The sequence below is a fragment of the Podarcis vaucheri genome (assembly GCF_965113315.1).
Source record: "Podarcis vaucheri genome assembly, chromosome: 14".
In the NCBI taxonomy this organism is placed as follows: Eukaryota; Metazoa; Chordata; class Lepidosauria; order Squamata; family Lacertidae; genus Podarcis; species Podarcis vaucheri.
This window is the reverse complement of record NC_138752.1, coordinates 53837365-53907459: the sequence shown is the minus strand read 5'-3', so window position 1 is coordinate 53907459 and position 70095 is coordinate 53837365. Positions and strand designations below refer to the sequence as shown.

General features: G+C 47.4%; 1 protein-coding gene across 2 annotated transcripts; it reads right to left on the bottom strand.

The window, feature by feature from the left end:
- Nucleotides 1–40804: 40804 nt before the first annotated feature.
- WIPI2 (WD repeat domain, phosphoinositide interacting 2) lies at nt 40805–68006 on the bottom strand. Of its 2 annotated transcripts, none has more exons than XM_082199817.1 (12): nt 67685–68006; nt 57816–57898; nt 53746–53915; nt 52293–52389; nt 51729–51826; nt 51526–51618; nt 49760–49830; nt 49321–49428; nt 47564–47728; nt 46312–46419; nt 44643–44740; nt 40805–43110 (listed from the first exon to the last, which is right to left on the bottom strand). In XM_082199817.1, the coding sequence occupies exons 1-12, from the start codon at nt 67756–67758 to the stop codon at nt 42998–43000; spliced, it is 1278 nt and encodes a 425-aa protein (XP_082055943.1). In that variant the 5' UTR covers nt 67759–68006; the 3' UTR covers nt 40805–42997. The 2 variants fall into 2 exon arrangements, with proteins under 2 accessions (XP_082055943.1, XP_082055942.1); XM_082199816.1 differs by having other exon boundaries at nt 44610–44740; nt 67685–68005.
- Nucleotides 68007–70095: the final 2089 nt, after the last annotated feature.

The window sequence follows — 70095 nt, the reverse complement described above, 5'->3', positions numbered from 1 at the left end:
TATTTCCTTGACATCTGACAAGAGGGCGTTCCACAGGGCGGGCGCCACCACCGAGAAGGCCCTCTGCCTAGTTCCCTGTAACTTGGCTTCTCGCAGGGAGGGGACCGCCAGAAGGCCCTCAGTATCCGGGCAGAATGATGGGGGTTGAGATGCTCCCTCAGGGAGCCTTATCTGAGGACCCACTTGGCTGATGACCCACCTAGCTTTTGTCAAATCTTGTCCAAACCCACCCACTACCTTTGTTTGTAGCCACATAGAAGTAAAAAGAGGGGTCATAATCTGGGGCAGAAGACAGGCAGCTCCTTCCATTTGACATCCACCTTTCCATTGTTGTTGTTTCGTCATTTAGTCATGTCCGACTCTTCGTGACCCCCTGGACCAGAGCACGCCAGGCACTCCTGTCTTCCACTGCCTCCCGCAGTTTGGTCAAACTCATGCTGGTAGCTTCGAGAACACTGTCCCACCATCTCGTCCTCTGTCGTCCCCTTCTCCTTGTGCCCTCCATCTTTCCCAACATCAGTGTCTTTTCTAGGGAGTCTTCTCTTCTCATGAGGTGGCCAAATTTCCATTAGAAATGTCCAAATGAGTGTACCAGGAAAGCACAATCCCACCTAACTCTAATAATAATCCTCAAGCATCTTTAAGATGCTTATCTTCATCACTTGAAAAATGGACTTGGTCCATCTCCAGGAAGGCTCTATCACAGACAAGGCCCCACCCTAAACTCCTCTAGATTTTACCTCCTGATTTCAAGCGCCTGGAGCAAAGCTTACAGAAGTGGAGAGAAAAGGCGTCCCTATGTGTATTGAGGTCAAACCCAAGAGATCTCCCCACAGTATAGAGAGAGAGAACTGAGAAGTTGCCCTTCTCGGAGAGCCCTTGCCGGCCTCAGGCGGCATCACAGCTGCACCTGTATTTAGGAGGCGAAGCTGGTCTTATGGAGAAAATGGTTGCCTTTGGTGGGGATGGGGTGAGGAGGGGGACCCGAGGCGAAAGCAGAAGAGCAATGGGGGTGAACGACGCAAAGAGCAGCCTCCCCCCTTGCTTCGTTCTTGCAAGTGCTGGCTGCAAACATGAGGGGCTGGTTTATGAATTGCAATCTTCTGGCAGTCAATAAATGCCGCCCTCCATCTATCAGCTTGCTGGTCCTGTGGGGGCGCAGTATTGGCTTTGATGCCAAAAGAAATTAGGGAAAGAGAGTACCTGCTTTTCCCTTTTGCAGAGAAACCTGGGCAGCAAGCTAGGCCGCTTTATATGTCCAAGGAGCACCTTTGTTTATTTATTTGGGGGAGCGGGGAGGGGGGGAGAGAATGTGCAACGGGCCGCAATTTCATTGCATTAACGATAATCTTTGTTGGACCCTAAATGGAAGCAAGCAAGGCTCCGTATAGTACAAAACAGACTCAGAGCAGAGCTTTTCTGTCTGCAAATGTAACACTATGTTTGCTTCCTTCTTCTCTAACCAGGGTAGCCAGGGAACCTACCAGCACATTGCAGGGGACAGTCCTCTTTTGATGTCTGGTCTGGATCTGGTCTAAAGCACTGCGCCTCTTGAGCTTGCTGATCGGAAGGTCGGCGGTTCAAATCCCCGCGACAGGGTGAGCTCCCGTTTCTCTGTCCCAGCTCCTGCCAACCTATAATAATAATAATAAAAATTATTTATACCCCGCCCTCCCCAGCCAAGACCAGGCTCAGGGTGGCTAACACCAGGTATAAAAACAACTGATTAAAATACAACTTAAAAACAAGATTAAATACAACATTAAAATGCAGCCTCATTTCAGTAGAAACTCAAATAAAAAACGTTTTGGGGATGAAAACGTCAAATCTTCACCAAGGCTAACTATCCATTCTGGTCCTATGTGGGCCAGAAAAAAAGCCATGCAAGTCCCGAAATAGGAGTTCCATCACAGAAGGAGAAAGGAAAAAGGAAAGAGGGGAAGGGAATCAAGTTGATTCCAAGCCAAAGGGCCAGGCAGAACAACTCTGTCTTACAGGCCCTGCGGAAAGAAATCAGATCCTGCAGGGCCCTGGTCTCATGAGACAGAGCGTTCCACCAGGCCGGGGCCAGTGTTGAAAAGGCCCTGGCTCTGGTTGAGGCTAATCTGACTTCCTTAGGGCCCGGGACCTCTAGGGTGTTGCTATTTATGGACCTTAAGGTCCTCCGTGGGGCAGACGGGGAGAGACAGTCCCGTAGCAGTTCAAAAGCAGTGCCAGTGCAAGTAGATACATAGGTACTGCTGTGGTGAGAAGGTAAATGGCGTTTCCGTGCGCTCTGGCTATTGTCACTGTCCTCCGTGTGCCAGTTGTGGTTTAGTCCTGTGGGCCACATGACCCGGAAAGCTGTAGGTGGACAATTCCGGCTCCCTTGGAATGAAAGCGAGATGAGCGCCCCAACCCCATAGTCGCCTTTGACTGGATTTAATCTTCCAGGGGTCCTTTACTTTTACCTTTTACCTAAGCTGAAGAATCCTATAAGGGAGAAGGAGCAGGGCAGTCTTGAAATTGCCCTTGAAGTGCAGCTGCCTCCTTGGACCTGGAAGGCCTTCTTAATTTTAGCCTGGCTGCAATTAAGGAGAGAGGGTTCAAAACCAGAATCAGTGTAAATGGCTGAACAGACACAAATTCAGCCCAACATCTCAACTAAATGCAGCTTGAAATAAATAGGTTTTGAAATCAGTGCTGAGCAGGTCAAAGGAATATCTTTCAGGAAGGAATTCCACAAATATGGGGTCACCACCGAGAAGGCTCTGCTTGCCACCAGCACTTGCCAACCTCACACAGCTGCTGCTGGTGGTTATTCAAATAACCTGAGCCCAAACCTTTTCAGGGCCTTAAAATTGTAAACACCAGCAGTGCCCACTCTACTTGGCTGTGGACTCCCCCCCCCCCCCCGGATCCTGGAGCCATGCTGATTCCAGTTTGGGGGCCCATCGTAATGTCCCCTATATCTAGAGGAATAGAGTTGGCCAAGGATGCTGTATTTGCCCAGAATACATGATCTCTATTCTACCGACCGGTGACCATGACGTCAATACCAGGAAAAGTCCTAAAACAGATACTGGTAATTGAATGGTCTGTCTGAAAGCACTTAGGAAAGGGTGCTCTGATAACTCAGACCTAGCAAGGGTTTCTGAAAAACAAGTCTCATTTCTTCTTTGGATGGAATGACAAGCTTGGTGGATCAGGGGAATGCTGCGGACGTAGTGTATCTTGATTTGAGGAAGGCTTTGACCAAGTCCCCCATGAAATCTTTGCAGAGAAGCTGGAAAAATGTGATCTGGATGAGGAAACAGGTGGATTTGTAGCTGGTTGGCTGACCGAATCCCTTGGGGTCCCTTCCAACTACCAGTCTATGATTCCATGATTTCTGGTTGGGAAGAACAGAGAGACCTAAAGCCAGAGCAGAGGCTGCTGGAAGATTGCCCTCTCCTAAGCGACGGCCCCAGCGGGGTTCAGACGCAGATCTCTCTCCTTCCCATTAACCGCACACCCACTCACATCCAAGAAAGAGAGGCGGAGAGAATGCTGCCTGCCAGGATAAAAAATTAAGCCAATTAGGGACTAGCCGACTGCACAGGCCAGCCAGCAGTTGCCCGGCTTGTGAGCGAGAGCGCCAGCCATTTATCCTGCTCCTGGCTCTGCTGGCATTTCCCCTGCCCCTGTGGCACGGGGCCAGTTGGGCAACAGGCACAGCTGTGGTGTAACAAACAGAAGCTGTTGAGGCTGCAAAATAGCAGGCCGGGAAATTAATTATGGAACTGATCCGCGCAGCTGCCTTCCTGTGCCAGCGAGGGTGACACAAGGTACTGCCATTTAGGGGGCAGGCAGGGGGTAGCCGGCTTTTTCAATGCTATTATTATTTTCTCACATTTCTGTCTCACCTTTCTCTCAAGGAGCTCTTCCCCTTCCCACCCTATCCTCATGTTTAGGGAAGCTTCTGATGAATTGCTGTGTTTTAATATTCTGCTGGAAGCCGCCCAGAGTGGCTGGAGAAGCCCAGCCAGATGGGCGGGGTATGTATGTATGAACCGTATTTTTCGCCCCATAGGATGCACCGGCCCATAGGACGCACCTAGTTTTTTGGGAGGGAAATAAAGGGGAAAAAAAATATTTTCCCCCCAGGTGTGGGGCTGGGGCGGGGGAAGCCCCCAGAACAGACTTCGCGCAGCTCTCCCACGGCTAGCAGAGAGCTGCGCGAAGCCCAAAGCCTGGGGTGTGCTGAGCTTAGCGCGCCCTAGGCTTCGGGGTGCAGGCAGCTCTCCGCAAGCCGCGCAGCTCTCCCATGGCATGCGGATAGCTTCCTGAAGCCTGGAGAGCGAGAGGGGTCGGTGCGCACCGACCCCCCTCACTCTCCAGGCTTCAGCAAAAGCCTGCATTCGCCCCATAAGACGCAGGCACATTTCCCCTTCATTTTTGGAGGGGAAAAAGTGTGTCTTATGGGGCGAAAAATACGGTATGTATGTATGTATGTATAGATAGATAGATGATAGATAGATATAGATGATTGATAGATAGATAGATAGATAGATAGATAGATAGATAGATAGATAGATGGATAAATAATTATATCAGCCCTGTGAGGTAGGTTAGCCTAAGAGGCAGCGAATGGCCCCCAAGGTCATGGCTGAGAGGCGATTCAAACCCTGGTTCCCCACAGTTGTAGTGCAATATCCTGTCTGTTAAATCACACTGAGGCCCCGTCCACACTATCCGTCCACACTATACAGTGGTACCTCAGGTTACAGATGCTTCAGGTTACAGACTCTGCTAACCCAGAAATAGTGCTTCAAGTTAAGAACTTTGCTTCAGGATGAGAACAGAAATCGTGCTCCGGCGGCACGGCAGCAGCAGGAGGCCCCATTAGCTAAAGTGGTGCTTCAGGTTAAGAACAGTTTCAGGTTAAGAACGGCCCTCCGGAACGAATTAAGTACTTAACCCGAGGTACCACTGTACATTTAAAACAGCATCATGTCACTTTAAACAGCCATGGAGGAGCGTCTCCACCTCCATTGTTCTGCCCTGGACACTGAGGTCCAGCGCCGAGGGCCTTCTGGCGGTTCCCTCATTGCAAGAAGCAAAGCTACAGGGAACCAGGCAGAGGGCCTTCTCGGTAGTGGCGCCTTCCCTGTGGAACACCCTCCCACCAGATGTCAAAGCGATAAACAACTACCTGACATTCAGAAGACATCTTAAGGCAGCCCTGTTCAGGGAAGTTTTTAATATGTAACGCTGTACTGTACTGTACTCTGGAAATTGTAGCTCTGTGAGGGGAACAGGGGTCTCCTCACACCTCTCAGCACGGGTTGCAAATGGAGCAACGTGGCCTCCCCAAAACGTTTGCGGGTACAAACAGCGTTGAAAGCAGTGGCCGCCCCGCCACCATCATGAGCACAAACAGCCAGGAATGTGCCGTGAAAAGGATGTTTGCAGGGCCCACGCTGGTTCGTTTTCAACCAGGGCACCCCCCATAACTCCCTGCTGAAATCCCTGTAACTAAATCCACCGTCAAGAATATGTTGCCAAATATCCTGCAATGAAACTCTGGGTGCTGACTCTGTTGCGACTGCGGAACTCCCCGCCTCATGAGATTCACTGAGTGCCTCACAAGTTGTTCTCACCAACTGTAGGCTATCATTTAAGTAAAAGACAAGGTTTCACTGCGGGCTTCTATTGCTTAGAGTGGTGTGTCCCGTCCCCCCTGCCATATTTTAGCTAATTGCTTGGAAAGTGATTGCATTTTCTATCTGGGCTGCCCTCCTTCCATGCTTCCAAGCAAGCAAGCAAACAAATAGCGTGCCATGAGTGTCTGCGCTGCATCTTTCAGGCCAAGCCAGAAGCGGTTGCATCCTGAACCGCAGTACACAACCTCAGGTTTCTTCTTCAAATGCAAATGACGGGAGATGGTACAAAACATTCATTTCGCTCCCTGGAGGATGGCACACTGTACTTTGCGAATTCCCTTGTAAATAAGTCATGCCCGGCTCTGACGGACTGCGCAGCCTCCCACCCCAGCGCCACTGTGCCATCTGGGTTGCTGTGCGGCGATAAAACCTGATTTATCCCTACGCTTATTAAGTTAAGATCTATTAGCCTCGTTTACATCGGCCTCTGCCCAGGACAAAGACCATGAAAAAGCAGAGAGGAGATGGTTCGGAGGGGCAAGATGCAGTTGCCATGGTGATGCCTTCGCCACCATCCTGGCACATGTCTCCGTCAGGGACATGTGAGGAGGGCCTGGTTGCATAACCCAGATGCTTCCTGCCTTGGCGATGGCACTTCTCCCGCGCAAGGTCACAGGGACGGCAGAGACACAGATGACGCTGCCAGGTCCGAGGCGGCGAGGAGGCCCAGGCCGTTGCTAGGGGGAGCGGTTGCTAGGGGAGACCTAGGCCATCAGTGACAGAGGGGGGTCTTTATGTGCTCCCCTCCGGTGCACTGAGGGTCTGCACTCGTGCGCTTGGTGTTCAGCAAAAATTTACACAGACAAAAGTACTTAGCCTGACACCGAGTGCTAGCTTGGTGTAAGGCTCTCAGATTTTCTTTCTTTCTTTCTTCCTTCTTCTTCTTCTTCTTCTTCTTCTTCTTCTTCTTCTTCTTCTTCTTCTTCTTCTTCCTCTTTACTTTTGGAACAATTATATTAAGAACAGGAGAGTCAACACAACTATACAAACGAGAGAAGTTACAAGAAAAAATAACACTCATTGCCGCATTTAGTCCAAACTGAAACAGAGGCAGAATTCCCATAGCCTTCAAGTATAGTGGTACCTCGGGTTAAGAACTTAATTCATTCTGGAGGTCCATCCTTAACCTGAAACTGTTCTTAACCTGAAGCAGCACTTTAGCTAATGGGGCCTCCTGCTGCCGCCGCACGACTTCTGTTCTCATCCTGAAGCAAAGTTCTTAACCCAAGGTACTATTTCTGAGTTAGCAGAGTCTGTAACCTGAAGCATCTGTAACCTGAGGTACCACTGTTCTTTTTTTACCAATGTGAGCAAGAAAGCAGCCAGGCACAAAAAATCACAGAATTGTGGAATTGTAGAGTTGGAAAGCCTTGCCATAGATCCGGAATTTCCCAGACGTATCCAGAATACTGCAGTCAGAAGCAGTGTCCGGGCAGAAATGTGGATGTGTCGGCAGTGTCATTTTTTGCGATTTCCCTTAAATATAGCTCAGAAGCATTAATATTTTTTTTGCTCTGGATTTTCACTTTTAGAAATATGGCAACCCTAGAGTTGGAAGGGAACCCCAAGGGCCATCTAGTCCAACCCCCTGCAATGCAGGAATCTAAAGTAAAGCAGGTGGCCACCCAGCCTTTAAAACCTCGAGGGAAGGAGAGGGCGCCACCTTTCAAAGCCATCTGTTCCACTGTTGAACAGCCCTTACTGCTGGAAAGTTCTTCCTGATGCTTAGTCGCAATCTCCTTTCTCGTAACCTGAAGCCATGGGTTCGAGTTCTACACTCCAGAGGAGCAGAGAACAAGCTTGCTCCCTCTTCCATGTGACAGCCCTTGAGATATTTGAAGATGGCTCTCATATCTCCTCTCAGTCTCCTCTTATCAAGGCTAAACATCCAGGCTACTCCTTCAACCATTCCTCATCAGGCTTGGTTTCCAGACCCTGGATCATCTTGATATTTGAAGATGACTCTCATATCTCCTCTCAGTCTCCTCTTATCAAGGCTAAACATCCAGACTACTCCTTCAACCATTCCTCATCAGGCTTGGTTTCCAGACCCTGGATCATCTTGATTGCCCTCTTCTGCACACCTTCCAGCTTCTCAACACCCTCCTGAAATTGTGGTGCCCAGAAGTGGACACAGTATCCCAGGTGTGGTTTGACCAGGGCAGATTAGAGTGGTGCTCTGACTTCCCTTGATCAGGACACTAGACTTTGGTCAATGTCTAGTGTGGGCTCATGCGCCCCCTAAGCCTGGAGGAAAAGAAATCCTGACCTCCACTCCATCACACTTCACAGGACAGAAACCGAGTCCTTATCAGTCTTTTTCCATTTTCCCCTCTGCCTTTTTTTTTTTTTAAGTTGGCAGCATCCTCCTTTTTGCTTTTAAATAAATTGGTCTGGCTGAAGGCACATTCCATTAACAGCCCAGCCAAGGCTGTCATTTCTAGAGCCTTGTAAATATTGATGGGGTCAACCGGGGCAAGCGCTTCAGTGTTGGCAGCGCCGGGCTCATCGCTGGGCGGGTTATTCTGCAAAGGCAAGGCCTACAGGGTTAGGCGAGAGCTCTGTTTCGTGATGGCCGGCAGCCAGGCCAGAGGCCAGGAGGCTCTGTGCAAATGTCTGAGGGTGCCATCGTTGCAGGGACCCTGACGGTGCTGTGGTGGGTTTTGCCTCCCACAAATGAATGTTCATCATTCTCTGTCCCAGCCTACCTCTGCATGGCAAAGTTACCCAGCTGCAGTCCAGCAACCCCTGGAGCCCCACAACTTAGCCACCTGCAGCTGCAGAGACCGATAATCTGAGTCAGCCTCTGGCTAATAATAATAATAATAATTTATTATTTATACCCCGCCCATCTGGCTGGGTTTTCCCAGTCACTCTGGGCGGCTTCCAACAAAATATTCAAATACAATAGTCCTTCAGATATTAAAAGCTTCCCTAAACAGGGCTGCCTTCAGATGTCTTCTAAAAGTCTGGTAGTTGTTTATTTCCTTGACATCTGACAAGAGGGCGTTCCACAGAGCGGGTGCCACCACTGAGAAGGCCCTCTGCCTGGTTCCCTGTAACTTTGCTTCTCACAGTGAGGGAACTGCCAGAAGGCCCTCAGTGCTGGACCTCAGTGTCTGGGCTGAATGGTGGAGACTGTTAGGATCGTCCTACTCTCATGTAGGACCCTAGTAGAGACACATGCCTGACCGGCATGTTCTCTCCCTGCTGGTCAGTCATTTGGGAGCTTCAAAAGCTTTCCTCAGCCTGATACCAAAAGGCATCAGCACACTTACGATTCTGCAGAGTATTTGCAGTTTGCGTAACAGAACTCAGTAGCTCAGCATTTTGGCTAATCGACTTTATTTACATATAATACACTCAGGCATTTGAGTGGCCACTGGGATAACAGGATACTGAACTTGCTGGGCCATTGGCCTGGCCCAGCAGCCTCTTCTCACATTCTTATGTTAAGACAGGGGTGTCAAACTCAAATTCATCAGGGGCCGCATCAGCAGTTTGGTCACCCTCAAAGGGCCAGTTGTATCTGTAGGACTATGTGTCCACTCTTTATTATAATAAATTATTGTCACTGCATTCAATTATTACTGTACACTACTGGATAACCCTGGGGATCCCTCTATGATTCTATTAGGATCCCTTTTATAAAAGAGAGAACTTTAATGGCACGGCCATTATTTATTTCGGCTTCTCCCAAGAGGGCCACGAAGGATCAGAAAAGCTGAAGAAGAGACCCTTCCTCAGGGGAGGCGGGAGACTACCGGACCCGCCGAGGAAGGGAATCCGACCGCCTTTCCCTCCAGAGGCTCCGCTTCGCCTTTTGCCCCGGCCAAGTTGCGCCGAGGGCGCCTTGAGGGCTCTGCGTGGTTCCAGGTAGAGCCCCAGGAGCAGCTTCCCAACCTGAAGGGCAGGCTGCGCGTGGGACCCCGGCACTCTCGGGGCGCGATCCAGACCCGGCTGCCTTCCGCGGCCAGCAGAGGTAGGCCGCCGGCTTCTAACCCAGCGGAACTCGGGCGTCCCGGGCGCCACGCCGCGCTTCCCACTCCTTCCGCCCCGCCCCGGGCGAGGCTGTCCGGCCAAGCTCCCCGCCCCCTTCTCCCGGGCACCCCCTCCCTCCTTTGTTCTCCGGGGCCCCGCCTCCCCCTCTCCCCCAGCTCGCCTATTGGCTCGCGCAGCCGCCACTCAGGTGGGGTCCCGCTTTGGCCCCACTCCCCGGCCGCCGAGAGAGAGCGGGAGCGCGCGGGGCTGGGCTGGGCGGCCGGGCATCTCCTTCCCTGCGCTGCTTCGGTCGCGTCTGCAGCCGCCGCAGGACCAGGCGGGAGGCCAGTCCTGCCCAGACGCTGCCAGTCGCTCGGAAGGAGCCGTCGCTCCGCCGGGCAGCGCCTGCCCGCGCGCCCCTCGCTCCCTGCGCCGAGGATGGCGGGGGCGCCGGGTGCAAGGCGGTGCTGAGGCTGCTGGGCAAGCGGCAGATGCTGATGCACTTTGGGGAATTCCTGTCACAGGGAGCAAGGCAGGAGCGGAGGGTGATGGGGCACGTTCCCCGGGGGAGCGGGGCCGCGGCTGCCTGGCCAGTTTCGTCCCACGATCCTGGAAAGGCTACACGGGCCACATGACGAGGTCTGGCGGGCCGGATTCGGCCCGCGGGCCTTGTGTTTGACACCCGTGTGTTAAGAGGTGAGGGGGTCTTCACCAAGCGGTAAAAACTGGACTGGACAGTTAAGTCCAGTCAAAGGCAACTATGGGGTGCAGTGCTCATCTCACTTTCAGGTCAAGGGAGCCAGTGTTTGTCCACAGACAGCTTTCCAAGTCATGTGGCCAGCAGGACTAAACCACTTCTGGTGCACCGGGACACCATGACGGAAGCCAGAGCACACAGAAACGGCATTTACCTTCCTGCTGCAGTGGTACCTATTTATCTATTCGCACTGGTGTGCTTTCGAAATGCTAGGTTGGCAGGAGCTGGGACAGAGCAACGGGAGCTCACCCCGTCACAGGGATTCGAACCGCCAACCTTCTGATCGGCATGCCCAAGAGCATAAATAGGCAAACTAAGGCCCGGGGGCGAATGCGGCCCAAACACCTTCTCAATCCGGCCTGCGGACAGTCCAGGAATCAATGTATTTTTACATGAGTAGAATGTGTGCTTTTATTTAAAATGCATCTCCGGGTTATTTGTGGGGCATAGGAATTCGTTCATCCCCCCCCCCAAAAAATAGTCTGCCCCCCCTACAAGGTCTGAGGGACAGTGGACCGGCTGAAAAAGTTTGCTGACTCTTGCCCAAGAGGCTCAGTGGTTTAGACCACAGCGCCACCCGCGTCCCTTCACCGGTCAGTAGCCACCAGTCACTGATGCTAATTTAAACAAGCATCTTTTAATGTAGCCCATTAAGATGACCCTTTTTACAGAAGCCTAGACATCGCTGTCTCTTCCCTTGGCACAACAGCACTGATGTTACCATACGTTTTTGTTCTCTCTGCGCTCCATCGAGGTTTCTGGTTTAAAGTCTCATCCCTCTCTGACATGCAGCACAGACAGGTTTGTTAAAATAATCCCCGTCACTTTCTGTTCTTTCCATCTTATATCCACCGGGATCAAAAAGCTGCTTCTGAACTACGAGGAATTTGCAGCCCTGGTGATACCATGACAACTTCCTTATTATTCCGAAAGCCATTCTTCCCACCGCCGCATGTATCAGCTACGGGAGCTGTAGCGAGCACCCTCATTTGGGGCTCCTGCCTGCTTTTCTCTGTCAAATGCACCTTCTGAAGTCCGACCCAACTCCTCTCGGCAACATCTCAGGGAACAGGGTTTTGAAAGATCGGTTTGCAATCTGGAGCAACCCAATTACAGCGTGGAGGAAATTCTGAGTAGCGTGTGTCTGCGAGAGATCACTGTGTGCACACAACCCCCACAAGGACACAATAAGCCTGTGCAAAAGAGCAACTTTATTTATTGCAGCTTTCCTCAACGGGCGGCTTGTGCAGCTGGGCAAGCAATAGCCCCGCATGGCTTAACCCAGGGATAGCCCTGCTGCTGTTGCGTCAGGTAACATGATGCGCTGGAAGTCTGGGTGAAACTCAGCTTGCAGAAGAGGAGTTTGCAAGCGTCAATAATACACCTACCTTCCAACATTTCTCCAGTGAAAGTAGGGACATCCAATAATAATAATAATAATAATAATAATAATAATAATAATAATAATAATTTATAATAATTTATATCCCACCCATCTGGCTGGGCTTCCTCAGCCACTCTGGGCAGCTTCCAACAAAATATTAAGATACCGTAATGCATCAAACATTAAAAGCTTCCCTAAACAGGGCTGCCTTCAGATGTCTTCTAAAAGTCTGGTAGTTGTTCCTCTCTTTGACATCTGGTGGGAGGGCGTTCCACAGGGTGGGAGCCACTCGCAGTGAGGGAACCGCCAGAAGGCCCTCAGCGCTGGACCTTAGTGTCTGGGCTGAACGATGGGGGTGGAGACGCTCCTTCAGGTATACTGGGCCAAGGCCGTTTAGGGCTTTAAAGGTCAGCACCAACACTTTGAATTGTGCTCGGAAACATGCTGGGAGCCAGTGTAGGTCTTTCAAGACCAGTATTATGTGGTCTCGGCTTTGCTGTCCATCCTCTACATTTCCCAGCATTTGCTGTTTCAAGCAACCTTTGCCTCTGCTCCACGTTAACAAACTAGCCACACTACCAAAGAGAGAGAGAGAGAGAGAGAGAAAGTATCCACAGAAACCTGGTACAAGCACTTTTGAAGCAGAGCAAACATCCTTTTTGGATTTTCCAAGGATAGAGAAACTCTGGATTTAGCAAAGCGAAGGTCTGGGATAGCAGCTGTTTCTGTGAACACTGTGTGGATGATGGGGGGCGGCAGGAAGCACAAGGGCTGCCTTTTCCACATTAAGTTGAGGAGCAGATTGGCCCCTGAGACTTCTCTCAGGAGAGATGGACAAACCTGCCAACTTTTTTTTCTATCCATTTCTATTTTCTCCCCAGCCTTAAACTCAGTTCCCCAAAATTCCACTTTGTTGTTGTTGTTTAGTCATTTAGTCGTGTCCGACTCTTCATGACCACATGGACCAGAGTACGCCAGGCAATCCTGTCTTCCACTGCCTCCTGCAGTTTGGTCAAACTCATGCTGGTAGCTTTGACAACACTGTCCAACCATCTCGTCCTCCATCGTCCCCTTCTCCTTGTGCCCTCCATCTTTCCCAACATCAGGGTCGTTTCCAGATGGACAGGTCATAGTGGAGAGTTTTGACCAAACGTGATCCACCTGGAGCAGGAACTGGCAAGCCACTCCAGTATCCCTGCCAAGAAAACTCCATGGACAAAGGCAACAGGCATATAAAAGTTATGACGCTGGAAGATGAGCCCCTCAGGTCGGAAGGTGTCCAACATGCTACTGGGGAAGAGCGGAGGACAAGTACAAGTAGATTCAGAGCTGATGAAGCGGCTGGGCCAAAGCCGAAAGGACGCTCAGTTGCGGATATGCCTGGAAGCGAAAGGAAAGTCCACTGCTGTAAAGAAAAATATTGCATAGGAACCTGGAATGTAAGAACCATGAACCTGGGTAAGTTGGATGTGGTCAAAAATGAAATGGCAAGAATAAATATTGACATCCTGGGCATCAGTGAACTAAAATGGACGGGAATGGGTGAATTCAGTTCGGATGACCATCATATCTACTACTGTGGGCAAGAATCCCGTAAAAGAAATGGAGTGGCCCTCATAGTCAACAAAAGAGTGGCAAAAGCTGTACTGGGATGCAATCTCAAAAATTTCCACTTTAGTTTATTTATTTATGTAGTCCTCATAAAACTTCATCAGCACTTCAGTGTGCATTTATCCTGATAGACACATTTTAACATAAAGCCTTCTGAATGCTATTTTCATGAATAGATGCCATTAGGGAAGGGCCATAGCTCAGTGGTAGAGCACCTGCCTTGCAATTCCCCATGGCATCTCTAGGTAGGGTTGAGAGAGACTCCGTGCTTGAAATCTTAGAGGGCCACTGGCAGCCAGTGTAGACAATATTGAGTCAGATGGACCAGGGGCGTAGCTAGCTGCTCCGGCACCCGGAGTGGCGGGGGTGGGGTGATCCAGCCACAGGGGTGGTGGGGCGCAAGCCCCATGCTGCCGTTTCGAACAGCGTGGGACTCCGAGCTACTGCGTCACTCCCAGGAGAGACGCGTGGATTGGGCCCCACAGTAAGTGCCTGTCATGGCTAAAAATTGGCCGCTGTTTCTTCAATGCTAAAAGAACTAAGTCCACATGAGTCAGCAGCCTACAATGACTCATGCAACCTTTCATCAAATTGTACCTGTATATATGAGGGACGCGGGTGGTGCTGTGGGTTAAACCACAGAGCCTAGGACTTGCCAGTCAGAAGGTCGGCGGTTCAAATCCCCGCGACGGGGTGAGCTCCCGTTGCTCAGTCCCTGCTCCTGCCAACCTAGCAGTTCAAAAGCACGTCAAAGTGCAAGTAGATAAATAGGTACTGCTCCGGCGGGAAGGTAAACGGCGTTTCCGTGCGCTGCTCTGGTTCACCAGAAGTGGCTTAGTCATGCTGGCCACATGACCCGGAAGCTGTACACCAGCTCCCTTGGCCAATAAAGCGAGATGAGTGCCGCAACCCCAGAGTCGTCCACGACTGTACCTAACTGTCAGGGGTCCCTTTACCTTTACCTTTACCTTTACCTGTATATATAGACTGGTCAATGTTAGTGTTGGGTGTGGGTTGGTTGGGTGGTAGAAAGCTGGTTACGTCTGGTGTGTGTAAAAGCTGTCGGCTGTGGTTGGAGAAGAAGACTTTTTAAGAATAAAAGCAGCAATACTCTGCAAGAATACTCTTTCTCAAAGACTCTTTTGTGCCAGCTAAGGTCTGAGGACTAGGCAAAGGAGTAAAAAGGAGGTCAGAACCTTTTCTTTTTCAAACACTGACAGTGCCGCCACCCCCACCCCCACCCCCCACGGCATGCTATTTTGTCACCCCCCTCCAGGATGACACCTGGGGCAGACCACACACCCCCACCCCTTCCGACGCCCCTGAGATGGACCAATGGTCCAACTCGGGATAAGCCAGCTTTCTATGTTCCCAACGATCCATTCCGCTCTCTTGACGCTTTTGGAAACTTTCTTTTCGTGGCACCATCTGACTTTCCCCGAACATGAAAGAGCAACTGTTTGGCCTCCTCCGCCTCCCTTCGCAGAAGCGGCTTCCCATTTATAGCAACATGTTCTGTTCCCCTTCAGACCAAATGTTTGTTCATTTCACAGGATCTCGGAGCTGAGATGAAGTCAGCGAATGATTTCGGAGCAGAAGGGGGGAGCTTCTCGCCCTGGCTGGCGATAAGCAGGGTGGGAGATATCATTGTGCGGTGGGAGGTGTGCAACTCAAATTATGTGCCTTGGCCTTTAATGGGTTGCAGAGCAGAGCGGAAATGTTTGATTCCCCGCAAATGTCAGATTGGGGTGTAGTCATGTTAACAACGAACCTTAAAGGTTCGTCATTTGGATTTAATGATTAAGAGGAACAGTTATGCTGTGACAGCCTGACGACACACACCTCGCTTTTCACCTCGATTTCTGGGTGTTAAAGATGGAATCAGCCAATTCCCTGTCCCTGTGAATGTTGCTTGAATTCATAAGTCTGCTCTGTCCCATTGCCACATTGATCAGCACCGGAGAATGGGTGCTTTTGAATTCTGGTGCTGGAGGAGTCTCTTGGGAGTCCCATGGACTGCAAGAAGATCAAACCTATCCATTCTGAAGGAAATCGGCCCTGAGTGCTCACTGGAAGAACAGATCCTGAAGCTGAGGCTCCAAGACATTGGCCACCTCATGAGAAGAGAAGACTCCCTGGAAAAGACCCTCATGTTGGGAAAGATGGAGGGCACAAGGAGAAGGGGATGACAGAGGATGAGATGGTGGGACAGTGTTCTCGAAGCTACCAGCATGAGTTTGACCAAACTGCGGGAGGCAGGGGAAGACAGGAGTGTCTGATGTGCTCTGGTCCAGGGGGTCACGAAGAGGCGGACACGACTAAACGACTAAACAACAACAAATTCCAACCTCACCTGGAGAGCAAGGACAATTGGCCAAGGATGGGGGACACCATTTTAAAATGTGCTATCGCTGGATATTTCTCAATTAAGCAATGCAAAACAGCAAACAAACAAAAAACCTTTCTCCTTCCTGCCTTTCTCTCTCTCTCTCTTTCAACTGACAGCCTAGCATGGCTCCCTCAAAGGGGGGAAAAGGCCAGCGCTCTCCCCACGGAAAGCCTCGCCTTTGCTTCGTCTTCCACATGGGTTCACCTCCTGTAATGGGCTCCCCCAGCTACAGCCCAGCCATCCTGGCTCGGAAGAGTCTGCTGCTTTAAATAAACACCCCGCGCCTTCAGACGCATCTCCAGGGGCGCAGCTTCCTCCAGGGCAACTCAGGAGAGCAAGCGAGAGCAGGAAGGCAGGGGAAAAAGGGAAAGAGGTTTTGCAACAAAGCCCTTTTTTGAGAGCGGAGCCTAAGACGGCGAAGAAGCAGCTCCTGCTCAGCGGTGCTCTCTTATTCATGAACCACCGAGGCTTGCAAGGAACACAAACGAGCCGCAGGATTTGACAAAACGCAACTCGCTCGCTTCCAGTTGGGAAGAGTCTGAAAACCAGGTCTGGCAAAGCCTCTCTTGCTCAGCGGTTTGGGCCCAACGTACATCAAAACCCGTAACCAGCTCTTCCTGCCCCCCACTGAAATCCCTGAGGGTCACCGGGGACCCCCTCTTAACATTGGCACCTGTGTGCCAGGAGTGAGCCGTTGGCCTCCCTTGTGTGTGTCTGAACCTTCCTACAGATCTGCCACACGTGAGAATGTAACCTGCAATATCGCATGGCCCCAGGCAGTGGTGTCCAAACTTTTTTCAAAGAGGGCCAGATTTGATGAAGTGAAGGGCCACGAGGGCTGACCAAAGGGCCAACCTTTTTTTTAGGATTGAAGTTATTAAGCTTTTTTAGGGTTGAAGTTGTTGAGAATTTTTTTAAGATTTTAACCCCCCCCCCGGGGAAATAAACTGTCACAGAGGTTGGATTAAACCAGTGGGCCGGATTAGGCCCCTGAAACTGACTTTGGCCATGCCTCCAGGTATCACAGAATTGTAGGGCTGGGAGAGATCCCCAAGGGTGATCAAGTCAAACCCCTTGCAATGCAGGAATCACAACTAAAGCATCCATATATGACCTCTCGACCACTTCGATCAGCCCAACTGGTGCTGTTACAAGTGTCACATGATACCCGTTGTGCATTTGTGAGAAATCGATCTTTTCGTGTGGCAGCATTTACACTCTGGAACTCCCTGCCTCTTGATTTCAGACAGGCGCCTTCACAGCACTGTTTTTTGGGCCTGCTAAAAACATCCTTACCGACCCAGATCTGTAGAAGTTGACGTATGTTTAAATCTGTTCTTTCGTTTATTGCTGATTGTGTCTTTCGGATGTTTTAAAGAGCTGCTTTTACTGATATTTTTTTTTTTTTTGCTCTTTGTAAACTGCATTGAGCTGTTGTCTTTTAACTGTCAAGCTGTGTATCATTCTTATGAAATAAATAAACCTAAACAAGTGTAATACTGACAGCTCCAAGCATGTAGCCACATTTGTCCCCAAACAGATAATAATATGTCTGAGCCTTTGCTAACGCATGCAGACCCTTCACACTTCCCTTTCCACAAGCTACAATCAAACTGGGCAATCTTGAATGAAACATAGTTTCCCCGTTCCATCAAAACCAGAAAACTATGGTTCTCAGCTTTGGAACATGGCTAAGATATTAAACCTTAAAGGCTTGAAGTTGGTCTAAGATTCTGGCTTGTTCTGAAGCTGCTAACCAGAGTTTCTCGGTTTGGGAAAACTGGTAAACTGTGGTATATTACACCTCCCCGTTTAATTGCTGTGTGCAGAGAGGAGCTCATTAGGCGGAGATACAAGAGTCCTAATGCATGATTCTCTGAAGGAGCTTTCATGTTTCTCTCCTTGCTTCACTGGCCACTCGGCTCATTTATAACTTTGTCTTAAAAAACCCAGATATTTTTGTCCTCTTGTCTTATTGCTGCTAATTTCCATCTCTCTCTCTGACTGTGTCTTGCTCTGTTTCTCTAATCATAACCATTATGCATTCATTTCGCTTCGGGGAACCAACAGGCACAGATGCTGCTCTTCCACCACACAAACCAGGTTTCCCAAACCCCCTGCCTGTATCGGATCTGCATATGGGATAGACACCGACTGATCCCAGTCTCAGATCTCTCTGGCAGAGCTGAAGCCCAACAGGAAGGCAGGATCTCCACATTTCGTAAAACTGGGCCAAAGAAAACAGCTGCCCACAGACCAATTTAATCTCAGCAGCACGTTATAATAGTCTGCGGAGAGAGAAATTCACAAATTATTCATCCACACTGCGGATCTGAGAGTTTTGACCATAAGGTTTCCACGCCGTCATAATTCGTGCGGCTTTTTTATATTCTGGGATGCCTGTTTTGTAATATGTCAAAACATACAATAGGTAGGATCATAGAAATCTAGAGCTGGAAGGGACCCTGAGCGTCATTTAGTCCATGCCCCCTGCAATGCAGAAATATTCAGCTATCCCTTATGGGGATCAAACCTGCAACCTTGGCGTTATCAGCACCACACGCTAACCAACTGAGCTATCCAGCTGATCATGAGGAAGGCCGGGTTTAGCTGTGGGACTGTGCTTCGTGAACAGACCACAAAGAGAGTGTTCTCTTTGACTGCAAGGCGACACGTGATCCCCATCCCATGTTTGTAAGCATTCGATTGTCTAGTGTGGCAGCACCTACACTCCGAAACTCCCTGCCTATTGATATCAAGCACGGCCCTTCACTGTATCCCTTTTACCTGCCTAATCTATGGCCTGTTAAAGCTGGGGGATGGGACTGTTATGGTTATTTAATTTTTACTTTTGAAATAGTTTTTATTAAAGATTTCCTTGGATTGCAATGTCTCTTTCTCTCTAGATATTATTATGTTTTTGTTATTATGCTTCATAAGGTGTGTTCTTAACGTTGCATACCTCCCTGGGATCTTTTGATAAAGAGCGGGATATAATTGAATAAATAAAAAACAATAGTCATAAAAGCATTCTTGATTATGTAAGCTTCACCAAGGCGCTTAGAAAGCCAGTGCAAGTTTCAACCCATTTTAATATTTTAACTTTTTGTATATTTTAAAAAGTCTTGCAAGTTTTTCTCCATTTCATTGTTTTATCCTTTGGGGTTTTTTGTTTGAGGTTTTGCGATTGAGTGGTGCAGAAATCGTAGGGATTAAATAAATACCTCCATTTTGCCCAAGCTCCTCTTTGGGGCTCACCGTTTTCCCTTGGGGGGAGAGAGGGCCCTGTCTCCGAAGACATTCTTTCAGGCCGTCAAGGCACACTCAGCGTGGAGCTTTTCTCCTGCCCTGACAGCTGACTGACCAACCAAGAAATCGACTTGGACAAGGCTGGCTCCAAACCCTCCATTCAAATTCCTTGATAAATCTGTAAGATTACGGTGTCAGAGAACTTTGCTGGCATTATGTCGTTATGTCAAAAAGAAAGCTGGTAAGAGTGGAGGCGGCAGAGATTTTTGGGGAGTGGGGGCACCCACAGAGATCTCATCCTCAGGAACTCCATCTCAACGGGATTTCTAGCAAAAGCTGTCAGGTCCGAGCCAGAGGTCTCTCTCCTTCTCCGTCTCAGAAGGCCGCCCTTTTCTCTGCCATTGCTAATCAGGGAAGACGTTTGTGGAAGCCTCCTTTCTGCAGCGTCCAGGACTCAGCCCTCCATGACAAACTCAGCCCCATTAAACTGCATTACCGAGGATTTGCATAATCTCAAGTGAGGGAGGGAAGAGGCCTGGAGGAACAATATAAAGAAGAAGGGGGGGGACCCCAAATGCATTAAAAGGAGCTTAGCTGAGAAGGAGAGAGACGCAATCTGATAAAAGGAATAAACCCGTTAAGAGAATGTGTGCCTGAATGCACCAGTCTATTAAAACCCCAACTTAGGAAAAATCCTCTTAAGTCATCATCTGATCGTGTGTTCAAATTCCTAATTGAATAACACATTCATTGAGAATGTACACAGTGGTGTGGGTGTGCATGCAGACAAACACAAACACAAACACAAACACACACACACACACACACACACACACACACACACACACACAAAGATTTAGGTGGAAGAGATGCAGAAGGAGCAGCTTGCGGAATATATGAGGGTCTTTAGGATCCTGGCTTTGCCAGCCTGGACCATCGCAGGGAAAACAAAAAGAGTTCAAAACTTCTCAGTCTATAATACCAGCAAAGGAAGAAGGGGTGTTAAAACTAAGGGAATACAGTGGTACCTCGGGTTAAGTACTTAATTTGTTCCGGAGGTCCGTTCTTAACCTGAAACTGTTCTTAACCTGAAGCACCACTTTAGCTAATGGAGCCTCCTGCTGCCGCCGCACAATTTCTGTTCTCATCCCAAAGCAAAGTTCTTAACCTGAAGCACTATTTCTGGGTTAGCGGAGTCTGTAACCTGAAGTGTATGTAACCTGAGGTACCAATGTACCTAGAATTGGCTAAACTTACAGACTCAATAAGAAATCATTCGAAGGAGAGAATAAGGAGAGAATGGGATGTTTTTATAAAATATATGAAAAATGGAAGTTCCCAGACCATTACTTGGCTTAGCGTAGATTAAAACCCCACTGGCAACTAGAACGTTTCTCCACAGACTTACCAACTGAATACAGATATTTATGAAAAGGAATTATCAAGGAATGTTCATGGGTAGCAGGAAGTCATCTTAGGAATCAAGGAGTCAAGCCAGAAGTTGCAAAAAGGCAGCTTGCACTCTCTACGAAGACTTGTATTTGAAAATGCTTGTTTATCCTTTCTTTTTCTTTTTCCTTTTTCATTGCTGATATGCTTTTTCTTTCTTTTTCTTTTTTAATATTCTGATTATTTGATGTGTATGTATATGTAAAATCAAATCAAAACAAAACTTCTCAGTCTTCACAGCATTTCTCAGTTATCTGCAGGACCAAAAAACAGTTACCTTTAAATATATAATTTTGGTCGTTCATCTTAGTTTAAAAATTCTCTTCCGCCTGTATTGTTTGCAAAAGTTGGCTCTCTCCCCCCCTCCATATGACTGTGTATATACTTAATGTGTAAGGCATTTTTAAAAACACACTTCCAGATATAGAATCATAGAATTGTAGAGTTGGAAGGGACCCCAAATAATAATCTAATCTAACCCCCTGCCGTGCAGGAATCACAGCTAAGGAATCCATGGCAGATGGCCATCCAATCTCTGCTTAAAAACTTCCGCTGAAGGAGAGGCTGATACCTTCCAAGAAAGTCTGTTCCACTGACAAAAAGCTCTTACCGACAGAAACTTCTCCCTGATGTTTATTTCGAATCTCCTTTCTTTTCATTTGATTCCACTGAAATTCCACTGGATTTAACTGGTTCAGGGCCAACCCGCTGGAGCAGGAGGAAAGAAGCTCGCGCCATCTTCAGATCATTGATGATTGTTCTCATCTCAACTCTCAGGCTCCTCTTCTCCAGGCTAAACATACCTGTACAATTTTCCTCTGGATTCTGGAAGGATGCAATGAATCGCTAATAAAACCACATATTTGTTAAGCAATCCATGAAGTGAAGGACATGAGGCAGGAGTTGATAATGCAGGTGAGCTGCGCACAGGTGAGCTGCAAGCAAGCTGCTGGCCAGCTCTGTGGAGGCTCCTTTTATTGACACAATATGCAAACCCAGGCAGATACATTTTGGGCTGTGACCTTTACACATCTTCCAGTTCCGAGATTGTGGGGTGGTACAAAGTTATTTTGGCGTCTGTTTCCACTGCGTCATTTCCCCCTTGCACAGTGTATGAAGAAGGAGACAAAGGTCTCAGAGACAAAGGTTACAGACAGGACACCGCAGACTACTGAGATGGCAAAAGGTTAGACAGAGGGCAAGATGTTCAGGGGGAGTGTGCTCCACACCCAGTGATCATTCCTACAAATCCACTTCCAAACTGTTACAATATGGATGCAATGCAGCTGCCAACTGCTAGCTTGAAAACAAAACATAATGGGAATGTTGGGACTGTCCGTGGGAAACAGAGGGACAGTCAATTCACAGTGCAAAGCACCGGAATTAGCTCAGAGTGTAATATGAGCTCTTTCTTTTGTTCCTGTACAGGAAGTATAGGAAGTGTTTGTCTCTCGACTGCTGGAGCTTGAAGAGAGCAGTCATGTTTTTTGTAACGCTGCAAAGACAGAAATAAAGGCATGTAAATACGTTTCTGTCTATCTCTTTCCCCTGCCGGGGGGGGGCAAGAAAGAGGGGGTGTGTGTTCTTCTCACGCTGAGAAGAATCGCCTATCGCGACCTTGCCTGGATCTTGCTGGGGAATGCAGACAGGGAGGTCAACAGGAGATCAAGCCGGGTGCCTGGAGAGTTGCCAGTTACTACTGATACAGGTTTGAATTCCGACACAAACAACTGAAGGAGAGAGAGAGAGAAAGAGAGAGAGGGAGAGAGAGGGGGGAGAGGGAGAGACACAAGCTTGGGGACCAACATTGCCCCATGAAGTCCAGTGGATAGCTTGGCTACAGGAATTATTTCTACATTTGCATCTATACAGTGGTAGAATCATAGAATCATAGAATCATAGAGTTGGAAGAGACAACAAGGGCCATCGAGTCCAACCCCCTGCCAAGCAGGAAACAAGTACTTTTCCTGCTTGGCAGGTTAAGTACTTAATTCGTTCCGGAGGTCCGTTCTTAACCTGAAACTGTTCTTAACCTGAAGCACCACTTTAGCTAATGGGACCTCCCACAGCCGCCGCGCCACCAGAGCACGATTTCTGTTCTCATCCTGAAGCAAAGTTCTTAACCTGAAGCACTATTTCTGGGTTAGCGGAGTCTGTAACCTGAAGCGTCTGTATCCCGAGGTACAACTGTACATATGAATTAGCACCTGCAGATGTTGTGCAAGTCGGTGTCCTCTTCTGATCTCTCTCTCTCTCTCTTGCACAGCAGCAACCCTTTCCTGCCCCCAAAATATGTGGAATCTATTTGATTTGCAACAACCTGACAGTAAGTGCAACTAAACCTACTCGAGCTAAAACATTCTGTTGAATAATACAGATGTCTGCGTGTTGGATTAGGGCCAGGAAGACCAAGATGAGAAATATACTTAGCTCTGACGTTTGCTGAGTGACATTGGGACAGCCAGTCTCTCCCAGGCTAATCTACCCACCTCGCAGGGGTGCTGTGAGGGAAGAAAGGTGTGGGGGAAATAACAGTGTGTTCTGCTGCCGCCGCTGCCTGGCTTTCCCTGCCATAACTGAGCAGCTCCCGCCTTGTGGCATGAATGCAAACGAAACAGCTGCTTGCAAAAAGTACCCACCCTCTATTTAGCAGAAACAAAGCACGGACTCGTCCGGTGAGTAGCAGGAGATCTGAATCAGACAGGTGCTCAAGCTTAAAAGCACAGGTGCCAACCTACAAGGGGGCAGGTGTTCCCAGGGAGAAGACTCGGCGCTGACTACTGCTGATAAGAGGCGCTGGGGAACAGAGCATCAGTCTTCTAATCTCGAGCAGCAATAAGGGCTGCCATGGTGATACATTATACCTTGAAAGCTGGGCCTCATTTGCCAGCAGACTGCTGCTAATACAGGCGAGAGGCGAGGACTTGACGGGGGTGGGCACAGGCGCCCCCTCCAATCCAAACAACTGTGCATGCACGCCCTTGGCTGCTCTACAGCTGGGGGAAGGCAGCGGGCCATCTTGCCACACTCCCCCCGAGTGGTACCCGGGGCGGCCCACCCCCTCCGCCCTGCCCCCTTCGTACCCCCCCTGCCCCTCCGATCTAAACAACCACTTCTGTGCCCCCAGTTCTCTGTACCAACAACATATTTCATTTGCCACATTCCCCTGCACCTCTGTCCTCTCACTGGAGTGTGTTTATTTAACGCAGGGGTCAGCAAACTTTTTCAGCAGGGGCTGGTCCACCGTCCCTCAGACCTTATGGCAGGCCGGACTATATATTGGAAGAGAGAAAAAATGCATGAATTCCTATGCCCCACAAATAACCAAGAGATGCCTTTTAAATAATAGCACACATTCGACTCATGTTAAAACACACTGATTCTCAGACCGCCCGCGGGCCAGATTTAGAAGGTGATTGGGCCAGATCCGGCCCCCGGGCCTTGGTTTGCCTACGCATGATTTAACGCTTAAAGGTTTCTAAATGGTTTTCATATAAGTTTGAATTCGAATCCTAGAGCAACATGGCCTCCAGCCAGGTGAGGTGGCGACAGGCCCCACTCAATTGCCTCTATATTAACGGAGCCCCCTCTTTGGATATAGAAACAGAGAATCACAGAATATGCGCAGCTTGCAGACTTAACATATAGAACAAGAGAACAAGAAGAACATACGTTTAGAGAAGATTGGAAAACGCTTATTGAATATATGGGAAATAACTGTGTACAGCTGAAAACACCGGCAGCATCCAGATAAATTCAACAGTGTAAGAAGGTTATGATGGATGTAATAATGGAATACGGAATGGTATAGTTTCTGTAAAATGTGCAGAGATTTGTGCTATGCAAAATGAACCATGGAAAGAGAAGAAGGGAAGTCATTGATATCTCAAGGATAAGGGGGTGGGGTGGGACTGAGAAGGTGACAATCAGCTGTTTGTCCTGCTTATTCTGTTGCCCAGGTACCACCTGCTGACTTCAAGGTAACTTCAAGGCCTCCTCTGGCCACTTCCTTCCTGCAGGTTCTCTGTAATTGAATCAGACTTTGACCAAACAGCCCTGCAAGGGGAAAGTTATTTTTTATCACCCTTGCTATAATTAATGACTCACCCTAAGGTTCCAGGGCAAGTGACAACATCAGCCCCCGCAACTGTCCTGGAAAAAATGGGGCATCCCATTTTTTCTCACGAGAGAACAGCGGTCATTTGGGATGCTGCAATTTTGTGCTGTTATTTCCCCCAAAAAAGGGGGTTTTAAGGGGGCTACAATCTCACATGGTGCCCCAAAATGTGTGCTTTTGAGTGCCGTGCCCCCCAAAAGCACTTTTTTGGGGAGAAATCACGCAAGATCTGACAGCATCCAAAACGGCCGCTGTTCTCTCGCATGGAAGGGCACAATGGCGTCCTGTCCCATGATGAGGTCACATGCCAGCCCATCACGGCTAGTAAGGAAATTAATTAACACAAGTGGGACAAAAACCAATCAGGCAGCCGTCCTCAGAAGCAGGGAGGCAACAAATGAACTTGACGATTCATCAAAGGGCTGAGAAAATGCTAATATTATTCACGAAGTCAAAAAGGCCCAGTGTGGTTCCGCTGTGTTTGAGAGCCTTTGTAATTATTTTGCCATTTAAAACAGAGAAACTGTTTTTCCTCTCCCCGCATGCTTCCTTTTTTATCCCCAATCTCTGTCATGTACAAATGTTGCATGCAGAGAGCTCAGCAAAGAGCTACATGGAGCCACTTGGGGTTTAGGTTCAGGGGAAGGCTGGCGTACAGGATGATACAGAATAACTTTGCTCCAATTTGGATGTGTTCCCTCCTCTTCCCTCCCCTTTTAGTGCACAGGTGAGGTCACTCGCAGGAGTGTCAATGGCTTTTCCCCAAATTGGTGAGGCTCATTTGACAACAGTGAGAAACAGGGACTTTACTGTCATCTGCCAGGTCCTGCAGAACTCCCTGTCACTGGAGAGTCCGCAGGTGCCTTCTGCTTCGACTTTTGAATGCCTGCTGAAAACTTTTCTATTCTGCCAGGCCTATACAGTTGAATACTTTTCCCTTCTTCTTCTTCTTCTTCTTCTTCTTCTTCTTCTTCTTCGGCGATCCCTCGTAGCTGAGTAAGATTGTCTTCGATAAACACGGTTTTAACAATGAGTCCGTAAGTGACTGTGGAGGCCAATTCTGGATCCACACATCCTTCCACAGTGGGGGCACCAGTTTCCGGGTGGGAGTCGAACCTGGTGTGGATTTGCCAAGCGTGCCTTCCTCTTAGCACATTTCTCCCTTGTGTCCTGAGTTCGAGTGTCTTCAAAGCCCAGGACACCTTTGGTAAAGGCTGTTCTCCAATTGGAGAAGCTTGCAGGCTAGTGTTTCTCAATTGTTTGTGATTATACTACATTTTTAAAGCTCTTCTTAATCTTAACCCCAAATACTAAGCCTGAGTAGCACACACCTTTCCAAATCGCTGGAGATTCCCTTTCACATAAAAAAAATATATTTTAATCATTTGAATGATTTCTGTAGGATCCAAAATCCCTAGATGGGCTATGACTTCTGGGCACAAATGACATTCCCAGTTCGTATGCAAAACAGGTGCTGTACACTTGTCCACTGGCATTAATTCAGAATTTGACCTATTAATCATACGCCCTGAAACTCTAACAAATCCATTCATTAATCTGATTAATTCCAGTGTGCCCATTTCAAGTCCGCTAATAAACAGTAGCAAGCTATCTGCATACAGAGATAGCTGAAATCCCACCTTCTCAAAAGTGTAAATCTCCCTGCTCTGTCCAATACTGCAAGCTGGTGCTTCCAAACCGAAGCCTAATAAGCCTTGTCCCTCTCTCTAAACTGAATCGGAGGATAATGGCGCGTAGGGGTCCTGTTTCTGGCCCTGTCCCATGAATGGCAGGTGCATAGGGGAAAATATGTGCAACATAAGCAAAACAGATGCAAATCTGCTCAATTTGCCTAATGCATACAGGTGGCAGGGAAGTCAGACTTTCTGGGTGCAGAATTTACATTAAAAAGGGAGGATTACACACTCCACTGGCCTGTGGTCTCCATCACTGCCTGTGTGCTGTCTTCCTAAGCTCATCTCTTGGCTTTAAATGCCACATCTCACCCGAAAGCGATCAGCAGACGAGCAAAGCCCTCTCTGAACAAACGCAAAGATCTAAAAATAGCCAGGTTTTTTCCTCCAAACACCCCTTCTCTGAAGATAACATGTTTGTGACGATTTGGGTGAGGTCAGACCCCATCTTTCCTTCCTTCTCAGCCACACAGCACTGCAGGGGGACACTTATCTCCCGCCACCAGCCCCCCCTCCCCCAAGAAAAAGCAAATCCAACCCCTTCCATGTTTTCAGCAGGGCCCTTGCATTGCATTTCCACAGTGCACAGCAGGCGCAAGGAAGCAGCTGCAGCCACATCAGCTGATGCTCTGAGATCTGAGCCAAAATTGCTCCAAAGACATTTTGCTTTTCGTTCTTCCTCCTGCCCCCATTCTGGAACAGAAAGACAACTTGGCAGACTACAAACACACGCACTCACAAGCCAACGCCTAGGGGCCGAAGTCCCTTAGCCCTCCCACCTCAATATTTGAAGGGTCTGTCCTCTAAGTTGATAAATTCTTTCAAAATATAACACCGTCCTACAGATAAGTGATGAAATACCCAACCTGGAAGCTGGTGTTTAGGCAATACATACAAAATATCAATCAAATAGACATTCCTGAAACCTTGTGGGATGAAACCCATGACTGGAATGTAGGAACTGAGGGGTATATAACCTGTTCACTAGGAACAGACCCAGCAGGAATTTTATGCAATTTGTAGCAGCATTATGTGGGATGTGAAACACAGGAGCAGTCAAGTACAACATTCCTAAAATGAACATGTTTACACATGAGGAGGAGTGTTTGTCCAGCCAGCAAGTAAACTTCCTGTTTCCTTCTGGGCTGGGACAGACTTCCTCTGCATGGGACTAGAGGTGGGCGTGGCCTCACCTGTGCAGGTAACTAGAAAAGCACAGGGCAGGGCAGCCATCTCTCTCTCTCTTTGACAACATGCATCAAAGAAGCAACATCTGCTTAGCCAAAGATGCTCTCCTGGCCTTCAGCCAAGAGAGGACAAAGGGACTGTCTCCTGATGAGATAGTTTCCAGGTGTATGTTACTTTTCTAAGCTAAGTCTGGCTTCTGGGATCTGATTGTGAACAGAATGTGAGTGAGTAAACTCTTTTTATACTTCTATAAAAGACTGTGTCATGTCTTATCTTTTATGAGGGAATAAGGGGAAAATACCAGAACAGTTATTATAGAGGCTTTAGCGAGCCTGAGCAAACGCATCCGCTGTGAGTTTAAAAGGGGGAATGTTACTCTGCTAAATTGTGAACTTGTTAACATAAGTTGGAAAGGCTATAATCAAACAATATATCCTCTCCTGCATCCCTGAACATTCCCACACGTTATAGGTAAAGTATGTGCACAGTTGTGAAGAGATTGAGGGCCCGGAGCATGGAAGGTAGATTGAGAGTTTATGGGTACATTTTTTATTTAAAAAAAAAATCATAAAAATTGTTTCTTTGAACTGGCCAGCCAAAGAAACTGGCTTAGATGGTTCAGCAGCCTCTTATGTTAGATTTGAAGCAGGCCCTGGAAGGGACCCATAGTATCATCTAGACGGACCCCCCCCCAAAAAAAAAACCCCTCATAAAAATATGCTTTGCTGCTTCCTTGGAACTGCAGCCAACAGTGTGGCAGGATGTCAAAGTCCCAAGAGGGACGGAGTGTGTGTGTGTGACCTCACAATATAGCATCTTTTGCACTGAGCCATTGTGAAGGATGGCCCCGTGCCCAATCACACAAGCACTTAAACACTATTTGTAAAACTGCTTTGCGAATTAGTGGGGCAGGCGGATGTTGCTTTGGGTGCTGGCCACTAGGAGGTGGGCTACCCTAAGGCCAGTGGAGGCTTATTCTTGTAGACACAAAGTATGCCTCTCATTTTTAATTCAGAAGAAAAGCAATGCCATGCTTCATCTCGCTGCCAACAAATGAAAGACCACAGACAGTCAAATATAAATTGCATCCAAATCCAATTTATTTGCTAGCTTTTGCCGTCATGCATACACAAACGGCAGATCCAAACACATGTTGCCCGGTTCAAAATAAGATCAGAAATTACTTCATGCATATAAAATAAGATTACAAATTTGACTTTTCACTTTTGTGCAGGGTGTATTCTCTCCAAAAATGAAAGAGAAAAGAATTCATTTAAGAGCACAAATGACGCCACTTGTTACTTTAGGAGCCAAACGGCTGAACTAACTGAGCTCCTGGCTATGCAAACCACATATTTGCAAGTCATTTCAGGATTACTTGAAGTCATTAGTAAATTTAAAACATGACAGCTGGGTGAGGAGCAGAGTCTGCTGTCCTGCAGTCAAGGCAGAAAAAGCAAGTTTCCCTAGCAGTGTCTCAGAGCAACAAGAATAGTTTGATAATCTGAGCCACATCGTTAAGATGAGAGATTCGTTCACTGAGTGCTACATTTGGCCAGCGCCTTTTCTGTCTTGTCCCTCGTCTGTGGGGTTTCAAGGGACCCCTTTGAACAAAGTTCCCCATCTCTTTCCAGATCCTCTGAGGAGTCTGTAGTCCAGTGATCTGAGTCCGGTGGCAAGATTGCCTCCCTGGGGCTCAGAGGGATAAATATAATCAATCAGTTAATTAATAAGGCTTCATTGCCAGTGGATCCAAATCGGAAGGGCATGGAGAGTGGGTCTATCTCCTCAATTTTGGGGACCCTGTTGTAGGACTCCTGGAGGTGTGTGTGTGTGTGTGTATACACACACACACACACACAGAGAGAGAGAGAGAGAGAGAGAGAGAGAGAGAGAGAGAGAGAGAGACATATACATACACATACACGATCTCGGGGTCACGAAGAGTCAGACACGACTAAACGACTAAACAACAACAAATATATCATTTCCCAATACAGTGGTACCTTGGGTTACAGACGCTTCAGGTTACAAACTCCGCTAACCAGGAAGTGGTTGCTTCAGGTTAAGAACTTTGCCCCAGGATAAGAATGGAAATTGCGCACCAGCAGCGGAGCAGCAGCAACAGGAGGCCCCATTAGCAAAAGCATGCCTCAGGTTAAGAACCGTTTCAGGTTAAGAACATACCCCCAGAACGAATTAAGTTCTTAACCTGAGGGGTACCACTGTACTCTTTTACCCTTTTACAAGTCCAACACATATGATGAAACATACCCTTAACCTCATTCCATCTCCAGCACTTACCTGATTTGGACTTAAACATTTTTGCAAATCTGCTTGGAGTTAAATACCATCTATAAATCATTTACATGTAATTCTCCTTCAAAGAATAACAGACAGTGAACTTCAAATCGCTCTTCCGAAGTCTCCCCCCCCCCCGATTTAAATCTATATTTTGTCCTATATCTATTGCAACTCCTGGAGGTTCCTGACCATGACAACAAGCAGGGAGACAGCAGAGAAGACCTTTCAGGACCTCGGAGAGCTCCAAGCAAGACAACTTGCTCCACCCAGCAAAGCTCACCCAATTTGTTGTTGACAAAGGTCAGCTGGACATACAAAGGGCCCCATTACCTTCAGTAGCTTAGGGCAGGCTTCCTCAACCTCGTCCCTCCAGATGTTTTGAGACCACAATTCCCATCATCCTTGACCACTGGTCCTACTAGCTAGGGATCATGGGAGTTGTAGGCCAAAAACATCTGGAGGGCCGAGGAAGCCTGGCTTAGGGCCTCATCAAACCTAAATCTGGCCCTGCTCTGAAGGTAGGCTTTGTCTTGCTGTTACAGTTACATTTGCACAGAAAAGAAGTCTGAGCTAGGTCTCGGACTTTCTACCCTGTAGCTTCCATCCTCTGTAAGGATGAGCCATGTACTGCTGGCTAAGAGTCGGAAGAGAGGAATAATAATAATAATAATAATAATAATAATAATAATAATAATAACAATAATAATTTATTATTTATACCCCACCCATCTGGCTGGGCCTCCCCAGCCACTCTGGGCGGCTTCCATAAAAACCAAAAATACAATAAAATATCACACGTTAAAAACTTCCCTGAACAGGGCTGCCTTAAGATGTCTCCTGAATGTCAGGTAGTTGTTTATCGCTTTGACATCTGCTGGAAGGGCGTTCCACAGGGCGGGCGCCACTACCGAGAAGGCCCTCTGCCTGGTTCCCTGTAGCTTTGCTTCTCGCAATGAGGGAACCGCCAGAAGGCCCTCAGAGCTGGACCTCAGTGTCCGGGCAGAACGATGGGGGTGGAGACGCTCCTTCAGGACTACTGGACCGAGACCGTTTAGGGCTTTAAAGGTCAGCACCAACACTTTGAATTGTGTCCTGAAACGTACTGGGAGCCAATGTAGGTCTTGTAGGAATGTAGGAAGGTGGCAAAAGAACCAAAAAGAGCCAAAGAGGAAGATGGCTGAGTGACTAGCCCTTTTGTAGGGTCTGCTAGAGTGACACGCATCTACCTGGTCACACAGAGAGGGAGGATGTGCCAGAGCAGGTATGACAGGAAGTCCTCCCGGTCTGGAGCAACATTCCCGTGTGTGTCCACTCTAGGAAACAGGAAATGTTGTATTTGACTGGCTCAGTGACGATGCACCCCACAAGATCAGCCCCAAGGGGTCTCCTTGTGGGACCCCCCCAACAATTTTTATTAATTTTTTTCCAAATATCTTAAACACAATACAGCTTAACAATATTATTCTCCTTTCAATCTATATCTTATCCGAATGAACTTCCCTCCACCCCTCTTCTTGCTTCTCTACCTTGCTCTTACTTAAGCATGATTACTATATATACATTCTATAAATGTCCATAATTCCTTAACAAGTTTTTGTATTATACTTTAGACATACATTCCTTATTATATTACAGCATTACATATTGTGGTCTAAGCAAATGTTTACAATAAACGTTATGAGTTTTATTTCAGTCCTGTGAGTGTCTTTATTTTTGTACAGTTTTCTCTAAGTATACCATAAATTTGAATCATTCTTTTTGGAATTTCTCATCGTCCTGCTGTTGGATTCTTCCAGTTAGCCTTGCTATTTCCGCATACTCCAATACTTTCTGTTGCCATTCTTCAATTGTTGGAATATCCTGTTGTTTCCATCTCTGTGCGAGGAGTAGTCTTCCAGCTGTTGTGGCATACAGGAAGAATTTCTGATCTTCCTTTTTAATGTCCTCTCCAACCATTCCTACAAAAATGCCTCCGGTTTTTTAAAAAGGGGGTACCTAAATAACTTTTTTAACTCATTATACACACTATCCCAAAAAGTCTTCACCTTGTCACACAACCACCACATGTGGAGAAAATTTCCTTTTTTTACAGTGCATTTCCAACAGTTCTTATTTTTCATTTTGCACATCTTTGCTAGTTTGGTGGGTGTTAAGTAGGATCAGTAGCTAACACAGGGCCTTTTCTGTGGTAGCCCCAGATTGGCGAGACTCGCTCCCCTATGGCTCCATTGGTCCTGCCCTGAAAAAGCCCTTGAAACTTCATTTATTTTGAGTTGTTTTTAATGCAGATGCTGGGCCCCGTTTGTGATTTTTAAAAATGGATGCCCCTAACCGTTTTTCTTTATTTTCTAATACTTCTGTGTAAGCGGGTGGCTGTCCAACGTAGCTGCTGCTCTAAATGACTACGTTGTGGTTTGAAATAAGATACCGATGTTTGTTTCTGCAAGCTGCTTTGGAGGGTGACTTTTTTCTAAATTGGAAAGGGGGAAAAACCACACACCAGTGCCGTAGGATGAGACAAAAGTTTTAATTTTCCTGAAAATGAATAAAGAATAAACCCCGAGTAATTTCCCAATTAGAAAAACAACAACATGGAACAGATAAAGAACACATGACAGGAGGTGGGGGGGGGGCCCGATCGTTTCCCTTTGCATATTTTAATGGCTTCAAAAGTTATTTTAATTTAGGCGTTTATATGAAAGCAAGCTTTCCATGTGGACCTCTTGATATGCAAATGACTGTTCAGCCGGGGCACATGAAAGAGTGTTTCTAATATGACATTTTAAAAAGTCTTCATCTCTCTCTCTCTCTCTCTCCCCTCTCCTCTTTTATTTTAAATAGTTTTTCTCAGAAAATAATGGGAGGCAGGAGCTCAGTGCTGCCCCCCTTTGTTGCTTGTCCAGCCCTTGTGGTCTTTGTTTGTCTGTCATGGTGGGAGGGGGGGCAGCCTTGCCAAGTTTGCGTGTGCAAAGAATAATAATAATAAATTTTTTTTTATTTATACCCCACCCTCCCTGGCCAGAGCTAGGCTCAGGGCGGCTAACACGAGTAAAATTACAGTAAAAACATAATAGGAAAAAAACCCAATTTAAAATGCAGGTTAAAATGCAATTTAAAATGCAGCCTCACTTTAAAAGTAGCCGATAAACCAAGACCATAAGGGGAGGGAAACCTAAGGGTCAGACTGAGTCCAAACCAAAGGCCAGGCGGAACAGCTGTTTAGCAGGCCCTGAGGAAATATGTCAAGTCCCGCAGGGCCCTAGTCTCTTGGGACAGAGCGTTCCACCAAGTCGGTGCCAGTACTGAAAAGGCCCTGGCCCTAGTTAAGACCAGTCTAACCACTTTGCGACTTGGGACCTCCAAAGTGTTGCCATTTGTGGACCTAAGGTGGGGCATACCAGGAGAGGTGGTCCCGTAGTGTCAGAGCTGCTTCCAGATCCCAGCTCACATAGGATCACGCTAGCCAGCGTTCACTTTATAAAAGTCTTTATTGAGTTACAGATTCCATTTCCGAACTGCAGCGTGCAGCTCTACGTCTTATACGCTAGACCGACGAAGCTCCGTCTGATTCTCCGCCTCCTGCACACCAACTTAATACCCTTGCCTTGCTCCACCTCTTGCGTCTTTCCTTCCTCCTCTGGGTCCCTCTGCCCCCCGGGGTCCCCTCCTTCCTAGACTCTTCTGACGCTGACGACCCCCCGGACCCTTCTGCCTCCTTGCAGCGGGCTTTAGGACCTGGCTCCCTTTCTGGGCTGCTTACTGTGCCGCTTTCCTGTGTATTTGAACTTGGCGCGCGCGCCCAACCTTCCACCTTCCGCTTAACCGTTTCTTCGCTCCCCGATGGAGGTGTGGCCACTCCTGACTCATGCCCTCCCTCCTGCGGGGAGCCGCCGGATCCCGATGCCTGGCGCCCTTCCTCCCCACTACGCTCTGCTGGGGACGTTGGCCCCGATCTCCAACTGCTGCTCTCTGAACCCCCTCTGGCTCCTTCTCCCTGGGGTGTCCCCCTCGGTTTCCCCCTTGCTCTGGCCACTGGCGCTCCTTTCTGTGAATCTTCCGATTCACTGGAAAGACTCGGGGATCTCGGGTCGTCGTCATCACTCATCTTCCCTTCGGACTCCTCTCCCTTGCTCTCTGTTTCCTCCCTTTCCCACGCCTCTGCTCCTGAACCCCTGACACGTAGGCACGTGGCTCCTAGGCCGCATAGGGCTTTAAAGGTCAAAACCAGCACCTTAAACCTGACCCTACTTTTTGCATCCAGTTCACAGCAGACCAACCTTTTCCATTCTGGCAGGGCCCCTCTAGATTCAGCAGCTGCGCGGGAAATGGAAGTTCAACAGGGAGAACTTACTGCAGCAGTGGGAGTAAAACCCACACCTAGAGAATATCTCCCTCCCTCCCTCCCTATCATATTTACATCCTGTCTATCTGTCTGTTTATCACATTTAAATAATAATATGGGGGGCGTTATAGTTTCTGTTTGTTACTATGGTATACATTTGTGTGTGTTTTTATATCGCAAATTGCAAAATAAGGTTAAAAAAAAACCCTGACCCAATACTCCACCGGGAGCCAGTGCAGTTGGTAAAGCACTGGATGAATGTGATCTCACGGCAAAGACCCTATAAGGAGTCTCGCCGCGGCATTTGGCAGCATCTGTCACTTGAGGCAAAACCAGAGCTTGGCACCTGAGTGGCCCTGCAGAGAACACCAAGGATGGATACAGAAAGGAAGTGAGATTCATAAGGAGATAAGGAGAGCCTGCCAAATCAGCCCAGTGGCCTGTCTAGCCCAGCCTCCTGTTCTTGTTAAGTTGTGGGTGAACATATCAGACGACACAGCGATTCTTCAAACAGCTCTTCTTTATTCAGAGGCCACAAGAGAACTGAACTGAAGGCCTCAGTCAGCCTGCTTATATAGAGCTCCAGTACGTTACTGTAGCAACTTTCTAAAACTATCCAATCACTGAACGTCACTTTCAATCCTTCATTTGCATAACTATCTACAGTATCCATCCAATCACTGAATGTCACTTTCGATCCTTCATTTGCATAACTATCTACAGTATCCCCCTGCTGGCCCAGGGTGGGAACTTCAGGACATAACAGTTCTCACAGTGGGCAGCCATGTTGGGAAACCCGTAATCAGGATTCGAACACAAGACCAGCACTTTCCGGTCTCGCGGCTTCCAGGAACTGGTTTTCAGAAGCCTTGCTGTTTCCAGCCATAAAAGCAAAGCACAGCCATTACGGCTAGTAGCCACTGACAGCCTTTTCTTGCAGGAATTTGTCCAATCCTCTTTTGAAGCCATTCAAATTGACACGCATCACTTCCTCCTGGGGGAGGGAGTTCCATAGGTTAACTCAGGGGTCAGCAAACTTTTTCAGCAGGGGGCCGGTCCACTGTCCCTCAGACCTTGTGGGGGGGGGCTATATTTTGAAAAAGAAAGAAAACGAATTCCTATGCCCCACAAACAACCCAGAGATGCATTTTAAATAAAAGGACACATTCTACTCATGTAAAAACCACGCTGACACCCGGACCATCCACAGGTGGGATTTAGGTGACAATTGGGCCAGATCGTTTGCCTACCCTTGGGTTAACTATTCCACAAGTGTGCAGAAAAGATTCTGAACTGATCCACATGATCGTGAGCCAATGGCAGCATAGTGGTTGCCGTTTAAGGTATTTTTTTCCTTATATTTTCTTGCACCCTGGCTTTTATTTTTTAAGGGAAGTATATATTTTTAATACATAAATAACACTGAATCTGGAAGCCCCCTAGTGACTGCAATCAGAATTAAGTCTGTCTTAAAGACTGCGTCTTATATTTACTTCTGAGCGGGCATGTAGTGGGTTGCTCTATAAATCTCTACCAAGATCAATGGGGCTGAAAAGTCCTCAATAGTCCTTAATAGGGTTGTGCCCTAAAATAAACAGATAGGTGCATAATGGGAATGAAATCGCCAGGGCCCTTGGTATTGCTTTTTCTTTCTTTCTTTCTTTCTTTTTTTTGAGCTGCAGCTTTTAAACTTTTCAGCCCCATTTGTGATTTGAATTTTAATCATTCCTTGGCTCGAAGCTGACCTCATCCAAAGCTTACCTTAATTAGCTGGCAAAAGGGCTGGACTTCTTTTTGCAAAAGAATCTCTGCCGTTCCTGGAGCAACTTCGTTCTTTCAGAGTGCGCTGGTAATTAACAGAAGCAAGATAGTGTGGGATGGGGGGGCGGGGCAGAGGGAGAAAGATACAGTGGTACCTCGGGTTACATACGCTTTAGGTTACAGACTCCACTAACCCAGAAATAGTACCTCAGGTTAAGAACTTTGCTTCAGGATGAGAACAGAAATCGTGCTCCGGTGGCGCGGCAGCAGCGGGAGGCCCCATTAGCTAAAGTCGTGCTTCAGGTTAAGAACAGTTTCAGGTTAAGAACGGACCTCCGGAACGAATTAAGTTCTTAACCCGAGGTACCACTGTATTTACCTGCCACCCCAATCTCTGCACAGTGAAGAAACCCCAGGGGTTGCAAGCACTCACCCTGGGTTTCGCTTGTACTTGAGGGACAATTCCAAGAGATTCCACACTAAAAATGCTTTCGTCTCTGTGGAGATGGTAGTACCGAATCGGTGACACATGTCCTTCTGGCCTGCACTCTTTACAAAGACTTGAGGAATGAGATTATCACCCCTCTTTCATTGTCCATTCCGGGTCGCCCAGCTACTGCCACCGTGTCCTTTCTCTTGGCAGATCAAGATGAGCAGGTGACAGCAAAGGTTGCAAGGTTTTTATTTGACTATTGATTCAAAACCCCCCAAATGTATTTTACATAACTGACTTTTTGTTTTTTATACTTTGTACATCGTATTGTTGTATTATCGCTATGGCCGATGGCTGACGCAAATGAAGATTCATTCATTCATTCATTTCGGTTTACTTGGAACATCGGTCAGCGGAGACTGCGGTGTCTTCAGGATATATGGTTTTATTTACATATCCATACAACCTGAGCAAAGGGACGCGGGTGGCGCTGTGGGTTAAACCACAGAGCCTAGGACTTGCCAATCAGGTGGTCGGCGGTTCGAATCCCTGTGACGGGGTGAGCTCCTGTTGCTCAGTCCCTGCTCCTGCCAACCTAGCAGTTCGAAAGCACCTCAAAGTACAAGTAGATAAATAGGTACTGCTCTGGCGGGAAGGTAAACGGCGTTTCCGTGTGCTGCTCTGGTTCACCAAAAGTGGTTTAGTCCTGCTGGCCACATGACCTGGAAGCTGTACGCTGGCTCCCTCGGCCAGTAAAGCGAGATGAGCATGCAACCCCAGAGTCATGCGCGACTGGACCTAATGGTCAGGGGTCCCTTTACCTTTACCTTACCTGAGCATACGATGGAGGGGCTTGCAGTATTGACACTCTGACAGATCTGGCTTCTCCATTTGTCTCAGTTTTGGATCCAGCGCAGAGCAAGCAGGTCTCTGTGTCTCCCGCTTCCAGGCTGCTTTCACACCAGCTATTATTCTCTTACCTAGCAGCTAGGTGAGAGGGGGAAGGAAAGGCCCGCCCCTTAGCCTTGAGGGTCTCATTGTTCAATTGCAGCTCTTGCAACCTGGATCATTCTTTGGGGTTGCTGGTGAGGACACTCACGGGCCAGTTAAGGTCCTACAAAGAAACTTGTTCGACATGTTCAGCAATAGGCTCTTCTATTAGATTCTAATCCTCACTGGGTACAGGAGCCCAAGAACTGGAAGGTGCTCAGGGCACCATCTAGACTACCCCCCCCCAATAAAATACTTCACTTAATTTCCCCCAGCAATGAACCACGCTCATCAGCTAATGATCAGAGTTAAATCCTTTTGCGTTGGTGGGATGCAGGCAACCCAAGGGGTGGGGACTATGTAATCCGTCTTTGCTCCTTGCACAAAAGGAATATAAACGTAATAACTTATAATTAATGTATAAATATGGCGAGGAGATGCAGTGGGGGGGGGGGGAGAAGGTGGGCGTTCAAACGCTGGCTTGAAAAAGATCCAGCCAAAGGTTTGGCCGCTGAAAACATTCTCATTTTCTTCATTTAAAGGTCATCCTGATCTCTTGGATATTTAACGCCAGCAGGAGTGACTTGAAGCTAACAGTGTTTATTTTCCAGGATGGATATTGAGTCAACAGAAATGAATGCTGCAGTTTCTCGCCTGCCTTCCCCAACCCCGGTCTAATTTATTCCCTGCCTTCCACAAAAGCATCATGTTCATTAACTTGTTTCAAAATCATGTCAGCTCTTACTGTAGAAAAAAAAACAACAACCTACAATCTCGTCATCTACAAAAAGGGGCCCTTTCGTTGCCTGAATCCCCATGTTAATACCTTTGATGTTCAATTACTCCTAATTAAGATTGCAAGGAGTTCAACGAGGACATCAAATGAGAAATGGGTTTAGTGGCGGAGGGAGGGAGAAGAGGCCCTTTTCAGCCTTCTTCCATATTTCAACTGCTTTGGGTACGTTTTCCTTCAGACTGAACAACAGTTTTGTTTTTAAGGGGGTTGGATTCAGATGGAATTATCCTGCCCCAAGATGCTCAACACAGCCAACGTCTCGATGGCTTACGTTTAGCCATTTCCTCTGTCCAAATCCACCCCAGACATTTCAAGCAACTGTAGCTTCCCCTCCTAAATAATAAGAATTTATTATTTATACCCCGCCCATCTGGCTGGGTTTCCCCAGCCGCTCTGGGTGGCTAAAGCATCCTGGGAACTGTAGTTTGCTGCGATTCCTGCATTGCAGGAAGTTGGACTAGATGCCTCTGGGGTTCCCTTGGACCCTACAATTCTACGATTCTACAGGTGCATAAAGTTAGTAGACCACTATTCCCCTTGCAGAGTGACTGTTCTTTGAATTCCCTGGGGAAAGGGATTGGCTGTTAAACCCTCCCTCCCCCAAAAATATTCCCTAGCGCTGACCCTGGGTCTGAAGGGTAGCCCCGTTTAACGTGAGTAGGGAACTATTTTCATCCTAAGGGGCACATTTCCTTCTGAGCAACTCTGCAGGGCCAGAAGGGAAAGCAGGCGGAGCAATGAAAACTACAGTATTTTTCGCTCTAAAAGACGCACCTGACCATAAGACGCACCTAGTTTTAGAGGAGAACAAGAAAAAAAGTATTCTCTCCCTCTCTGTTCAGCGCCTCTCCAGCAAAGCGGGAGGAGAAAGAGCCCCTTCCATTTCTCCTCCTGCTTCACTGAAGGGGCGCTGCGCAGCTCTCCCTCTCTGCACAGCGCCCCTTCAGTGAAACGGCAGAAGAAACGGAGCGGAAGCAACGCAAAGCCTCCTGAGCTGTGTTCAGGAGGCTTCAGGCAGCTATCCCTGAAGCCAGGAGAGGAAGAGGGATCGGTGCGCACCGATCCCTCTTGCTCTCCTGGCTTCAGCGAAAGCTGCGCAGCCTGCATTCATTCCATAAGACGCACACACAGCTCCCCTTACTTTTTAGGAGGGGAAAAGTGCGTCTTATAGAGTGAAAAATACGGCAATATTACTTTTATACTATAGGAGGCTGTTCTCCTCCCCTCTGTGTATTCTCCCCCAGACAAGCAAGAGGCATAATCAGTTAGGACCATAGAACCGTAAAGCTGGAAGGGGCCAGGAGAACCGTCTAGGTCCAACCTGCTGCAAGGCAGAAAACTTTGACCCAACGTGGGGCTCAAACCCAAGACTCTGAGATTAAGAGTCTCACACTGTATGTCTAAGGATATTTCTCAGCAGTGGGGTAGCATGGGCAGGGCTACAGGGATGGTTGCGCTGGATGCAAAATTCTTAGGGGTGCAAAATTTCAAAAGAGATAGCAATGATAAATAAAAAAGAGCACACCCTCTCCCTCATGGAAAATCTCCCAGTGTTTGTGTGGGAAGACTGCAGAGTGGATTTGGGCGACAACCGGTTGCTAGGGCGCACTCTGCACAGGCTTTTTAGAAACACACCCACTCCCAACCAATGCCACGTCCCACTCTCTGTTGTACTTGATGCCCATGGGTGCCCGCGCCACGCTGTGCCGGTTTAGCGTAGCGTGCAGGGAATCAATGAGTGGGCGGATCGGTTCAGGGGCAGCCTGTGGGCTGGTTAAACGGCCTCCATGGGCCGCTTCTGGCCCATGGGCCTTAGGTTGCCGACCCCTATTCCAGCCTATCAGCGAGCAGTGCCAAGGATACTTGCTTTGCGCCGGATGCTGGCAACCCACGCTTTGCCACTGCTTTCCAGGTAGACAAGACACCCGAGAGGCAAAGCCTGTGGGCCATCTGGCCTGGGAAGTGCTCCAAGGGTCACATGGAGAGGTCAGAAGAGGGAGCTTACAGCCCCCAGGCCTTGACCACACCCTGCACCTGCTGCTCACACAAGCATTGCCTTCCTCCCTGATCTTGGCAAACATCCGTCTGCAGAATAGCGCCACCGACTCGCTACCTGTCTTTCCATGGCTGCTGTATGAGCAACAAGGTTTTCCTCCCAATAATCTGTGGTGCAGTCATGACTTCGCATGATGTCTATAGCTGCATTCTGCCCCCCCCCCAAAAAAAAAACACCAGGAGAGGTTTACCATCTAGTGGCACAACGAGAAACTGCTAGATGCTGGGAGGTACAAAAGCACACTACTAAATGTTGCTAGATTTGAAGCATTCCCCACCCCCCATTAATCAATATATATATATATATATATATATAGGTCATTACAAAGCATTGTCTCATATTAGTTTCTGCTTAAGTATTGCTGGGTGGGATAAAGACCTGGGCAGCAAAATGCCCTGGGTGCTCGCTCGGTTTTACAAAGAGCATTCTTTCTTTCTTTCTTGCCCTGAGCCTGGAATGCAGTTTGGGAGGGAAGCGAGTCCCCGTTGGAGGGAGAAACCCACGGGCATGTTTTCCCTCCCCCCCCCTTGAGGCAAACTCATTTTCCCTTCCTTGAGAGTGCCATCGTATTGGGTTTCACGATTCTTTCATTGCCTGGAAGAGAACGCCACAAAAAAGGGAGAGTGAGTAATAATTTAATCGAAAAAGAAAAAAAGAAAGCTGGCTGACAGTCTTAAGGAAAACAAGAGGTTCACACCCAAAGGGTTTGCACGCACGCACCCACACACACATTGCTGCTCATCAAAAACAAACTGGAAGGTTAAGAACCAAAAAAGGCACATTACAGCTCTGTAAAAGAGGGCGGCAGTTTTGCCCAGCTTTGGTCACTTCCTCGCGAGTCCCTGCAGTTCCACGAAAACCTGCCCCTCCTCCTGACGCCGGAACTGCTGTTCCAGCGGCTGGGAGGTGGGAGATTACATAAAGAATTGGAGGTTGAGAGGTCTGGGGTGAAAACTGAGACACAGGTGCATGAGTTGTAGCTCAGGTGTGCTGCCACAAATGGAGGTTTGGGGTCCTTGACTGGAATCACAACTACATGAGGGATCACAGGGCCAACCCTGGAAACGGAAACAAGCACTCCCTTCTCCAGTGCTGCATGGTAGAAGTTGCCCCATGTTTCGGTACCCCATAATATCCATCTCCCAAGCCCCACTATGGGCTGCAGAGTGAGGCCACATTCACACCATGCATTTAAAGCGCTACAATACCACTCAGAACAGGTACGGTTTCCCTCAAAGCACCCTGGGAGCTGTGGTTTAAGGTCCTAGGAGACCACCACCCCCTCCCCTCGCAGACCTGCAATTCTCAGAGTGGTGCAACCATTGGTGAATTGTACCTCTGTAAGGGGGTTTCCTAACAACTCTCAGCACCCTTAACAAACTATAGCTCCCTGGATTCTGTTGGGGGAAGCCATGACTGACTGAAGTGGTACCACAGTGCAGGGTGTGAAGGCAGATGGAGAGTACCAGGAACAGGGCGGCGGATTTCGACAGCGGCTCTGCATGTCACTTCGCCTTGGAGGAACTCGGGGAAAGTTCAAATATTGGCCAGCTGAAGGTGGCGCGGGAGAGGGAGAAATCATGAGAGCAGGGCTGACAGATTGTGAAGGGAGCTCCAGCTGAAGGAAGATGCAAGGCTTTGCAAGGATTGAAGCAAGATGAGCAGATGGACGTGAAGGGCCAAAGGATGAAGATGCTTTCTGAGTTAACTGGCCAACACCTCTGAAACTGGAACACACTGACCCTACTTTCGGACAAAGACAGAACAGAAGGGAGAAGATTCCCCTGCTCCCAAAGAATGTCCAGCCTGCATTGGTCACTCTCTCAATTTCACGTCCCCAAAGAGAGGAAGAAGCGATAGCAGAGGCACACCATCCCCTCTGCGGAAGAGAACACAACAGTCCCACAAGCAAGGCAGCATTTAGAAGGAGTTTTTAATTAACAAAATGGTCCAGGGAAAAAGGAGGAGAGAAGGAGGCGGGGAAGAAAGGAGGGAAGAAACTGTGAAGCTGGACAGGAGGGGGGAGGTTGTGTGATGGAAAGAACCCAAGAAAAGAAAAATAGAGAGAGATCGCTGCATGTTTCTAGGAGTTGCAACCGAAAGCCCATGCGCAAGAAACTACCTGGAACCTTTGTCCGAGTAGAATAAGCCAATGTCCTTCAAATCCTTGGGCACCCAGATGTGGAGGGACTAGAAGCCCCATCATCCATGACCATCGGGCCAAGCTGGCTGTGGACGATGGAAGTGGTAGTCCATCCACATCTGGGGATGGTAAGGCTGAAGAGCACTGGAAGAAGTCAAAGCACCCAGAAGCAAACTTTGCTGCTTCTCCCTTCACGGATGCCAAGTGTTATTTATGTACATGTATTTGTCTTCTAAAAAAAAAAGAGAGAGAGAGATAACCCCAGAACTCGGCAAACTTCTTCGTTATGAAGTGATCTGCTTGCTTGGCACAAGGCAGCATGCAAAGCTAGGAGGTGCCGAAGGCTGCACAGAGAGAGCAGGTTTTGGCAACAGGAACAACGACGAAAAATATATATGCATATATAGCTAAAAGGTAAAGCAGGATTTAAAAGCCACTGAAGTGAAACCATATATTCCCCCCCACCCCCCCACCTCCATGGCATCAAATCAGCATTACGACTACAATGGTTTGTGTGTGTGTTTGTTTTAAAATGACTTCAGAGTCTTCCGCCGTCCTCCCTCTTGCTCTCAGCCCGGGTCAAGGTTCGTAGCAGCACAGACACAATAATCCTCCAGAGGGGTCAGGCCTGCGTCCTCGGCTTCAGGAGTGGAGTTCACAGGTCAAAGTTCAGTCCGTCCGAAGGATCATCGGGGGGTGCTCGCTGTCTTCGTCCAGCCGCAGGGTGCTGGCGTCCTCTTCCAGGCAAGCGCCACCAACTGCACCCAAGTCCTCGGTATAGGCTGGAAGACGAATGAATAGTGCAAGGTTTTGGAAGCCACACACAGACATGGAGAGCCTACAGTAGGTTGGCAAAGGTTACACTAGGGAATTACACACCACATTATCACAGCATCAACCCAAAGACAGATACTTCAAGATCTCTTGCCATGCAGGAGGGGGAGAGGGAAGTCAAAGGCTTTGTAAAAATGTCTGCAAACATAAACTCAGTGGAACAATACCTGAGATTCATTCACCCTTTTCAAATGCAATCTTTCACATGGGCATGGCAGATATCTAAGTGTTGTTTTAGGTCTACATTTTTCTGATTCAGTCATATTTATACATGATTGATTATCCTCAAATATGGTTACAATTTCTGGAAAATTTTGATGTAGATCACTGAAAAGTTGTCTGAACCATTCAGCCTCATTACAGGCTAGAGATAGGCGAATATATTCTGCCTCAGCACTTGATACTGCTACCAAACTTTGTTTTCTGGAGTACCACTCAATGAGAGTTTATTTATACATAAATACAGACGCAGATGTGGACTTTCTATCTGTAAGCACGCTTGCTCAGAGGGAAACTCAATTTAATTCCTAGCAAATATGCCTAGGATGGCAGCCTCAAGTGCTAATCTCAAGAGACCCAGGCTTGACTGTCCACGGTGACACCCAGGCAGTTTGGCCACAGGAGGTGCCCCTTACTGGCTAGGGGTGGGTATGGCCAAGACGGAGACTGAAGGCAGAACACAGGATGGGGCAGAGGTGGCTTCAGGGGTCAATAGCCTCTTCTCCTCCCCACCCAGAGACCCAAAGGGACTGAAGTACCCTTGGTGCAGCGCAACCCCAAGTTCCTGACAAGCCTTGTGGGGTGGCAGCTTCCTGAGGAAGCAGCACCTTGAAGTGCAAGTGGGGGGAATGAGTGCTTTTTAAAATGGTCAATTGGCTTGGGTATTCCTGTGCCCCATTTCATTTCAATACATTTATTACCATAACAATACAAGGAAGAAAGGGAGAAAGAGAGAGAGAGAGAGGAACCAACGAAGGAAGCTGCCTTATACTAAGTCAGACGGTTGGTCCATCTAGCCCAGTGTAGTCCACACAGACTGGCAGCTGTTCTCCGAGCTTCCAGGCAGGGGGACCTTCCCAGCCCAACCTGGAGATGTTGCCAGGGATTGAACCTGGGACCTTCTACATGCAAAGCAGCTGTCCTACCACTAAATTACAGCCCATCCCCCAAAGACTGGATTACCATTTCTACATAACATTCAAGCTTTGTCAACGCTTTATTCATAATAAAGGGGGATGCGATGTCTGACTTCTTGCCTCTGACAAGGAGTGGAGCAACGAAAGGACCAGGCCAAGTGGCTCATGCAGCCTTCTTGACCAGGGTGGTCTTCCTCTCCCAAGGGGCGAGGAAGGCAAGTCACGCCCTGTGGGGAAGACCATGTGGAACTTGCCTCTGTGGGCACCCCCCTTGCAGGCTCCTCACTCAGCCACCCTGGTCCCATCCTTACCGTGCCTTGTAGGCGAAGAAGGCACGTAAGTACCTTTAGTCACAGCAGTGCTGTACGTCTGTGCTACTAGCGGCCGGTCGTGCGATGCAGATTCTAGGATTTCATTGCCTGGCTCCATGCTGCCATCCAGCCTATGGGAAGAACCAGAGAGCGAATGGTGACCAATGCAATCCTTAGAAAGAAAGGTATCTGAAGAAGTGTGCATGCACACGAAAGCTCATACCAAGAACTAACTTAGTTGGTCTTTAAGGTGCTACTGGAAGGAATTTTTTTATTTTGACTTAGAAAGAAAGACTGTGTTCTCTTTATGGTTTCATACACGTGTAATAATAATAGTATTTTTTTATTTGTATCTGCCCTCCCCAGCCGGAGCCAGGCTCAGAGCGGCTAACATCTACAATATGCATAAAAACAAGCAATCAATTGATTCAAGTGCAACCCAAAATTAATTCAAAGAAATTAAAATTAAAGTTAAAACTGGACAAATGACAATCCTCAGGTTAAAACTGAAAGCGGTTAATACTCGCCAGGTATTAACAACCTGTACAACCTGAGCCTAAGATGGAGGGGCTCACCGCACTAACGCCCCAACAGATCTGTCTCCTTCATCAGTCGCAGCTCTGGATCCAGCACAGAGAAAGTGGGTCTCTGTGTGTCCAGCTTCCAGCCTGCTTCTGGCTCAGCTCATATACACTACTCTGGCTATGACTCTCCTACCTAGCAGCTAAAGGAGGGCAGGTGAAAAGCCCACCCATTTGCTCTATGGCACGTTCTTTGGTTATGTGGTTATGCAAATTATGTTTAACGGGTCACCCAAAGCCATTGCTTTGAACAGGCATGTCCAAAGTCTGTTTCGAGGGCATAAGGCTGTCACTTTGGTCGGCCCTCACTGCCCTTCACTTCATCAGATCTGGCCCTCTTTGAAAAAAGTTTGGACACCACTGGCTTAGAAAAAGGGACTGGTTTGGCAACCTTGCTCTCATGCCTTCTACCGCCACAGATATAGGATCCCCAAAACTGGAAAGGACTCAGGGCATCATCCAGGCTGACCCCTCCCAACTCAGGACAGTATATTTTGCTCAGCCTTGTGCTAACTTTTTAAAATTGTTGTAGGGCATTGGGCCTACTGTTCTGCGTTACGGTTTTACATATGCTGTACGCTGCCCTGACACCTTTCTTTGATGAAGGGTGGTGTAAAAATATGTGACAGAATTAAAACAACTATGGTAGCAAACTGTGCATTAGAACTAACTATGGCTACCACAGCCACCTACAGTGGTGCCCCGCAAGACGAATGCCTCGCAAGACGGAAAACTCGCTAGACGAAAGAGTTTTCCGTTTTGGAGGTGCTTCGCAAAACGAATCTCCTATGGGCTTGCTTCGCAAGACGACAATGTCTTGCGAGTTCCTGCTGGTTTTTTCCCCTCCCCCCCCTTTTTCTAAGCCGCTAAGCCGCTTATCAGCTGATCCAATAAGCCAATAAGCCGCTAAAAGCCGCTAATAGCGCTAATCCGTCAGTGGGCTTGCTTCGCAAGACGAAAAAACCGCTAGACGAAGAGAATCACAGAACGGATTCTTTTCGTCTTGCGAGGCACCACTGTATATGAAGGCAATGCTTCACCCTAGCTCTGAAACGGAACATCTCAAAAAAAACAAAAGAATGGGAGCATCTCACAAGGAGAAAGCAGGACAGGAGACTTACTTGTGCTGTTTCATCAGGGTGCATTCACCTCCCTCCTGGGGGTCCAGGTTGTACATGTACAGGTACCCATCTGCAGCTCCTACCAGCAGCCGAGGGATCTTCTGGATTCTGCAAGTAAATCCTAGTCAAGTTTAAAAATCTTACTATGTAAGATTTAACTATGTGTGTGTGGTTTTTAAAGTTGCTGCTTTCCTCCCAGCAGCTAAGTTCACTTTACAAAGATCAGTGTAAGTCCAGCTGCACCGAATGGGAGTTACTTCAGAGTAAACATGCACAGGGGGACGCGGGTGGCGCTGTGGGTTAAACCACAGAGCCTAGGGTTTGCCGATCAGAAGGTCGGCGGTTCGAATCCCTGCAATGGGATGAGCTCCCGTTACTCGGTCCCTGCTCCTGCCAACCTAGCAGTTCGAAAGCACATCAAAGTGCAAGTAGATAAATAGGTACCGCTCCGGCGGGAAGATAAACGGTGTTTCCGTGTGCTGCTCTGGTTCGCCAGAAGCAGCTTAGTCATGCTGGCCACATGACCCGGAAGCTGTACGCTGGCTCCCTCGGCCAGTAAAGCGAGGTGAGCGTCGCAACCCCAGAGTCGTCCGTGACTGGACCTAATGGTCAAGGGTCCATTTACCCTTTACCTTTTTAAACATGCACAGGACTTTGCTGTCAGCTGATCATTTTTTTATATAAAATATTTATTAAATTTTCACAAATTATATAAACAAACACAACAATTCAAACAAACACACATACCAGAAAAAACAAGCATAATTTCAAATCCTTATTTTCTTAAAACTTACTTCCCCGACCTCCTCATACCTTCCCTTTCTGCATTCCAATTTCAAATATTCAGTTCAGCAAATCCTCACCCTTACTTTTATATAATTATTAACCTTTCTTTTCTTTTAACTTAATCTTTACAGCTGTAATCCATTTAATTTCTAAAACCGCATCATTCTAACACTCATTAATTTTACAATGTTTCTTAAGATAGTTCTTAAATTTCTTCCAATCTTCTTCCGCCGTCTCCTTTCCCTGGTCTGCTGTCAGCTGATCAATTAAGCCTCACAGGCCTCACTATTGTGCACAAAGGAACCTGGGTTTTGTGCATTATTCAAATGCAGTATGAGTATTAAAAACAAACCAACCCAGATATGTTCAGAAGGTCACGCTGCCTCCCTTTTCCACCTCTACCTTTAGGGTGCTTGTGAAAGATGTGGGGAGAAGTCCCCTCCCCACCCAATGCTCCCGTACTTACGTGGCCAATGCACAGATGTTTTTGTGCCCACAGAAAGGGAGGCGGACGGTGGCAAAAGCTCGGCCTTGGTTGAACATTTCTGTCACCTGGGCAGGCAGGTAGTTTGTGGAGACCATCAGGACTTTCCCAAAGTAACCCGTCCAAGTCGTGGGCTCTTCCTGAGGTCTGAAAGCAAGGAAGTAGAGTGGAAATTACACTTGCACCACTTAATATATCACAAGAACAATTCTGCCATATTTGAGTATGTCTTGGCTTACAGCCACAGGCAGAGGCATAACTTCCTCTAAGCTTCAGCTGCTCTTTCAAGACATTAGCACAAGTCTTCCATTGCATTTGGGAAATAGACTGGCCGCTACAGAAAAGATGGGACTTTCCCCGTTCTGCCTCTGGAGATGCAGATGGATCTAGCTTTACTTTATTTCCAAAGGCAGATTTATTTATTTATTTTAAAAACCTTTTCTTTCATGTTCTCTCTCCACTATATGGTTTACTAGAGCAGTGTTTTTCAACCACTGTTCCGCGGCACACTAGTGTGCTGCGAGATGTTGCCTGGTGTGCCGTGGGAAAAATTGAAAAATTCGAAAGATTTTTTTTTAATAAAAAAAAGTCAAATTTTCACCCACTAGGTGGGCGCCGGACTGTGTCCACCCTATTTTTCATCTGTCCTGGGTGGGGATCAGATCGGATGGGATCGGATGAGAGCTGACAGGGGGTCCGCTCTCATCCGATTCCCCATAGAGAGCAGCGGGGCTCTGACATCTCCCTCTCCGCACACAGTGGTGGTGTGCCTCGTGATTTTTTTCATGAAACAAGTGCGCCTTTGCCCAAAAAAGGTTGAAAAACACTGTACTAGAGCACTGCTTGCATTGGGTTTTTGCTTCGAAACAATGTGGCCTTAAAAATTATCCCATATTTACGTCAACAAGCAGCACAAATTTTAAAGAAACAGTATCATTGGCTGTTGTGTGTGCACACTGCCTTAACAGCCCAGTTCCACCCTGATTCTACACCAAGACAAATATTTATCAAAAGTGATTATTATATCCTGCTTTCCTAACAAATATAGAGCTCTGCAAATGCTCACAACAGCTAGTAATGATTCTGAACAAGGAAGAAAAGCTCATCTATCCAGGACAATATATAAGCAAAAAGCAAGTTACCCTAGAGTCAGCACGTAAAAGTTTGGGATTTTTTTAGCTTTAAACTGGCTCCTAAAAAGCTACCACTATTATGACCTACCTACCACTCAGTCATGCTCAGAACAGACCCACTGAAATCAATGAATGTGACAAACCTAAGACAACTGATTTAAATGGGTCTACTCTTGGTATGGATTAGTTCAGGGGTGCCCAAACTTTTTTCAAAGAGGGCCAGATTTGATGAAGTGAACATGCGTGAGGGCCAACCAAAGTTGCTGAGCTATTTCTACAATTTCCCCACAAAGTTGTTCAGCTTTTTTTAGGATTGAAGTTGTTGAGCTTCAATCCTTGCCATGGGGGCCAGATTAAATTGACCGGCAGGCTGGATTAGGCCCCTGAAACGGACTTTGAACATGCCTAGATTAGTTGGACACAAGCCCTATTTAACTTAGGGGCCTGATGAATAGTGGCTGGGGAGAATATTCTGAAACAAGAGAGGAACACGGCAAATCTGCCCCTTCCAAGCCACACTGAAAGCCCTTAGCCTGAGAGATCAGAGCTGGATTTCAGCCCACTCTGGATATAAGTGGGCAGCTATGGAAAGAAAGGTTTCCTTACTTCTCTTTCACAGTTTCTAATTTGAAAATGTGCACTGTCTCTGTGTTACTGGATGCGGACAGAAACATGCCGTCCATGCTGAAGGCCAAAGAGGAGATGCTCACACACCTGGAGGGAATAAGCAGAGAAGAAAATGGCCGGTCAGTTTCCACATCCCAACTGGAGGAAGAAGAGGTGGCAGCTAGACAGAGGCAACTGCTCCACATTCTACAGTGGCCTAGGTAGGGTCCCACCCATTTAACTGCTGGGGAATTCTGAGGCACCCGAAAACTTGCTCACTGCTTCCTGCTGCAAAACAAAGCTTTCGCCCTTCTGCAGATTTTGGATTCCCCCCGCCATGAAGAAACACAGCTACCTATGACACAGGTTCAACTGCTGAGGAGGAGGGGGGGGACCTCCTGCAAAGAGCAAGCTTCTGAGACTGAGCATTTTACTTCACCTCTTCACACCCCTTCGGAATTCAAAGAGTTTCTGTCCCTCTGGAATGGAAAATACCCGGATCACCGTCCCCTGTTGGGAAAAAGGAGGTGAGAAACAAAGACTTCAATGTTCGATTTAAAATAGCTGCTGCAGAGTCTCAATATAGTTCGAGAGCAGAGGGGCTGAACCTATCTAGCTCTGGGAGAGAGATCTTTGGCTGTCTCCACCCTGTGGGCCAACTCTGAGGGCAGGTCAACCTGCCTGCCTGTCAAAATTCTCTTGTGTGGGGTTCCCAAGCATGGAAACCACAGCGGCAAGGGGTTTCCTGCGCTCTGGATGCCTCCCTACGCTTCTCCTTTTCTCCTTTCCGTCCCCAATGTTGGAGAGGGAAATGGGAGAAAGGGCTGGGAAGGCTTCAAACAGCAGTTTCAATTTAATGGAAACAGTTTCCTCCTCCTTGAGCAAGGCCTGCTCCTGCCATGTTCCAACAGAAGGAACAATCCAGAGCCTACTTGCAGCTCCGGAGTGTCCCCTTGAAGTCCCAGCCCCGCCCCTCCTGCACCATCACCTCTGACATCAGGTACAGAGGTGTGTGGCTTCTCCACAATGGCCTGTCAAGCAAAATGGGGAAGTCTGGTATGCCACCTTTGACTCACAGCCCAGAGGTTCCCCACCCCGGTTATACTGGGAGGAACCAAAATGGCTGGGGTCGAAAGAGCAATTTTTAGATCCTTGGCCGTGTCCACTGGGGTTTAAAACCTTCATGCAGAACACATCCACACTGTTTTTTATTTATACGACTACAGCTGTGCACAGCGCAACTTAAGGATTGCCATAAAACCAACACCAATGGAATTAAAAACAAAAAAGTAAATTAAAAGCAAACAGATTAAGAACAGACTGGTATTCATTGCCAGCAAAGACTTGGGACGACAAATGAGTTTTACCCTAGAAGCCCCTGTCCCCACCAGATCACATGCTGCTTGCTTTGAGGAAGACTTGTTCGTTCTGTAAGAGTTTGCTCTGTGGCACTGGAAGGTGGGGCTTCCTGCCCAAGACGCACACAAACCTTGAATGTGCAGGACTGGCTATGGAGCACTTTAGACTCAGGACAATAAATTGAGTTGGAATCACAGAAATGAAGTATCCTGGACGGCTGAATCAAATACATTTCAAGGTGTGATTTGAGATAAGGTTATCAGATTTTTTTCAATGAATCCGGGGACACTTTTCAACTTCAGTTGAATTCAGTGGATTTTGTCAGGGTAATGATTTGTAAATTTGGGGACTGTCCCCGGGAAAGGGGGACACCTGGTAACCTTAATTTGAGAGGATGAGCAAGCTTGGAAAGTGTAGGACTGTCATCAATGTCACTACCGCATCACAGAGTTTAATTCCAAGATACAGCACTGTACCTGCTGTGGGGTGGGACAGGGCAAACGGGAGAGATTTCCTGCCAGGATCTGTGAGAATGCTCATCAGGAATAACATGGTGCCACTGCAGGAAAAGCCCTGACAATACAGCTATACTTTAAAAGGCGGGCAGAACCCCACCTGATAAAAAGAACCAACGCACAGCTTAGCATGACAGGGTGTTCATAGCTGAAACAGCGGCTCAAGTCCTAAGTTGGAGGGTGAGAGGTTTGTGCTGACAATTTGGATTATTCCCAAGCAGAAACACTGCAGGAGGCTTCTGGGCACTTCAACTCACTCTTTCAAAAAGCCCACGCAGAAATGCTGCCTTTGTTCCCGTTCAAAACAGAAGTCAGTGTATCAGGCCCTCACCTTTTCTGACGCCGTGGCCAGTTTTGTGCCGCTCGCATCGAAAGCTAGCGCAGCCAAAGGACTGTCATGAGCAGGGATCATGTTAGCAGCTCTCTGCAGAAGAAGAAAAAAGGGGCACAAGAGCTTAGCACAGGCGCAGCCAGCACCAAACAGGGAAGATCTCCTTGGGCACAGGAGCAGGAAAGATGCTTGTGGAACCTCACCAGATTGATGGTGTCAAAGACCTGGACTTCCCCAATAGTGGCACTGCCTGGGTAGGCTAGGTAGCAGTTGTCGTTGTTTATGGACAGCGCACACAAGCCTAGGGACAGAGAGAAAAGGGGGGCATTGCCTCAGGCTACAAACACGTCAAGGAGGATTGGGAAGGGAAAGCAGCCGTCACCAGGGCTTGCAGGACAGGGTTTGGAGTTCCTGTGGGTGACAGGGAGCATTTTAAGGTGGCCTTGTGGTTGGGACTCAAGGCGGTTCGCCCGAACAGCACAGGTAAAATACAAAAAGCTAAAAACCACACAGCCTTTTCCTTTAAAAAGTCAGTTCCCCAAGGCCTGTTGGAGCAAACACCTGCAAGGAGAAGGACAACAGGGAGAGAATCTGCGCATTTATGTCTGTAGTCATATGCCCCTTGAAGAATATGCAACCAGGAGGGTCGACTATACAAACACACATTTAATTCTTGACTGAGCTACCCTCCTAGCAGAATTACAGCTGGGTGGTGCTTTCACTGTGTCAAAGATTATGTGTGGGAAATGGAGAATGGTCTCCTTTACCTGCGGGGTTGGGGGGCGTCTCCCTGATGGTATGCAACACCTTCATGTCCCGGATGTTATGTATGTACAGAGACTCTTCTAAGCACACGATCAATCGCTGAGGAGGGAAATAAAAAAAGGAGAGGGAAGAGAATGAAGAGAAAATCCTGAAGCAGCGTAAAACCTTCAGAGTGAAGTTTCCTAGGGAAGGAAGTTAGCGACTAGTGAAGGCAGTTTTAAAATCTGCCAGCCTGGATTATATTGATTTAGAAGCGCAAGGCAAAGCCTCCTTTCCCACAACTTAGGCGAGGCAATTGTGATCACCTGTTATTAGGAGGCCTCACCTGATCCTGACCTCAATTCAAGAAAGATCCTGACTGCTCTTCGTCCTACAGGCAATGTGTGTTTGTGTTCTGGGACAGAAGGAAGTGCAATTATCACCTCGCCCTGCACAACAAAAATATCTGTGCTCAAAATAAATAAGGGTTGATTAGAATTTCTTGCAGTCCATCAAGGGACAAAATACCAAGCAAGATTCCAACAAAAATTCCATGATAATTATTTATTGGATTGGATCAAGTGACTGACTACTCACCAGTCACCCTGTTAAGCTAGAGCTAGTGGTGCTATGTTCAAGTCTCGAGAATGGAGGCCTGGAAAACAGGCACTTGCCTGGTTGCTATCAGCAAGCAAAACCTGCCTCCAGGGAAATTTTACCAAAGTATCCCCCCCCCCCCCCGCTTTCCAATGCCTCTGATGCCACAAAAATCACTTAATCAAACTATGCATGGCCGGCATGAGCATGTCACAGGGACAGGAAGAAATTCATCTGCATGAGCCCCTACCTGCAGCAGCTGAGTCCAGAAACAGGGTCAACTCCTATTTTCCTGTCTTCACTGTACATAGAAAACTAGCATATAATATTGCTCTTATAGGTTAGCTTTCTATGAGATATATAGTTTTTTCTTTGTTTGGTGCAAGGAGAAGCGTTCAAGTCGCAAGAGGCCCCTGTCAGCAACATAAGTGTGTCCAGAAAAAGAAGTTTTACTGTCCCTTCTACTGTTAGAAAGAACCAGTGCCACAAAACCCAGCCACTTGCGACCACAGTTTCAAACCTATTCCTAGACACTGGACTGACCACAAATAAAGAGGCCTTTTGTCCTTTATGCTTTACATTTCTGATTCTTTGTTTTCTTTCTTTTTGTTACGGTGGCTCTTTTCTCTTGTTGCTGTGGCTTGTATCCTGCCTTTCCTCCAAGGAGTTCAAGGCGCTTGACATAGTTCTCCTCCCTATTTTATCCTCACAACAACCCTGTGAGTAGGGTAGACTGAGAGCAAGTGACTGGCCCAGGGTCACCCAGTGAGCTTCATGACCAAGGGGGGATCTGAACTCTGCTTAACCAAATCAATAAAATACTAAATGTGAATGAAAAACAAAAGAAGCCTGAGATGACGCAAAAGCATCACGACTCACCTGCCTGTTAAGCTTGACAGCCAGGATTGTATTGGAATAGCTGTAGTTGCAAATCTCTGTCCCCTTCTTGAAGTGGCAAACTTTCAGCTTGCGGGGGGCTTTGAGGCTCACTATGGCCACCAAGCTACTGGAAAAGAGCCTCTCCACAATGCACACATCTTCTGTGTCAGCTGCAGGGGTGGAAAGGAGAGGTGTAGGAAAAAGAGAATAAGAATAAGAATATCTTTATTGTCATTGCCCCCTTCGGGGACAACGAAATTACTTGACTGCTCCATAAAAACACTAATTAAACAATACAATATAATACAGCAAGGGAGATTAGATGACTTTCAAAGTCCGGGCTTCCCATTCAGGGCCGAGATCGCTCTGGAGAAGAAGCTGTTCTTAAGACAACTCGTTCTTGTCTTCATCGTCCTGTATCTCCGTCCCGACGGCAAGAGCTTGAAGAGACAGTGACCAGGATGCGATGGATCTTTTACTATGTCCAGTGCCTTCCCATGGCACCTTGTGGCATAAATCTGCTCTAAGGTGGAGAGTGGGCAGCCAACAATGCTCTCTGCTGCCTTAACAACCCTGCACAACCCCATCCTGTCCTGGGCAATACAGCTTCCGTACCACACACATAAGCCATAAGTGAGCACGCTCTCAATGGCACAGTGATAGAAGGCAAGCAGCAGTTTCTGCGGAAGATGGTTTTTCATTAGTATTCTCAAAAAGTACAGTCTCTGCTGTGCCTTCTTCACAAGCCCCCTTGTGTTGACACTCCAGGACAGATCCTCTTGTAATTCAATGCCCAGAAATCTGAACGTTGACAAAAAAGTTGACAAAATGAAGGATGAAGGTGTACAAAGGAGCTGTTCACACAGCAAATCAGAATTTCAAGTCACTCCTCTTGCTGCTGACCTGCCCTGTTCTCCTGCCTCATCTGCCTGCACCTCCCACCCCAGAACCAGCAAAAGCAAAGGTGCAACCTGACTCAAAATACAGTAATTAAGAGTCATACCCCCTTCTTAATGTGTCTGGAGACGCTGCGGTTTCAAAACTGTATTCAGGTGAACCTTAGGGTTCCCTGGAACCTTTTGAGGGTATAGAGTGGTACCTCAGGTTACATTCACTTCAGGTTACAGACTCCGCTAACCCAGAAATAGTACCTCAGGTTAAGAACTTTGCTTCAGGATAAGAAAAGAAATCGTGCTGCAGTGGTGCAGCAGCAGCAGGAGGCCCCATTAGCTAAAGTGGTGCTTCAGGTTAAGAACAGTTTCAGGTTAAGAACCGACCTACGGAACGAATTAAGTACATAACCAGAGGTACCACTGTAGTCATTTTTGATAAGCTTTGCTGAAAGAACTTTGCAATTTGCAGTTGCTGGGGAGTAGAGCATGTTTTGTGTCACCCTATCCATTCACAATGGAGACGCCCAGTAAGCCTGGCTGTGGCCCTACATCCTCCAGTCATCCCCTCCTCCCGCAAAAAAAATGTCAGGTGGCCTGTAAGGCCATCTCATCCTGATGCAGAGCTCCAAAGCTTGAGCACCCCCAGGATATGGCTCTCCAGGAAAGAGAAGCCTACCCCCTGCTTTAAGAAATTGGTTCCACTGTTCAGCTACTCTCACCGTCAAGAAGCTTCTCCTAATATTCAACCGAAATCCATCCTCCTGTAACTTAAACCCATTAGAATCCTCTGTGGCATGGACAGTGGCTGATCAGATGGCAAGTCTATATGCAAAGGATTCCCTGAGGGAAGGGAAATCTGAAAACCATTTGCTGTGACAAGAGGGCTAACCCTAAAACACTCATATCAGATTGCTAGTGTGTACACTTACAAAGAAACTCCATGGAAATCAAATGGGACATACTCTCAAGAAAGTGTGCCTAGGATCAAGGTGTTAAGATTGCTCCTAAAGGTCTCCCATCCAAAACTTTAGGCACGTATGGTCACAATTACCTTATTTTTCTATTTAAAGAGGCACAGGGTTTGAGGGAGAGAGACTGAACTGGGTGAGAACATGCAGGTGCTTGACTAAACTGCAGCTGGCTAGAGCTTCGCTCTTCCCTGAGGATCAATAGATTGACACATCCGAGGCTAGGCTGGCTGTAAATAGACCTTAATATTACAGCAGGGAGAGCAAAGCTGCTAAGTGGGGGAAGACAACAGAACGGGAGGGAGCCCAACCTTCTGCTTGCTGAAGATGAGCAAGCTGTAAATAAAGAGCCTGCTAAAAGCATGTGCCATGGAACAGATTTCAAGCAGCTACGGAGGCTTCCTGGCCAGAACCATTAGTATAAATCTTAACTGCATCAAGCAGTGCAACGGTTGACATTTGCCAACTAGGAAAACTGCCAGAAGTTAAAGCCTGAAGGGGTTCTGGTTCATCTACTGGGTCTATCAAGCAAGCGCCATTTCTGTTACCAAGGGCAATTCACTCCTTTCAGACTATCTGCTCCAAAAGCTCAGCAAAAATGAAAAAAAGAAGACAAACTGTACTTGTGTGATTTAGTGGGTGGATTTCCCCACACTAAGCAGAGGTGTGAGTTTGGGGGGGGGGGGCTCATCAATTCCTAATCAATGCCTGCCCATCGAATGAGGCGAAACACACCCAATTTACCCAGCAGAGTGAAACACAAACAACGGCACCACGCAGGGATTTTGTCCTTTAGGACAGCACCACACTTTTGTGTGGCAAGTTTGTTTTCTGCACAACACACACGTTGCAGGCTGTGGTACAACCATGTCTCTTAGGTACATGTATATGCCCGTGTGTTGTCATGGTTTGCGCTTGCTCTGGGAAAACATTTGTGTACAAACAGCAAACGTGTTTCCCCATGTAAATTACAAAGCCATCCTTGAACTTGGGTGCCTTTGCACCAATGTTCAAAGAGCTGAGCGTGATTCATCTCGTATTCCTGCACAACTACATAAAATGCTTGGTAATGTGAGAAGATACCAATGCTCCAGCCAAGGCCGCACCATGCAGCCAGATATCCTCTTTGTGCTGAAAATGGGTGGGGTAATGTCAAAAACACATTGGGGGAGCAAACAGCATAAAACACCCAAAAGGTGGCAAGAGGGGACAGAGGGGAACAGATACTCCCCTCCACCCTCTGTTCAGAATCAAAGCTTCCAAGTCAGGAAGAACTCAAGACACACATCGCAAATACCGTAACTCAAGAGTCACATTTCTTCTGGTTTGATGCAAAGCATGATGTGAGTTGTTAAAAGGCAAATGAGACCTCCCAGTTAGAGAAAGGCTGGGTCTGGTGGTTGAGTCGCATGGACACAAGCTAGGAACACATTTGTGCCAGGAAAGGGGGAGTTAGGACCCAGGGATGTTGAGCTGTTCACATGGGGCTAGGGCAGCATGTAAATGGACCAACTGCAGATCATGGGAATGCAGAATGAAGAATCTGCTGAACCCATGTTGAGACCAAGTCGAATTTTTTTTTTTAATGAAGGTGCAGAGTGGGGCAGAAGCAAGCCACCGTTGACCCCCCATTAATCACAGATGCATCGTCTTCTTGGAAGTGGCAGAGCTGCCACAGGGACCCCAATATACCACTTGTGGTTTATTATCTCTCACTGAAGTCATGAACCACAACCCTGTAGGAAGGTTCGCTGCTTGCCAGCAGTGCAACAGCAGCTGCCCCCAGCAGCCAGCAGCAACTGGAATTCTGCTTGCAGTCAGCAACGCACTGCTGAAGATCTTGCATGTGCTGGGGCTAGAGACTACCATTTTAGGTGGCCCAAACATCTCTCTCTCCCTCTTTTGCTTTGGAGGCTTCTGGAATAAGAGATGCAAAAAGAACTTTTTAGAAAGAAGCTCCAGAAAAATACCAAACATACAAGCTCGGATGTTTGGGGTCAAGGAGTTGGCCGCTGTCCTTGCAGCTAGGAGGGCAAGCCCAGGGATCAAGTCAATTAGGTAACTAAGGCTACTAGAGCAGGGGGCAGTCAATTGGAGGAGAAGATGGATTCTTTCCAGAAACTATCTGCTCAGTCCAAAATGTGACCACAACATAAAGATGGAAGGGGGCATGGGGTGGGGTAGAAGGGGAATTAAAATATACACTTACTGCATTCATAGATCTGCTCCAGTTTATCCACAGAAGAAAGGGAGAAGAATTTGTAACCTGATTTGCTGCCAACAGCTAAGGACCTGCAAAGCAAGACATGAGGTCAATGAAGCATGGGAACGGAACAAACTTGCCGTTTCACACAGAAAACCAAGCAGCAACCTCCACCAACCTGATGCCCTCCCGGAAGTATTGGACTATATCAGCCCCAGTGAAAGTGGCTGTGCTCACTGGGGCCGGTGAGAGTCATGCCCAAATTATCCAGAGGGCACCAGGTTGGCAAAGATTGCAACAGAGCACCCCAAGCTCTCTCACAAGCACGTTCAGCTTCACAGTTTGTCCTGGATCATCACGTGCTCACCAATTTCATCATCCAAGTACGTGGCTGCTTGCAAAACCAAAATAGCAGCCCCATTCTTTTCTTTATTTGCCTTACTGCAGAAATAAATGCAGAACAAGGTTCCAAAAGAGCATGCTGCAAGGAGCAGTAAGAGCAGAACACAGAACTATGTGCATATTGATAATGGCTGTGTGATTTGTTTGCACCCGTAAGATAGTGCTTTCTTTGCATACTGCATTCCTGGCGTGGGGCAAACTGTTTCTCTTTGAGTGGCCTGGGGAGGGGGAGAAATCTAAGTGCTTTCTTTTTCCAAAGTTATTGCTAAGGCATGTCCTCAAGAGAGTTAGATATTGACCAGACCAAATAACTGACACATGAACACAAATCACATGACAATTCATTTCCCCTTAAGAGACACAACTCTTTGGGGAAGCTGAAATGCTTAGTTGTAATGTGCGCCATGTAGCAAAAGCCTTTATTTTTAAGGCATTTGTTGTTCTGAGGTTTGTGCAACTTGCACTACCCATTGTCAATTGTATCAGACGCTAAATCAAATGACCAAACCCCACAACAAGCTGTTGTGCTGATGACCTAGCAAAAAGGCCTGATTTTTGGAGAGCCAAGTGGATCAGCGATAATCCTGTCATTTAGAAGCTGGGGATAGCAAGCAGAGAAGCACTGTGTCATTTTTATTACATGCCGGGGAAATCACTCACTTCAATGTGGCGTGCCTGTGCATTTTCTTGCACTGGAGGTCACACAAAACAGCTGCATGTTGTTTTGACAGGTAATTCAAATAGACATAACAATGTAAGTGTTTTCTGCAGCAAAAAAAAGGGAATGGAAGGTGGAATCCAGAAGGTGTTGTGTACACAATGTGACAAAAGCACAACTGCCTCAATCCATATATAGCCCTCTTGTTGACACGACAAAATGTGGAGGGGATTCTTTTTTTTGGGGGGGGGGAGGACAGAACCCCGGCCTTGCCCCTGCTCCCCAACCAAAGTCTGAAGCTATCACTGAAAGCTGCTTCACACTATGTCAGACCTTCGGGTCCGTCTCGCTCAGTACTGTCTCCACTGACTGGCAGTGACTCTGCAGGGTTTCTGGCAGGAATGCCTCCCAGGAGATGCCACTGGGATTGAGCGAGGGACCTTCTGCATGCAAAAAAGATGCTCTGCCATTCAGCTGTGGCCCTTCCCTATTTGACCAAGAGGATGCACATTCAACCCAGTCTGTAGCTCACGTTGGCACGTCCTGTTCCCTGTCCAGTTAGGGATGTGAACTTCCCTCTACAAGTAGGGGGATCGAGGCAAACATCTTGCTATGGCCTTCTCCTAAAGCAGGCACGTCCAACTTCCAAGAGACTGCAATCTACTCCCACTATAAAAAACTGGCAGTGATCTACCCGTTGGATTGACCAGAGTTGTTGAGCTTCGATCGACCAGGGACACTCCACGATCGACCAGTAGATCGTGATCGACTAGTAAGACATCCCTGTCCTAAAGGACTAGAGATTCTGGTGTTCATGGTATAATTCTGCCCACTTTCCATCTCTCCCCGCCCCTCCTTAGGATCTCTGAGTTAGCAATGCCATCGTACTGCCTGCGAGAACAGCAGCTACGACGAGAAAATGAAACAGGGGGAGGGGGAAATTGTTCATGCAACACCCAGCCCCCATTTTGAGGTCTGATTGGAAGACCTGGCTTGAAAGATAAACAGCCTCTCCCTGTGCCATTATCCTTCCAAACAGCACCAAAGATCGATTACTAACATGCTGTGATATGTGGTTGTAAATAATTAAGACTACACTTGTCAGAAGACAAAACACACACTGTGGTTGCAAAACACTTCCTTTGAGCATCTTACACAAGTCTCTCAACAGCAGGCACTCTGCGCATGAGGAGGCGGCTCAGGATCTGCTGGCAGATCTCTGGGTAATTTGTCGCAGGTGGGCAAGACTCCCAATGTTTTAAATGACAGCAACTTTCCCCACCTAATTAGGCTGCTGACCTGAAGAAAGCAAACCATGAGAAGACTTATAGGTGAATGGACTGAGTTTGGTCCAGTTCAGTTCTGGTACTAAATACAAATTCCTGGGCTCAGAAAGTGCTCAGAAGTATCCTGTTCTAACTGAACATCCTTTGCACCTAGCTCTGGTTGGTAAATATTGAGGTTCTCATTTTAAAAAACATACACTAATCATATCTGACAAGCCTCAAATAAAGGTAAAGGTAAAGGGACGCCTGACCATTAGGTCCAGTCGTGACCGACTCTGGCGTTGCGGCGCTCATCTCGCTTTATTGGCTGAGGAAGCCGGCGTACAGCTTCCGGGTCATGTGGCCAGCACGACTAAGCCGCTTCTGGCGAACCAGGGCAGTGCACTCAAACACCGTTTACCTTCCCGCCGGAGCGGTACCTATTTATCTACTTGCACTCTGACGTGCTTTCGAACTGCTAGGCTGGAAGGAGCAGGGACCGAACAACGGGAGCTCACCCCGTCGCAGGGATTCGAACCGCCGACCTTCTGATCAGCAAGTCCTAGGCTCTGTGGTTTAACCCACAGTGCCACCCGCGTCCCACTAAGCCTCAAATATATTATTATTATTAATGTAATAGGTGGAACTGTGGCATTCTGCATACAAGACCAGAGTACAATGTAAGAACAAGAGACCATAACATTTCTTTCAAGATAACCCCTATATCACCCTGAAACAGAACACTGTTCTTCATAACAAAACCCTTCTTTTTATTGTTGCTCAAGATGTACTCACTGCTGGGGAATTTATCAACAATAATCACAGAAATCAATTCTTTCACTCCACACACTTTTATTTCAGTGTGAACCTACAGCAAATGATATCCACAAACCTCTGTACCACAACAGGAAGGTCTAGTTTCACATTCCTGCAATGAAAAGGGGGGGGGGTAGAGCTCTGCCTAATCCTAAATTCAGTGCTTTTATTTAAATAAGTCCACAGCATAGTGCTAAAATTCCCAAGTTTTGTCACTTACACTTTCTGTAATTTAATTTTATCTACAGTACTAGTGTGTTTTGTGCAGGGGTTAAGATGGTGCAACTATGCAAAAACACATATACCAGAACCCATGTGTGCAATCTATCTGCAAGATCTCTACCAGCTGGCTTTCAGGTTGAAATCACACAAGTTAATTGCGTGCAAGGTGCGATCATACTATATTTAATATCATTGTACTGGGCCGCAGAATTTACTTCTCTCTAGGGATATGAACTCAGATCACTTTCTTTCACAGGGAGAGCGGTTTTCTATTACACACACTGACTAAAGAATTTCATACACTGGCCAGACTATGCAAGCCTATTTGTGGAAGGGCTGTGGTGGGAAGGAGTCAAGAGAGCCAAGCTTTTGAGGAAAGGACCAGGCTCCTAGACCTTTGGGCCCTTCGATCTCAGTGAGTCACCCAGCATCAAGGAAAGGAATTTTGTGTGGCTTCCCTTGTACACAAAGGAAGCAGTCATTCCAAAAACAGCCCAACGGCACAGCTCTCCTGATCATTTCCTCTTATTCACTTCCCACGGGTGATGCTCCTCCCTGCAAAATGGCCTATTTATCACTGCCCCATCAATTGCCTCTTAAGCATTTCAAAACCCTCGCACTCTGACTACATACTCCGACTTCTTTCCCATGCACTTCAGTGTGAGCCCTACTTTGAATTCAAGAGGCAAGAACTCTGCAGTGTTTCAGCTTGCTTTTGCTCCCATTATAGGAAGTCCCACACCAACACCAGGCCATCTGGCCCAGAAAGCTACAAATTTGGGGACAAGGAGAGGGAAAGGGGACACACACACACACACACACGGACACACACTTTGATTTGGGGGTGGTTATACCAAATTTATATATGCAAAGAATAAGAGCTTGATTACAGCAGGGATGTGGCCCTCCAGTTGCAGTCAGACTCCCATCAGCCCTAGGTAGCATGGCCAATGGGTGCTGTGGACCAGCAGCACCTGGAAAGCCACAGATGTCCCATTCCTGACTTACTCCAAAGTCAGTTGCTTAGAATTAGAGGGTAAGGTTCATTAACAAAGCAGGGCTTACTTCTGAGTAAACATTAGGGCCCTCTCTCCCCCCGAAGGCTAATTGCATCAGGGCAGTGGGTGTCTTCCAGGAAAAACTATTGGGTGTCCACTGACTTCAATGCACCCAATGTTTGAGCACTGTCCACACAAGAGAGGTGTGATAACTCTACTGCAGTCCAAAAACATCTGGAGGGCCCCAAGTTGGCAAAGGTTGCCTTGAAAAGGACAGAGCATCTCTTACACTGTTCATACCAAAGGCCTTCATACTATGTTCCAGGAAACCCTGACGTTCCTGGGAAGTTTAATGTAAGTTCCTCAGTGAGTGGATCATCGAGAGGCTGCTCTGAAACAGAAAAGGCTTGCCCCCTGCGACACCCACCCCCACATCCCTTACCCGGTGCAGCAGTAGGAGAGCGCAGGGCATATTCTAGGCCACACACTCATGGGACTTGTGGGGAAGTCCGACAAGCTTGGGACCCTACCCCCAGGCCCTAACACAAGACTGCCAAGAGTAGACAAGTCAGGGCTAAATGGATCAAACCTCTGACTCAGTATAAAAAGCAGTTTCATATGCCCAAGGAAGGGTGCTTTGGGGATTGCAGCTGAATCCAAATTGGGATTACTCAGAACTGTGCCTGAAGTGCTTGCCAAGGACTTCAAACCCCTCCTCAAAGCCTTCCCAGTGAAGTTTTCATACTGCAATTAAACTGAACCTAGGTATGCGTAAGTGCAACATGGTATATTCTGCCTACCCTTCCTCTGAGAATTATTAGTTTACAACCCAGCTTTTCTCCAAGGAGCACAAGGCAACATACACAGTTTGCTCCCCACCCCCCCGCCCCGCATACTTTTATCCTTACAACAATCCTGTGAGATAAGATTAAGAGGTAGTGACTGACTTGATGCCACCTGGTAAGCTCTATAGCCAAGTGGGGCTTTAAACTTGGCTCTCCCCAGTCCCTCCCAGCCCAAAACTTTAACAACTACACCACAGTGGCCCTTGTGTTATCCTCTATATTGTAAGTTCGAGGCACAGACTTGTCCTTTCATTCTTTCTGAAGTGTGGTGTAGTGGTTAAGAGTGGTAGTCTCCTAATCTGGGGAACCGGGTTCGCGTCTCTGCTCCTCCACATGCAGCTGCTGGGTGACCTTGGGCCAGTCACACTTCTGTGAAGTCTCTCAGCCCCACTCACCTCACAGAGTGTTTGTTGTGGGGGGGGGGGAGGGAAAGGAGAATGTTAGCCGCTTTGAGACTCCTGAAGGGGAGTGAAAGGTGGGATATCAAATCCAAACTCTTCTTCTTCTAGAACCCACTGGGTTCTATGGGATTTGCTCTCACTGCAGGCATCAAGAAAAGAGTTCCACTTCACCACCACCAATCCCTCGTTCTCCACCTGCCCAGGCCATCAGTCGTGATCTTTTCTCCACCAATGCCTTCCCGAAGCCTTCTTCAGTGAGACACACTGGAGATTTAGCAGTCTCCCTCTTATGATCCCCAGCAACTTGCTTCTTAGCAAGCGTGCCTAGAACTGCAGATATGGTGCATGCTTACTCAGCAGTAAGTCCTACTTTTCCCAACCCTCAAGGTGCTCTAAGCTCAGGAAGAAGGGTGTGTGTGATGATTCGAGGTTCTAACCCTCATCAAAGCACCTCCACGATGGAGAAGGAATTGCAAGTTAAATATGTCCCTGCCAAGAACCTGTTTTAAAAACACAAGCATCTTGTAGCACATACACCTTCCAGACAGGTAGCGTGTTAAGTCTGTTGCAGCAAAAAACAAAAACGAGACTTGCGGTATCTTACAATGCTAACCAATATATACTGTAAACTGTCAGGGGTCCTTTACCTTTTTTTTACTTTTGTTCATCTTGTCAGATGTGTGAATTGCAATCCTGAACTGGCAAGTACACACAACTGTGTGTGCGCGCACCCCCCACCACATGGTTGGGAAAGGTAGTTAAGTAAGTTCAGAGGGAAATGAAATGAAGAGAGGACATACAGGGACAATTGCAACATAGCTACAGTGACCAATTAACAAGGCAGGTTTGGCAACAGCATGAACAGCTTGGCAGTGGTTATCTCTCACCCACCTGAGATCCCTAAATAAAACAGTGGCCATCTGAATAACTTGGCAAACTCCTAGTCGCTCACAGAATTGGCCAGATTCAGATTTATTTGCATCCAACCATCAGAATGTTACTAAGCAAAAGTTAAGAAAGGGAGCAATATACTTGTATGAAAGTAACACAGCAACATGTAAAAATAAAAATAAAAAAGGGCAGAATCCGTGATCAGGGGAAAGAGACGGCGGAAGAAGATTGGAAGAAATTTAAACCTTATCTTAAGAATCATTATAAAATTGATGAATGCTAAAATGTCGAAGTGTTGAGAAAGAAAAGGAGATTACAGCGATATAATAATAATAATAATAATAATAATAATTTTTTATTTATACCCCGCCCTCCCCAGCCAAGGCCGGGCTCAGAGCGGCTTACAAGCAATAATAAAAACAAGATGAGTGATTACAACTTAAAAACAAAAATAAAATACAACATTAAAATAATGGAACATTAAAATATTAAAATGAAGCCTCATTGCAGGAGAAGGAAAAGAAAAAAGAAAAAAGGGGGTGGAGGGAATCAAATTGGCTCCAATCCAAAGGCCAGGTGGAACAACTCTGTCTTACAGGCCCTGCGGGAAGAAATCAGATCCTGCAGGGCCCTGGTCTCATGAGACAGAGCGTTCCACCAAGTTGGGGCCAGTGCTGAAAAGGCCCTGGCTCTGGTTGAAGCCAATCTAACTTCCTTAGGGCCTGGGACCACTAGGGTGTTGTTATTTATGGACCTTGAGGCTCTCCGTGGGGCATACCAGGCGAGGCGGTCCCGTAGGTACGAGGGTCCTAGGCCGTGAAGGGCTTTAAAGGTCAAAAGCAGCACCTTAAATCTGACCCTGTACTCCACCGGGAGCCAGTGCAGCTGGAAAAGCACTGGGTGAATATGCTCCCATGGCAGAGACCCCGTGAGGAGCCTCGCTGCAGCATTCTGCACCCGCTGGAGATTCTGGGTCAGCTTCAAGGGCAGCCCCGCGTAGAGCAAATTACAGTAGTCAAGCCTTGAGGTGACTGTCGCATGGATCACTGTGGCCAGGTCGGGGCGGGAAAGGTAAGGGACCAACTGCTTGATGCGGCGAAGGTGGAAAAATGTCGCCTTGGCTGTTGCTGTGACTTGCGCCTCCATGGAAAGGGAGGCGTCAAGGATTACACCCAAACTCTTAACGGAAGGCAATGGCACTAATTGGTAAGATATAAGATTATGTTGAAGAAAAGATTAAGAAGACATATATTTGATAAAATTAGTTAGAAGTTGCTGAAATAATTTTGGAAATTGGGATGCAGGAAGGGGAGGTATGGGGGAGTCCGAGAAATGAAGGATATGAAAAAAAGGTTATGAAATTATACATGTTTGTATGTCTTTTTATTTGTTTGTATTGTTTAAAAAAAAATTGTAAAACCAATAAAAAATCTATAAAAAAAGGCAGAGAAAGAGACACAAACCTAACAACATACCATATGAACATTAAAATTATTAACCTCCATGGCAAACCACAACATTTATCTGTAAGGCTAGGATTTTAGCACACATTAAAAAAGGTAATCTGAATCTTCCAGGCAAGACACAGCAACCTCCTTTAAAAGAAAATAAAGGAGTTATCCAGAACTCTTCATTATGCTAGATCAGCCTTCCCCTCCACCTGGTGCCCTCCACATGTTGGCCAATGGGACTTGCAGTCCAAAACATCTGGAGAGAATCAAGTAGGGGAAGCTAGCTGGTAAATATGGAACCAGCAGCAGCCAACTTTGAAGGCAATGATTACAAAATCCAATATACCATGTGAATTCTTCACTCAAAATATGAACACTGCATAGGAACACTGGTGCAATGGTTGAGCACTGGTCCAGGACATGGGAGAAACCGGGGCTCAAATCCCCAGTCATGAAGCTGGCTGGGTGTGACCATGGAAGCCAGGTCAACTGCCTCTCAGCCTGAACTACCTCACAGGGCTGTTGTGGGGATTAAATGGGGAGAGGGAGAACTACGAATGTTGCCACCTTGAGCTCCATGGAGAAAAAGGTGGGATATAGATTACATGAATAAATAATAATAATAAATACAGGATCAGACCAGAACCTGGGAAAGAGTGGGTATGAATTCTCATTCAGCCATGAAGCTCGCTGGGAGCGACCTTGGAAGACAGCCAACTGCCCCCCCTCTCTTTGTCTAACCTACTCACAACTAGATAGCTCAGTTGGTTAGAGCCTGGTGCTGATAACACCAAGGTCGCAGGTTCAATCCCCAAAAAGCCCATGCGAATACCTGCATTGCAGCGGGTTAAACTAGATGATCCTCAGCGTCCCTGCAATTCTACTTCCGAGGGGTGTTGTGAGGATAAAAAGGAAAGGCAGTGGGAATCATAATACACCTGGCTTGATCCCCCCGCCTCATTTAGGGACATTTCTTCTCCAAACTCTCCCTCTTTCAAAGGAATATACACTGCACATTTAAAACAGCATAATTAACAAGATATAACGTATTACCATAGGGACGCGGGTGGCGCTGTGGGTAAAAGCCTCAGCGCCTAGGGCTTGCCGATAGAAAGGTCGGCGGTTCGAATCCCCAGGGCGGGGTGCGCTCCTGTTGTTCGGTCCCAGCGCCTGCCAACCTAGCAGTTCAAAAGCACTTCCGGGTGCAAGTAGATAAATAGGGACCGCTTACTAGCGGGAAGGTAAACGGCGTTTCCGTGTGCGGCTCTGGCTCGCCAGAGCAGCGTTGTCATGCTGGTCACGTGACCCGGAAGTGTCTCCAGACAGCACTGGCCCCCGGCCTATAGATGTGAGATGGGCGCACAACCCTAGAGTCTGTCAAGACTGGCCCGTACGGGCAGGGGTACCTTTACCTTTTAACGTATTACCATAAGCATAGGACATATCTGCTGTCACTGCCAACCCATGTCTGTGGAATGCTCTCCCCAGGGAAGTCAGCCTGGCGCCTTCATCATGCACCTTTAGGCGCCGGGCAAAAACATTCCTTTTTAACCAGGCCTTTGGTTGACCTGACACCATATACCTTTTTAAAATGTGGCTCTTTCTGGAGGGGGGGGAGGGGGTGTTATTGGGTTATTGTTTTTATTTTGATTTTATATACTGTATTGCGATCTTTTTTGTGAACCACCCAGAAACCTATAGGTATAGGGCGGTATATAAATTCAAACAATAATAATTAATAATAATAATAACAATAACGCGTGCAGGATCTCAGGTATAGCCACTCAGGAACGCGCACGCGCACTACCGGGGCTCCAGGTGGGGGATCCTCCCCCGCCCCCCCGTTTTCGAACCTTCGCCTCCCCCTCCTTCCGCTCCCCCCCCGCGTTCTCTCTCGGCCACGCCCCCTCCCCCCTTTGGCCTTACGTGTTGTCCTGGTTGAAGTTGGCGAAGAGCAGTTGGCCGGCGCCGGCCTCGCCGCTCTGACTGGCCAAGTTCATGGCTCTCCCTGGCGGCGGCGGCGGCGGCGCCCCCCCGTCCCCGGCCGGCGGGAGGGCAGCGGAAAGAGGCCTGTCAGCCTCGACGGCTCCCGGCCCCGCTCGCCTCCGGCCGCCTCCTCATCCCTCTCGGCGGCGCCTTGTTTACGCTCCGGTAGTGGCCGGAGCCTTCAGCGCGCCTGCGCCAACCCGCCTACTTCCCTCCTCGCCGCGGCGAAAGCGGGCCGCCATTGGCGGCGCTTCCCGACCGGCCACCGTAGCGCCCGTGCGCCTGCGCGATTTCCGGAGAGAGGGACGGGACCAGGGCTCGCGCGTGCCTTGCGCATGCGCCGTATGGTGCGGGAGGTGTTTTTTTTTTTCTTCCTGCGCGCGCGCAGTGCAGCTTCCCGCGACTGTTGGGTTTTGGCGCGAAAAGGTCTCTCTCGAGGCGCCTGAGGGGAATTTTTAGAAACACGCGAAACGAGGCAAAAAAGACAGAAGTTTGAGGAAGAAGTCAGCTTAGGGAGCCCCACATAATGAAATAAGGACACTTCAAATCAGCAACTATTTATTACTCAGTATTTCTTTAAAAAGCACTGCTTTTTAAAAAAAAAATAAAGAGACAAAAGTAATAATAATACTGTAATAAATTTTTATTTATACCCCGCCCTTCTCGGTTCAGAAAACCGGGCTCAGGGCAGCTAACAACAAATTTAAAACACTTAATTGATGCAACCAAAAAAAACCCAGCATAAAATACAGTATAAAACGTGAATAACAATAAATTCAGAATTCAAAAATCAATTTAGGGGGAAACCCATCCAATAAACATTAGATGATCACCAGGGCTAGCTGGCTAAATTAGTCCTATATGGGCCAGCAAGGAATATATATACGTAACCACAAACATATCATTGAACCAACAGGGTATTCCTTTTATTTATTTATTTAATAAATAAATAAATAGGCACCAGTGGTGAATATATAACCACAGGCAATTTCATAAAATACCATATTCTGACATCGTTCAAGATGAGATTTCTTTCAACGTCTATTTGATTTTCTTCGGTAACATTTTATCCCTGAATTTTTTGCCTGACGTTGGAATGTGGTTTGCAAACTGCTTAATGGATTCCACGCCCCCTTAAAAGTTTGGAGCAGTATAGATGGATTACAACAACAAGAAGCGCAGTATTCCTTTTATTTTTTTATGAATCAGTAATCAGTATATAATTAAACATTTACTAAAACCCACACTGTTGATTTTGCTGTTTTTATATTAATGCATCAGGACTGAATAGACCCCCCATTAACATTTAACAAAACACTGATTTTATGGAACATGACTCATTATAGACCCAAGGGACTCGGGGTCTCCATGCACTGTCCTTTTTTATGTTTTTACAGTAAATTGGTACATCCATTTCACAATATTCTTCATTATTCTTCTACATTATTTGACTTCCCCTTATCTCCCTCCTTTTTACTCTTAGTTGTGCTGCATATCTTTCTACACCTAATTAATTTAGCTGCTGTTCATATATCTAGTCCTGCTTGGAGATTTATGTAACTGTTATGATCCTTTAAATATTCTCCAAAGTTTTCCCATTCCTCCCTTACAGTTATGTTCGTCCTGGTTTCTTATCTTTCCAGTCAGCACCGCTAACTCCACATATTCTATTAACTTATTCTGCCAATCCTCTTTTGTTGGAACGGTTTTTGTCCTTCTGAATTTGTGCACAGGCTATTCAGTTGCATAAAGAAAAAGATTTAATGCATTTAATGTATTTAATGTATCTCACCCTCTATTATACCCAAAAGGAACATCTCTGGGTTTTGGCGAAATGTCAACCTTAGCACTCCATGTGCTTTCTAAGGGTTTGGTTTCCTTGGAGTGAATTATTATTATTATTATTATTATTATTATTATTAATACCCCACCCATCTAACTGGGTTTCCCCAGCCACTCTAGGCGGCTCCCAACAGAATTAAAAGCACAATAAAACATTTTTTTTTTAAAAAAAAAATGCAGACCCTGCACAGTTGGCCCCAAATTACCACACTTTTCTGTGTATAAGACTAGGGGGGTTTTTACTTTAAAATACAGTGGTGCCTCGCAAGGCGAAATTAATTCGTTCCGCGAGTTTTGTCATCTTGCAATCTTTTTCGCCTTGCGATTTTTTTCGTCTTGCGAAGCACGGTGTCGGGAAAGTTTTGGAAAAGCTTCAAAAATCACCAAAGTCTTTAAAAACCTCAAAAAAGGCTACCACACCGCGTTCTATGAGTTGCTCCTTGAAGTCAAGTCGCAACTGTATTAACGGTGTTAAGAAAAAGGAAAGAAACTTGCAAGACGTTTCCGTC

Bases quoted from the DNA above. Each gene is read 5' to 3' on its own strand.
- WIPI2 (XM_082199816.1), bottom strand. From the start codon at position 67,758: ATGAACTTGGCCAGTCAGAGCGGCGAGGCCGGCGCCGGCCAACTGCTC. The intron at 49,429-49,759 runs GTGAAGTAAAAT...TATTCCCTCCAG, and splicing joins TTCCGAAGGGGTGTGAAGAG to GTGTGTGAGCATCTCCTCTT. The intron at 47,729-49,320 runs GTAAGGAAACCT...CCTTGCTTTCAG, and splicing joins TTAGAAACTGTGAAAGAGAA to ACCTCAGGAAGAGCCCACGA.